The sequence below is a fragment of the Hermetia illucens genome, chromosome 4 (assembly GCF_905115235.1).
Source record: "Hermetia illucens chromosome 4, iHerIll2.2.curated.20191125, whole genome shotgun sequence".
NCBI lineage: Eukaryota > Metazoa > Arthropoda > Insecta > Diptera > Stratiomyidae > Hermetia > Hermetia illucens.
The window spans coordinates 114,663,038-114,713,926 of NC_051852.1; the positions used below are offsets into that span (position 1 = coordinate 114,663,038).

Here is a 50,889-nt window from a genome sequence, read left to right on the forward strand (position 1 = left end):
CACTCATCCTGCACTGGTTGTTCTCCACCCACTCTTCCATAATGATTTGTTTATCAGCTCGGGTGGCAACCACCCATCTTAAAGGGCAGCCAAGGCTCCCCAGAAAGCAGCCATCTGTTCGACAAATGCAATTCGAAAAATGACTGCTAAAAACAATTAACGATTTTACCGACTTCGACTTCCATTCATCGATCGGCTCTTCGTCTCACTTCACCTCACTCAGAGGATTGAAAGATCAATCCTTCAAGTTAAGTGAGGCAGCCTACAGACTGCCTTACAAACAGCGTGCAAGGAACTCGCCCGCTCTTCGCTGTAAAAATAAGCGCGTAACGTAGCGCAGTTCAATTGGTAGTGGTGTTGCGCCGCCACGTAAACTATGCCACTGCCTCCGATGTCACGAGCCAAGTTCCTTCGCTTCATGGCAAAGTTTGGATGACGCATTCGGAATTTGGACATAGTTGTCCGTATTCGCCGCTGGACGTTTTCCAGATCGGTTTCTGTTCACGGCAATATTCCGAATGCATAAACCAGTGGAGGAATAGCGAATACATTGAATGCGTTTATCTTATACTCTGCCCCAAAAAATGAAACTGAACTGACGACTAAGATTTAATCTGTAATCTGATTCTTTAATACCTAGATTCCGTGCAAGCCAAAATCCTTCTCGAGTCATTGTGAAAGTTCAGCATTGTGGAGCTGCATTCAATACTTCGAAAATCAAATTGCCATCCTTAGAGGCCAGGCCCAAAGGCGCATCAGATATATAAATAGTGTATATATAATATAATGTTAAGCTGGACCACAAATTTGCAAAGACTGGGGTTATTGCACTAGTTGGTACAATGCGACTCGACTTGAAGAACAAATCTTTTGAAATTTTTCACTTAAGAGATATTCAATTCCACGGGCCAGTTCTCTCGTATTAAGAAGTGGGGAGATCTAGGTCTAGGTTAAAGAGCATCACAATTGTACTGCATCAACGGAGACTTCCGATTTCGGAATTGTCTCCTGGATGTGCATATCAAGAGAGGCACCGGCAAGGACCTGACCACCAGCTTATAGCCTTTGCCGCTACTCGCAGCGTTGGAGAGGTGCGATCCCCAAGTTCAACATCGAACCTTTGCATGATCCGGCTGGCGTTCGACAGTGAGAGAGCTATCCTGCTGATCGGACAGGAAATACACTGAGTAACCATTCTGAAAATAGCGATGAGCATAGGACCCCCATAAAAAATGCTCTTTTCTCGAGTGTTACTCAGGTCGTCGGCTTCGGCCCAAACGAACGTCATAAGACGGATCTTAACCGTGTCGTTTGCGGTGGGGTTCCTCCTCTTGTGAATGAAATACCTGGCCATCAATGCCCTCAAACGGATCCTCCTCCTTCGACCACATCAACAACATACGGAATATTTTAGAACAGTGCGCGGCGATTACATCTTCGTTGCACCTGCTCTTCATCGATTTCGAGGGAGCTTTGGATAGCGTGAACAGGGAGTGTGTCTACCATGCTCTACGCAGGAGGGACATTCTAGAGAAATTAATAGCTATTAGCCAAGCGACATATTATGGCGCAAAATGTAACGTACTTTACCAAGTTAAAACATCTTAGAAAATTTTGAGGTCCAAAGCGGAGTCCACTAGGGTTGCATTCTGCCGCCGATATTTGTGGAGGAGTTCAGTGGACGATAACAAATTTCCCCAAACGCCTCGACTACGCTGATAAAACTTTTTTGCTCTCTCACCGGGTCATGGACCTTAGCCAAATGGCTCTGGATTTCGAAAGATAGGCAAGCATAGTTGCACTGACGATATACACCAATAGAACCAAGGTTCTCAGTTTGAGGGGGTATCACATCTGCTTATTTACGTTAATGGGTAGAGTATCGAAAGCGTTAATCAATTTATAGATCTAGCTTCAGCCATCACCAATCTAGATGTTGCCCAATGCATTAACAACGCTAGATCCGCTTTCACTGCCTTGTCTAAAATCTAGAAATGCAGTTATTTCAACACCAAGATCAAGTTGAGATTGTTCTGTGCTAGTGTTCTTTCTATGTTGCTATGTATATTGGAATGGCAGATGGAAAGTGGCACCCACTGTCACTCGAAGGTTTCACCTCTTCGTCAGCGCCTATCTTCATCGTATTAGCGGAGTACGCTTCTTTGAAACCATTACAAACAAAGAACTTGGTCAGCTCACCGGCCTGGCACCGACACGCGATGTGATCGGAAGGCTAAAGTGGCAGTGGATAGGTCACACATCAGGGACGGGCGGCAATTGCATTGCTGGATACATCTTGCAGTGGAATCCACTGTCCCACGATGGCCAACGTTTAGGGCACGCCAAGAGCAGAACAGTCATACGAAAAGTTGAAGCACAGCAGGTATGTTCGGTTGGCGTGCTATACCCCACAAAATAGGAAATGACAATCATAAGAGGGGCTGAAACATCCGACGGCCACATCACATTCATGAGCCATGCTAAAAACGCATGTAAGCACGTGTCGACGAGACATTTCATTTGAGTTGCTAATAGTTGCAGACGAACCAGTTTCTGAGATATCTTCACCCATTTGGCACTTTGCTAGCTCAAATGGATTTAGGAGTAAATTTCCCAGCGGAAATTCGCTACGTTTTCTAAGTAAGAATAGATTATTATCATAAAAGGTCAGGTAATCTACAAGACCTTAGTATCCTAAGATCTGAGCATTCTTGAGCATTCAGATTAAAGCCGGCTCTGGGATCGCCTACAGTGATTGATGATTCTTTATGAAGATTCCCCAAAAATACTGGGGAGTCTTCATATCCCATTTTGGATTCACATGCATAAGGAAATCTTTCTAACTTGCTATTGTGAAAAAATGTGACTCTATTACTCTATTGTGTATCTTCTAGTGAATTGTAGGCCCATAATTATGAATAAGATATTTTTATCTTTAATTGAGTTGTTTCAATTCTTTGTTGTTGTTTAATCGTTTCAAAGATGACTAGGGATGCTTAGCTTCTCTTCTACCAGGCACCCCCATAAAATTTCAACTCAATTTGGTTGGGGGGCTGTCAGCCAGCTTATATCTTACCATCGATAAGTTGCTTGAAACTTAATCAAATTAACTTTATGACGTACAATACTTTACAATTTCATTGTTTCATTCAGTGAACTGACCTTAAGCTTCTTCTTCTTTTATTATCTAGTTAGCGAGGTGAGTAGGACTACCAACAATTTTGGGAATAATTTAAATTTTCCCAGCATATATCAATTCTCAACAAAATATAATCGAATTCTATGGAAAGTTTCATATAAAACAGGTAACCCCATAAAATTTAACCCCCCAGCAACCGCTTAGCACTCAACATTCCTTTAACATTCCTAACGCACCCAATTTCTCCAAACCATTGGAATGTTTTGACTATGAGCTACTGTACGATCATGCGCCGTAATTTCTCACAATCAAGGGGTGCGAATTTTTACTATAACAGCACACGAGTCAGCCAAATATTCAACCACCACCCCAAGCAAAGGACTTTTATTCGAGCACAGTTTCGTATCGTGGCTCGCTGAAAAGACATCGGAACGAGCCCGAACGCAAAGTGTGTTCAATCTGTGGCTGGTACTGTCATTTTCCTCCCTCGACCTGTAATTTTCTAGTTAGGATTTTCAATTTGTAAAAAGAAAAAGTTTAGTATTAGTGATAATTGGATGGGGGAATCCCCCAAATGCCTGTAGAATTCCACGTAAAAAATAGTGAAAGGATGATGAAAAGTGCTGAGTGCATCAGGTGGTGGTGGTGGCGGGCAGTGTAGGGGTTAAGTGAGTGTCGCGAACAATGGAGATGGATGTAGATCTGACTCGTAGCGATAGGCGGGATCCAGCTTCTTCACCTGCCATCAAGCCAGGATGTTGTGTTATGCAGCGACGGACAGCGCCTCAAAGCCCACAGGATATCTACTTCGAGAGCCGTGGAAAATCCTGCAAAAAGCTACTCAAATTCAATGGAAATTCAAATAAGGTTTGGCATTTACCTTTGTTGTAAACGTGAATCTTTTGGCAAATCAGTCGACATTACTTTTACTCGTGGCTGACATAGTGATATCTGTTATTCGCCAATCATCGACACAAATCATGCCATGTCGACCCGTCATCAATATCTGAGCTGCCCCAAAATAACTTCCTTCCGTGTCCTGTGTATCTGTCTGTCAAGACATCGATGTCGATAAGGACTCCCTCCGCCACTGCCTCACGTCGACACTGACGAAGTCAATATTTCCTAGATGCGAAGAAAAGTGAAAGAGGATTCTTTGTGTCGTCTTATGACTCTACACTTTAGCCTGCTTGTCTGAGTCCTGAAAGTTTCAATATCTTTTATGCGAGACGGGAGCGATGAATAGATTTTCTTTATTCAACGGAGAATATGTTGAACATCATTTGTTGAAGGAAAGTTGGAAAATTTAACGGGGTCTTTAGGATGCTGAAAATATCAGGAAATTCATTTCATATCAAAAAATAAGTTGCTGGTTTCCATTGTATGTACAGTCAATGCACTCCATTGTGAGCGCAGCGTTTGTAAACGGAGAGATCTATACCTTTTCCAAAGCAATGGCAATTTCATAAAATTGTTAAATGGCTAATGAACTTAAAAAGTTATTTTCACAAAATCTATTCCGGAATGATAATAAAAAATTTCGAAAGTTGTTCCACCCTATACCAAGCTTCAGGGATTTATAGGGAGATGGTTTTTATTACATTTAGGGATTTTTCAATAAAAGCAATGGGAAAACTTAGGAAGATTTGAAAATGACCAATGTCACTGAAAAATACGTACAGCAGTAAAGTCTTTATATTCTATTGTATTTTCGTGGCCTTATTGACTGATGCTAACTTAAAGTCTTCCAAACCTCCCAAATTTACTATTTATGGTTGAGCAGAAGTCTCATTCAATTCGTATAGCTAAGCTGAAGAACTGAGTTCTTCTATCTGTCCCAGAGAAGAACTCATAACTATTTGCCACCAGTCGTTGAATAAACCTCAAAGAATTTCCGTACTATCCTGCTGGTATTCATTTTATTAAGGATCCTTTCTCCTACTGTAGTGATTTCTCGTCCGGTATTTTCTTTAACTTAACTTGAAGTTCTCTGGATGAAACACCTTCTCCAGGTTTGGTTAGCTATTTCCTACGTAACATATGATCTTAATCTCTCGATTTCATTGCAGAATTCGGCGAACTATAGCATTTTGTAGCCTCCACCGTTTTAGAAATGGTCTCTCGCAACTGTCACCCTTGAGAATTAAGGACGCTCTCTATAATTTAACACCACGTAGCCCATCCGATAGTTCCCGCTTAGTTTGTGCTTATTTTGAGGTCGCATATTACTTGCATATCGAAGGGCCCTAATAATCAACCACGTGGTTCAACCCCCCACCGAATCCCTATTGGGTGAATGGCTTTCCTAGCAGATTGCACTCTCCTCCCAAGACATGGATGCAGACCCTTTTCAATGTGTAACCTATCCACAGCCACTTCCGCCTTTTTACCAACACGTTCAAGAGTATCTGATTCCTACACCGGTAAAGTTACTTGTTATTGTCTTAAACCGAGGTAACCCGTCGAAATGATGTAGATAGAAGCCAGTGAAAGCTTGAAACTTTCGAATAATAGCGGTGACCACTTTCCATGCGCTACTACCAGAGCACATTACCCCTGAATAAACCTGGACTTAATACTGATGTCTGGATACCTGGATTAACGTTGCTAATACGTTGGCAGAAATAACACTTCCTAGATAGCCGAATCGATGGACAACTTCAATGTTCTATCCATTAATTACCTTGAGGGCAGAATTATCTCAAAGACCTAAAATGCCGTCATTCGTAAATACTAAAACTTCACTGAAGTTTTCCGTCCATACAAATTTACACGCCTCTGTACTAGCCACGCTTTGGAATGTGGGGGATCCTTTTGAACACCTCAGTCCTTCATGTGTACACTAAACTTCTCATGCCCTTATACCGATGAGCGGATTCGCACCGGAATCTAAAGAACCATAACAAACATTGGAGAATAGCACGAACCTAACGAAGTCGGGAAACCGGAAGCTGGGCGCTTCAGGTATGAAAGGTTTTGTTTGCTTCTTCTGTGAGTATATTTAAGTGTAGAACTATTCCATTTGTACGTAGCCCGTTATGTATTTGCATTTAGCATGTCTGACTACCCACTTTATATTGATATTCAGTTGCAGTAAATTTACATGGTAAAGTCAATTTTGAGCCACTGTAACTTTGTTACTAATAGTATGATTTTTATCAAACTTTGGGATAATATGCTTCATATTATATTTTATACTACCACTAACTTTAATAACTCTCGGATAAACTCAAGGGGAATTTTACTCAATTTCCCCAAACATAGGGTAATACACTATTATTAACTTAATTTGAACAGATATCGATATGGAGAGTATTTTGATGCCTGGGCACCATATAGAGGCAGCTTCATGAATTTTTTTTTGAGATTCTTCGGTTGGGTAGTTTCTGAGAATAGGTCCGTTAAAGAAATCATCACTTTCCACCCCTACCACTCCCCGGTTTTTTAACAAATCTTAAAACATCGGCTTCGGAAAGTACTAATCGAGACCTTTCATTTGATACCCCACATGACTACATTTGGCGAAAAAAAAATTTACACCCCCCTTTTACATGTATGGGGACAGACAGACAGACATTGAACCGATTTTAATAAGGTTTTGTTTTGCAAACAAAACCTTAAAAAACACCCGAGCTAAAACTGGAAAATAAAAAAGATAACGCCTCGACTCTGCCTCAGATATTCATGAGACGCGGCCTTTGGGGTTTTCATATAATGCCCAAACTCCCGCGAAACTCGTATTTTTAATTAAAGCTTTTTGGTTCTGTGTTTTTTTGTCGATAAGTTCGCACGATATTCTCCTTTCTTTGGTTTGATTATCAGGTTCCGAGGCTAACCCACGCATCAATTTAAAAACACGTGAAGTTTTGCACAATGACACGTGAGGAACTGAAGTTTTCAAAAGAAAGCCCCCACATTTCCGAACCTGGCTAATACAGAGGCGTGCCATCGAGGTATAGACAGGACACTTCAGTGGTATTTGCTGCCGGACCTCCACGGCGAATTTCGCCAAGTTTTCAGGTTTTTGAGATAGCTCTCGCCCCTAGGCCAACTAGAATTTTCTTTTCGGCCAGCGATTAATCCACATAAGTCATTGCACATATCATCCGTAATGAGGCGATTTGTACCGACATCGACAAAATACATGCCATTTCAGATTTTCATCGTGTTAAAACTGCCGAAAAGTTAAAACAGATGTTTCCTGCTTGCACCGTCCTAGCTTCTTCAAATCTTTCCGCATCCATTGTGACGTCAACATGGCGTAGGAGCGACAATTAGACTGTTACAAAAAAAACATAGAAAGGAGATGAAGTCCCTATAACACTCAAGTCGAAGAAACTTACCCCGGCTTTACGGAACTGTAGTGCCAACCGAATACGCTTTGCGCAAATGGCTGAATGAACCAATCAGAGCTTCGCAATAGACTAGCCAAATGGCCACTGAAGATTTTTGTTTCTCTCATAAAAAAGGTTCCCAATATTTTGAACGAGATTCTCTGTCTCGTATGCATTCGTCGCTAACTGGATTCGTCACATTTTCAATCTTGGGACAATTTGTAATGGATCAAGTGCATAGAGAGAAATTCCAGCAAAATCCCTGACCTGCAGATATGCAGTAGGTTTATATCCAAACGAAACACTCATGCTTGAGGAGGTGAACTGCAGAATAACAGGCTTGAAAGCTTTGGATTCTGGTAGGGCAGACGACACAGATGATGGTCGCTTCTGACAATCATCCGTTCAGTAACCATGGGGAGAAAAGTTAGTGAAACCTTTGGTAGACTGCAACTATGTTCCCATTTCCTTAATATGGTTATAAAGGTCACGACCGTCATGCGCAACTGTGAATGATTCAAGAGGTCAGAAGCTCCCAACCATACGCGATAATTGGTTTTCACCAAGCCCTTGCTAAGATCAAACCATATTGAATCTAGTTTGACACATGAAATTCTTCAACAAACATTATACCAGGTGACGCTGGATGTCAGAAAGACATTCAATTCGGCTAAAGCGATTATTTCTAATTCCATGACAGAAGTGATTGACATTTTGGTATGATAAGATAGAAAGACCTCGATAGTGTACCATCACAGCAGGGTCCCACAAGACTCAGCAATGACATTTAAATTATGCTTGCGGAAAGGCTATACTACTAATACTATACCAATGTATCCCCACCATAATTCATGTGCAATATCGAAAGAGATAAACCTACAGATTTCTGGTGAACGAAGTAATTTGCTCCACTTTCTATATGCAGTCCGGCCGGAAGAAAGACCTAACAAGTGAAAGCCACACCTAAGGATCCAGAGCATACCATATTCTTCTTCTAGCCAGCCCTAAACCACTCGACATCATTCTTCTGGAACCTTACACTGAATTTCCTTTTTGGCTTATATGTAGACCTTGTTATAGTTATCTAAGTTTGCTTCCCAATGCTCTAGATGACTGTCAACGCTGTTGTGCTCCTGAAGTCACTAGTGAAAAACACGAGTTACTCGGAACCTAATTGGAATCTTTGTAAATCCTCTAACTCCATTAATAAAAAAGTATTGAACTGATGATGGAGTTGTTAGACTATTGTAGAGTGTGACACAGTCGAAATGGGTCTGAAATTGTTTGACTCGGAGGAGATTACCTTCTCTCGGCTTGCAATGACTCTTGCTACTTTCCAAGTAAACGAAAAATAGCCGTTATTAAAAACTGCTAAAAGAAATTTTAAGCAGACGACGGGTTAAATTTTTAATGACAAAATTGGTAATCTCGCCAAGTCCGGCTGACTTTTTACCGTTTAAGTTATGGGTCAATGTGGTGAGAAATATTGCGAATCCACTGCGGTGTTCGTAGTCGAAAAGGTCACCAGCTTATTGGAATGTTGGGAAAGGAGTTTTCTAATTGTCGCTTCAACAGTCGCAGTTAAGGCCGGATCGTTTCGCGGCGGAGAGGTACTGAGCTAAGTCTGATTCCGCAAGAACTTGTTCTTTTCTAGTGTCACTGTAGACGGGTTTCCTGCTCTTAATAAGAACGAAGTTTCGGAACCTGTCTTTACCCCTCAACCTGTTTATATTCTGAGCACATTAAGCCCGGGTTTTATGTGTCTTAATTTCCGGGTTAATTCTTTATTGCGGAAATTCCCCACCATTTGCCGAATAATTGTACCCAAGCAATTGATCCGGGAAAGCAATGCTCTGTATTCTTCATTGACTTCATTTCCATATTTGTGAAAAGTCCGCTCGAGGCTCCTGCGCCAAATTTGTCTGACTCTCGTGTGTCACATGATATCCCTAAAAGCTGCCATCGCTCCATCTTAGGCAGGGTCTGCCTCGAATTTTTCTTCTACCATAGATATTGCCCTTATAGACTTTCCGGCCTGGATCATCCTCACCCATACGGATTAAGTGACCCGCCCACCGTGACCTATTAAGCCGGATTTTATCCACAACCTGACGGTCATGATATCGCTCATAGATTTCCTCGTTATGTAGGCTACGGAATCGTCCATCCTCATGTAGGGGGCCAAAAATTCTTCGGAAGATTCTTCTCTCGAACGCGGCCAAGAGTTCGCAATTCTTCTTTCTAAGAACCCAAGCTCCGAGGAATACATGAGGACTGGCAAGATCATTGTATTGTACAGTAAGATCTTTGACCCTATGGTGAGACGTTTCGAGCGGAACAGTTTTTGTAAACTGAAATAGACTCTGTTGGCTGACAACAACCGTGCGCGGATTTCATCATCGTAGCTGTTATCGGTTGTGATTTTCGACCCTAGATAGGAGAAATTGTCAACGGTCTCAAAGTTGTAGTCTCCTAACTTTATTCGTCCCGTTTGACCCATGCGGTTTGATGTTGATGTCGAACTCAGCGGCTTTTATTAGCTTGGTATTTCTGCGTGTGTTGATGTTGCGGTGGCCATAATTACTGCTTCGTCGATTTCTTTATCTGACAAGTTTCTGGTTATGACGAGTTTTTTTCAAGTTTAGATTAGGCGGTATGTCTAACTTGAATTTGTCCCAGTCTGCGTGAGAGAAGGATGTGATAGTCGTTAGGACCCGCTATTTAGTTGAGAAGATGAAGCAAGTTGGAATTCAGCTGCAAAATGGTCGGGCACGCTAGGCGTGTAAGAACAGGAGAAGTGGAGTTAACTGTAATAATACTTAATTCCATAATTTCAGGATAAGTTTAATCGCAGCGAATTGACACTGCTCGTTGCTGGGCGCAGAGATGAGAGCTTCAACCGATTCTCGGAAACCCATGTTTGGTCACTTGCTTGATTCGCTGCTTTGAGAAGAGATTTATTAGCAGCTTGCGCGTATGACATGCCTGGGCTGGTCAAACTTTGTGAAAGTTGAGTCAGTTGAGTGTTTGCTTGGCTAAAGGTTTCTCAGTTGCTTTCCGGGTTTTGGCAGCTTCCTATCTGACTACTATCGCTTTATAAGGTGGACACCTACGATAGTTTGCAGGGTACCACGTTTGGCCGCACTTACAGCAATGCGGAACTTCCGTAGTGGGTCTTGAGCATTCCCAAGTAGATGGTTCTTTGAGTATTCAACGCATCTGGGAACTATCGAACAATTTTGGGCGATATGTTTTAACAGTTATAATACTGCAATTCCTCCACTGGTTTAACCTTTTCGGAAGTAATCTTTTCATGAAGGATGTAGTTCTCTTTCCAAATTTCACTTAGCTCTTGGGGGGCTCAAAGTTAGCTATAAAAGGATCAGATTGCGGAGACCGCGGATATTTATGGGCTGAGTTCTAATGGATGGAAGGGTTTTTTTTGGGGGGCAATGAGCTCTTGCTCCTTAATGAGCGAAAAAATGTTGGCCTGGTCCCCTGTGGACTCCACAAAAGTGGTGGTTCTATAACCCCTCGTGTTTTTTAGGCCTTTGCCCTTCGGAATTGTCGGAATTTTCTCCTCTATGGGCAGAGGAGGCGCTGACATTTGGCACTTGAGGAGCACTTAAATTTTTAGGACTCACCTGTTGCTTTTTTGGCTTTTTCCGCTAGCAGACGAAGTTGAGAGGGTCTTCTCATTGCTCCTTGTCGACGACCTCAAGGTACATCTTTTCTGCTTCGGTTTCCTGCTCTGGCTAACTTGCGGGCTTCTCCCGCTTGGACGGACTGGCGAAGTCACCTCTTAACGTGGCTCACACAGTGTAGGATAGTCAGTTGATACTACTGCTGATACCGCTGGCTTGGTCAAGACGGCAAAGTGCTGTCCCACGTCCATAGCGGAAAAACTGTCGTCAGCATATATTCAAGGTATTTCACTGTCTCCCTATGTCCGCTGATCGTTTTCATCAACAACTCGATTTGAGCAGGCTGATTCTCATTTTGCCGCAGCACATCATCACACTTAGCTCGCATTTTGTCGAGCTCACTGGCGTCCGTAAATATTTATTGCTGTTTTTCAAAGACATTGTCATCAGATAGCGGTGGTACCCCCACGTTTTCCTCATCATGCATGGGCATCGTTGGTGATTTTGCGGCGCTTAGAGCCGATTTTTTCCGTGTTCACTACCTGGAAAATAAAAAATATATTTTTAAAAAGCGTTTTCTTAGTTTATCAAAGAAACTTAATTTGTAAAATTGGTCAGCACAGAGTGCCCAAAACTAGCGGCGGTGAGAATTGTTCCTAAGTAGGCACGGATGCAGGTTGGTGGCAGTCCACTTTCTTTGAGGCTGAAAAAAAGCATCTGCTGTCCACGGCAGTCAGACACAGAGACTTGCTCGAACTGCAAGAAGACGTTTTGACAGACGCGATTTGACCTGTAGTTTTCCCTTTTTGTTGGCTGAGGCTTCCTTCGGCCGAGCATTTCTATTCGAATTCTTACACTGTTGAGGCGGTAAGGCAAATCTTGGAAAATTTGTCTTCTGCCCAATTTTTTGGGATTTGTAGCAATTGTTGTGGTCATATCGCAATAAAAATATAATACAAATCCAACGTAGAAACCATTGCATTTCAAATGGAGGTCCGTAACCCTTAAGGGAGGAATAAGGTTTTCAGCGTGAAAAAATGCACTTTTTTTACGGATTTTTTAAAAAAAATTGTTTAACTAAATTTCTTGAAACCTTTTGTAAATCACTAGGTACACTTCTAGGAATATTTTGTAAAATGTTGATGCAAAAACATCTACAAACCAGCCGGTGACAGAGCTTTTCCCAGAGCGCCTTTGAAAAGAGACGATTTGCCGGATTCGCTGTACCACAGCTGAAAATTAGTTGAAGAAAAATCCGTTCAAAGTTTTAAAAGCTTAGAACTATAATTCGCAGGAGTGGAGACTAGCTACTCGATAACTTTGAGAATTTGGTTCGGTCGAGTTGAAATTTGGGGAATATATTCTTGATATGTTTAACTAACATCGGTCATACCGAAGAGGCTTCACTACAGGGAAATCAGAAAAAGATCAGGCAGATCTCAGGCAGGGTCTGCCTCGTCTTTTTTTTTCTACCGTAGATATTGCCCTTATAGACTTTCCGGGCTGCATCATCCTCACCCATACGAATTACGTGACCCGCCCACCGTAACCTATTCAACCGGATTTTATCCACAACCTGATGGTCATGATATCGCTCATAGATTTCGCCGTTATGTAGGCTATGGAATCGTCCATCCTCATGTAGGGGGTCAACAATTCTTCGGAGGATTCTTCTCTCGAACGAGGCCAAGAGTTCGCAATTTTTCTTGCTAAGAACCCAGGTCTCCGAGGAATAAATGAGGACTAGCAAGATCATGACACGTTTCGAACTGAATGGTTTTTGTAAGCTGAAATAGGCTCTTTTGTCTGCCAACAACCGTACGCGGATTTCATTGTCATAGCTGTTATCGGTTGTGATTTCGACCTTAAATATTCTAGTCTCCTATCTTTATTCTTCCCGTTTGACCAGTGCCGTTTAATGTTGTTGGTTGGTTGGATTTTAATGCTGACTTGTCCCCATATCTTTTGTTCTGCTTTCATTGATGTGGAACCGAAGATCTCGCGCCGCCTGCTCGATCTGGATGAAGACAGTTTGTACGTCTCCGGTCCTTTTTCCCATGATTTCGATATCGTCAGCATAGACCAGTCGTTGGGTGGACTTAAAGAGGATCGTACCTCTTGCATTTACCTCAGCATCACGGGTCATTTTTTCCAAGGCCAGGTTAAAGAGGACGCATGATAGGGCATCTCCTTGTCTTAGACCGTTATTGATCTCAAATGGTCTCGAGAGTGATCCTATTGCTCTTATCTTGTCTTGCACATTGGTCAGGATCAGCCTAGTCAGTCTTATTAATTTCGTCGGGATACAGAGACAGTTTTACCCTGGTTATGCTGTAATAGGTGGCCTTAAAGTTGATGAAAGAATGGTGCAACTGATGTCCATATTCCAACAGTTTTTCCATCGCTTGTCGCACAAAGTAAATCTGATATGTTGCTCATTCGCCTGGAATGAAGCCTCTTTGGTATGGGCCAATGTTATTGTGGGCGTATCCGACCTAGCAAGATGACGGAGAATGTCTTATGGCTGGTACTCAACAACGTGATACCTCTCTAATTACTGCACTGTGTGATATCCCCCTTTTTATGTATGAGACAGATAATGCCTCGTTGCCAGTCATCAGGCATTGATTCGCTGTCCCACATCTTGAGCGCACGTTGATCAACCACTTGATGTAATTGGTCACCTTCGTATTTAACTGATTTGGCTGTAATTCCATCGGCTCCTGGCGACTTATGATTTTTAAGCCGATTAATTGCACGGACTGCTTCTTCTACACTTGGTGGTGGCAGTATTTGTCGTCGTCTTCAGTTGGCGGAACCTCCAACTCGCCGATGTTCTGATTGTTCAGTAGTTCATCAAAGTACTCAAGTCAATATGCCCATTCTGTCGGAAACAGATTTCCCTCTTTGTCACGACAGGATGAACATCGAGGTGTGTAAGGCTTCATCCTGCTGACTTGTTGGTAAAACTTGCGCGCCTGGTGCGGTTGCTCCCTGTACTTTTCGAGTTCATAGACCGGTTGGTTCTCCCAGGCTTCTTTTTCCGTCTGTGAAGTAGCTTCTCCGCTCACCTGAGTTCGTGATAAGTCTCCGGGCGTGCCCGCGTCCTTTGAGAATGCACCATTACTCGGTATGTAATATTCTTCCATTCCGTTGCTAGCTTACACTCATCGTCGAACCAGCCGTTCCGACTCCTTTGCGGCCGGGAGAAGTATGTTTGTGGCTGTACTTATGATAACGTTCTTCAGGTGAAGATCAGTTGTTAATGCTTCATCTCCAGGATTGTGACACTGCTAATTGAATAATCCACAGCCCGTTACCATTTGTATTTCTATGCAAGCTTTGGGAACCAGTGTCCGGATAGCTGGGTGGTTAGAGCACAAGGCTGTCGTACGGGAGGTGGTGGTTCAAATCTCACTGGTAGCGGTGGGATTTGTATCCTGATTTAACGTCAGATACCAGTCGAATCAGCTGTGAATGAGTACCTGAATCACAGCAGGACAATAATCTCGGACGAGCGTAATGCTGACCACATTACCTCCTACAGTGTACTGTAGTATCCCGTTACGGTTTGAATGAAGTGCTCTAACACACTTCAAAGCCCTGATCCAATATGAATTGCTGCGCTAACGATTATTATTATTAATTGGGAGCCAACGTGTCGCCTGAATACGGGCTGGGTCCCTACTTGGCTGTTAAAATCCCCAAGTATAATTTTGATATCATACCTGCGACAGGCTTCGACGATTCTTTCTACTGCCTCGTAGAAGGTATCCTTCTCCGACTCTCAGGCTCATACATATTTCTACATATGGGGGGAGGTGAAGATTGGGTTTTGGTAGTAGAGCTGTTGGTGTTGGTTCAGCAGGCGTTTCCAGGCTTTATGCTCCATCGTGGGTACCAATCCACTTTTCGAACTGAGATCTGCACTACTCTTTGACCACCGTAACTTACCTTATCCCTCTATTAATTTTTTTTGTCTTACTTAATTCTCGTATTCACTATTATGAATGCTGAACCGGTGCTTAATATGGGTCAGTAGCACTGTAATACTGTTGCAATCACGGTAGGGCTTTGATTGTGATCAGAAATTCAACTCGAATCAGATGAGAACCATGTGATTATGTCTACATGGGAACACTCATGTAAAATTCATACCCTAACTGTGGTTCATAGTCTTCCTCCTGCAATCGATTCATAATAAACCCTAACGTGTCCCAAAATATCGAGCATAAACCTTCAATCAAAACAAAATTACGATTTCCGAGACAAAGCAGGTCGATTCAACGATTTGTAACAACAATAGTTCAAATATCCCTTCCTCCTTCCGTGAGGTTAAAGTTTCATTTATCAGATTCTGATATTCATCCCAAATGTAACATTACCCAATTTTCCAATACTTCCTATCCCGTTTCAATATACTCTCATCCCTCCAGGCAAGTAAATACCTCACCCGACCAGCGACTCCTCTGCGATGACCCATTTCCTCCAAAAATGAAAGTGTTCAACTGCGGCCATTCATCCTTATATAATCCCACCCAATGTCCGCTATTCCTCATTTTTCACCACGGCCCACCAATGACTCCCGATCGGATACAGCATCAAAAATTAAAAATTCTAGACAAGAACTCTGAAAGAAAGTTTAAATAGATGTCTTTGAAACTGTCCCTATTTGCAAATATAACTCGGTCATGAGGGAGACCAGGAAGCGCGACCCATGCAGTACTACGACCTGGAAGCGTAGTCCTCGTCTGCTCCGGGATTGTTGTTGCGCATCGTCCTGTCCATCAGTTTTGAAGTCACGTAAAAAGGCCAACATAAGTCATAGCCAAACCAATGGACGTGATAAGGGCTCTCAACCGCATCGCATAACTCTTTCAGATAAACTCACAAATTCTTTCCGCCATTTCTCCTTCCCGACCGCCTCGCTATCCTCCTTCCGCCAGATTCTGTCTGACATACATAGCTATTTTCCGGAAAGAGTTCTTTTTTGGCGTTTTTTGATAAAGGATGCTGCTTCTGCTACTTTGATGAGAAATTCCCGATAGAATGCTGATTTGTCGGGCACAGCGAGAAGTGCTCTGGAAGGCTCTTGGCTCGTCGAGCTTCAAAGTGAAGAGGAAAGTTTTCCAGGCGGTACTTGGCTTCGAAAAGATTGAGCTGTTGAAATCCCGTGGTGGGTATATTGTTTTCCTAGAGCGTAAGAGATTTCTATTAGCCGAACCGTGAGGATAAGAAAAAATTGATATGTGGGTCGGATGGGTCTTTTGTGCGGAAAGCCAATTAGTTGGAAAAGTTACTTGTGAAGTTCTTAAGTTACTGCTCCTTAAGAGCGGAGCAATTGCTGGGCAAAGCGCGCCCTTTCGAATCCGATAAAAACTTGGCCCTAAAGTTGATAAGAGAATTCCCGAGCATTTAAGTTATGGCAAAGCAAACTTGAAATTGCAAGAAAAACTTGGAGAATGGTTAATACTTTCTGACCGCATGACTGGCTATTCACGCTATCGAGTCAGAGATGTATAGTATGTACCCCCCTCATGTCTACAATTACCATAAGAGCACGGACTCTCCTAGGGAAATCGACTTTTGATGAAACTGGAGCGAAAAAAATAAATGTTGAGCGGAAGGGGGCGGACGCAGTATCAGAAGTGCAGGAGGCGACTGTCTTCGATATGAAAATTTCCAAGAATTCTTGTTGAATGTTTGAAAAACTTCCTCAGTTAAATTTGTTCCTTGTCTTGTTTGACATGCTTAGAAACTTGAAGAGGCTTTAAGTTAATGTTCCCGACTTCCTCTCGGAAGGTTAAATAGAAAAGTGTGCATAATAATGGAGGAAACTGATATCAATTACATTCTTAATCCGTCCTTTTTAGTTCCTTTCAATCTTCAAATTGAAATTTTTCTTAGCCAGCTACTAAGGGAGCTATGGGAATAATTGACACATTTACCAATATATTAACACAACAAAATCTCATTTCCAAGTTTACCCTTCCTCTGCAGCATTGCAACCAGTGTAACTATACTATAACTATAACTTTGGTTACATTTTAAGGTTTGCTGTTTCTGTTCATTTCCTTTTGATTTTTGATAGCTAAAATTGACTTTCGCTAATGGCTTTTCCACGTTAGCACGCTGCAAAAGATGACATCGTGGAAAGGACTAAGTGCTTTCCCAAATTTCTCCAATTGTTCTAGCATACAGTGAATGCACCCTTCTGTGTGAATACAATCATTTTATTATCGTTATACATGCTTGGCATTTACCCATTATTTGCCTCAGGGGTTTGTCAGCGATCTTTAACGGATGCTCGAGTAAGTAGTTCTGACCCCCGTACCTGCCAATAGATAGCCGCGATAGACCGTTATATATTGGGGTACGCTGGGAGTCCTCAAAGTTGTCGACAGCTCTCTACCGACGTCATTAGGGTGAGGTAAGACTAGCTTTGCTAAGGTGGTAGTTGTGACGTGATCGGCAGCCCGGGGTAGGGGCTTTGTCCTCGAGGGTACCCTTCCACACATTACGCTGGTGAAATTTACATGAAGAACAAACATAACAAAACTAAAAACATCGACGAAATATCGGAGAAGGAGAAAGAGCTGACTGCGGCGCTCACCGCAGCGGCCAGCGAAACAGGCGTCGCGGACTGAAATACCCGATGTAACCTGGAGACGCCCAAATGGTACGGGGACGGCAGCTCCAATTACCCAGCAGTGTCCTTATTCCAGAAAAAAAACAGTCAGTCAGTTCAGAACTTACGATGAACAGGTGGCCTCGGACCCAAGCCGAGTGGAAATACCGACGACTGTCCTAACTGGAGCCGAAAAGGAGGGGCGCATCTGGAAATGCGCGACAGTTGTGAAGCGTATGCGATCGGCAACGTTACTCTACAAGAACGTTAGCAAAGATATCAAAAACGCGCTGATGGAACTGGAGAAACTACTAAATCGCATCTCCTTCAACAGGCGGAAGTGAACATCAGCGGAAGACGCGTGGTAGACGTAAATAAATGCACTTCTCGCTGATAACCTCTAAGTGCAAACGGATCTGCAAAGCAAACAGGGAGAAAAGCAGAAAACGGAATACGTGCCTGAAGAAGGCAAAGACGAGCAAAAGGAAGAACAAAGAGGCTACATACCGAAAACCAGTAACAGAAAAGACGAGGAAAATGAGGAAGGACTAGACCGTCGGCTCTGCTCATTAAACCGACGGAAGGCGAGACATTAACGGAAGTTGAAACCCGAAAGCAAAGGAGCAGAAATATCTTCCATACGGAAAACCAAGGTACAGAGTCCACGTCGAACAAGGCCCAAAGATGACTAACAAGAGTACGTTGTGCGAAGCCGTTAAGGGGCTTCTACGGAGAGCGTTCTCGTTTCTAGTCTAGAGCCTATGTGCTCTCTAGAGCACCGGCTCACAAAAAAGATCGAAGTGGAGGAGGGTATAAAGTGTGAATGCCCATAGGTAACCAACGCCCGAATAAGTATCACTTCTATGAGTGCTGAGACCAAAAACATCGGTGGGATGGAAATGCGAATGCGAATAATCCCCATCAAGTGCTGCAGGTGCCAGGACTATGTACACACGTTAGCAAATTGCAAGGGACCGGACAGGCGAACAGCATGCCTCTGATGTAGGTCACCCAGCGAAGATCAGCAATGCAAGCTAAAATCGCGTTCACTGCGGTGATCGTACGTATCTGCTGGCGGGTATTGTATATACTGCGTGTTCTTGGAGGTGTCCAAATCTTTACAGCGGAACTAGAAGGGGTTGGGACGCAACTAAAATGATCCGTATCCTAAAAATTAACATGCACCGGAGTGTAACAGCTCACGAGTTGCTAACGATTCTCTGCGGAGGTAAAAGCTAATCTAGTGCTACTCAACGTGCAATACCGGAACATGAACCCGGTTTTTATGACATCTCGACTTATCGGGTATGCTGCCATCTGGTTTCGAGAATGGCTTTGTCTGAATTCGGTGTTTAGAGATATCGTTATCTAGCGTTTACCCTGATGCCGAATGAGAACATATCGGACTTTCGGCCGCCCGCATAATACTCTAGAGAACACCCGTTTCAGGCACGATTCCTGGTAAGTGACTCCAGAGTGAAACGGATCCTGGAGATGGCAGTGTGAACCGAGCTCGTAATTTTAAAACACCGGATTATGCAACGCTCCGGCGCCCAAGTTGCGAAGGGACGGCATCCTCTAAACATAGCTTTGCGTCGGAAAATCGAGCTAGCCGTTGGTAGACGGGTGGCGATTCCTAGAAGACTTTTCGGCAAGTGATCATCACCACATCGCGTTTGAAGTGGTCGACGCTACTTGTTCGGCGTGCACCAATCCGGCATGTAAGAACGTCGCAAGGGAGAACATCGGGAAATTCGTCGAAGCCTTGTAACAGGCAGAATCGCGATGAAGGATAGCATCGTTGCAACTGATACTGTCGTAAATTGGGGAGGAAACCCAATAACGACGGTGTGTGAGGCTGTCCATGCCCCAGAGGTGCCCCAGCCGTGACAAGCCTTTGATGAACTGGTGGGCGGTAAGTAAAATTTCCGACCATAAGGAGTTTACTTTAAAAAAACCCATCGTTGGGATAAAAACTTGTCACTCAGAAAATCGAGGCTCTGCGAAACCCTGCATACCCAGTGCCGACCAAGTGGAAAAACAAGAGAGCGCCGGGCCCTGATGGTATCAAGGCAGAAGTTTACTAACTGGTGTTCCGCCAACGACTAGACTTGCTATTCGGTGTATTCAACACTTGTCTGAAGGAGAGTATTTCTTTTTGTTACTAGAAGCCGGTGCTCATCGGTGGCGGTGAGAAAGACGTCCCCAACCTTGTCTGCCTAACCAAAACCAGTGGCGAAGCAGAACCTCTCTAATCGTGGCACAGTACCAGGATACACTGTTTCACACTGGTTTGCCGGCCGTAGTTGGCCCCCTAGTGAGAGCTTCATGGAGGTTGTTGTTTACGTTCAAGCGAACAGAGACCTTGGGGCCTCGACGTGGTGTTGTGTTTTAACACGGGAACCGTACTCCTTAGTTCGGTGGAGATTTAGGTAGGTCTCGCATTCACCAGTATAAGGAAAACGGTGGGATTAAGTCCCCGAGACAGGTACCCACGTGAAACCATAAAGCCGTAACTATCAATAGAAGCTGTGCATTCTCCACGTACTCGAGGAGGGCGACCAAACCCGAGTCTGGTACCATAAAAGTTCCTGGAGGATGTGCTCTCGCTCTGGTTATTAGCGGTTAACCCCCTTGTGGGAATTCATGGTGGTTGTGATTATGCCTACATCGCGGACAGAGCTCCTTGGGATTCAAGCGAGGAGTTGCGCTGTACAACACGAGTGCCGTACCCCTTAGTTGTAGGTGTTAGATAGGCCTTGCATCCACTGGCACTCATTATAAACCAGTACCGCTGTGCCATCCATGGCAGGGCTCTGATTCTGATCTCCAAATCAATCCACATCCGTAGAGGACCGCGGAATTATGCCTACACGACAGGTACTCACGTTAAACCCCCGGGACCTGCATGTCACTAGAAGCTGAGTCTCGCGCTAATCAGCAAAGAAAAAGAAGACACTGAACTGCCGTATGCATACCGACCGCCGTATATGCTCCTGCTCGAAAAGCTCATCAGGAGCAGACTTGCTGGAGTGACCCGCGCTGCCGGGGCCTTATCCACATCCATATCTATCTACTCCACATAAGCCATGTAAGTAGAATTTGCAGCGATGCATTGCATTGGAGCCCCAATCCGTTCTTCTCGATTCCTTATTATTCTTTTTATTTCGGAGTTGCCCCCAATGTAGAATCTGATTATTCTGTGATTCGACATAGAGGGCTCCAATTTTTAACTGAAATTCCTTCGGAGTCTCCGGAAGGTTTTCCACCCGATGTCTCCCGGGGATTGATCACCCATCGCGATCATGTAGAGCCTATGCTACCTACCACCTTGCTTCTGAAGACTCTCCATAACCGCATATAGAGACCCTCATTCTAAGCAATTAGGAGGCCCATAACATCTCCCGTGTTTAGCGCTACGGCTTTAGGGAGAAGAACTCTCACTTACTGTGTTCCCGGTATATTATCCACAGCACATATCGACAGTCCTACTCCTTCCCAGCCTAGCAATTTAGAAACTACAGGCCTAACTCCCTCCGGAGTGTCTGCCCTCCGTCACGCAGTCCACAGTACGCGACCTAGTCGAAAGTGCGAACACAAACTTCTGAGTCCATCCCTTGCATATCTTCCTGACGACATTCGATAGTTTCCTGCTTCTCATGAGTGAATATTTGCTCGGGAAACGCTTTTGGCAGTATGGCCAGTCGGAGGTCTGTAACCCACTCTAACATAGCCTAAGGTGGATTCCTGATTCCTGCCTTCCACCCTTGCCCTACCCGGAAATTTACTCCTCTTGGGTTCAGGTTTGATTTTCTTAGAAGCACCCCTCTCATATGGGCTAATCTCCGCTGCTCCCGTTTTCTTCGCTCTGGTAAAGATGGCTTAGGTCTGCCCTGAGCCTTCTTAAGCCCCTCCTCTGGTTTCAGGCTCTCTTGTAAATAAACGCAGGTCCCATTTAAGACACCTACGCCACTGAGGCCTGTCTTCTTCCAAAACGTCCTGATATACTGATCGCCAGCGTGCTTTAGCAGTGGGGCAGTTGCGTAGTGGTCTGTATTGGTTGTAGTCCTTGCAGTATACCAATGTTGACCTCGGCCCCACTGCTTGGACGCCCCAACATCTCCCTTTTTGGGTATAATCAGTTAGCTCTCAGTGTTTCGGAGATGTACCTCCTCCTGGTTGACCGGTACGGCGTCCCGCTTGTTTGGTTATAATAATTTTTTTTATTCACGTGATCATTTGATTTCCATAAGTACGGGGTCATAGTTAGTTACCTACGACAGCAAACTATCCAATGGGCACGGTTGCGCATGACACCCTAGAGGTAGGGAGGTGTTTCCGACTCTCCACTCTAGATCCTTAGCTGTTTGTTACTATTAACGGCCACCTTGTACAGGATATGGCTATCAAAACCAACCAACGGCCTTGGTACACGTACGGTTGGCTCCTGGAGAGCACATATCACCCTGGAAGAGAGGCAGGAACAAAGTTGGCCCAAGGGAGCCATATTCTGCATCAATCTATCCCGCAGCGCACTGTTTGACTTCCCATTTAAGGGATATTAGCCACCATATTACTCGTAAGAATATTCGCCAGTATCATATATGGTGGCAACGTCAGCAACCGAAAACAAAACCAGCCAACAACATCAAACCGCACTGGTCCAAACGGGAAGAATAAAGATAGGAAAATACAACTTTGAGACCGTTGATAATTTCTCCTATCTAGGGTCGAAAATCACAACCGATAAACAGCTATAATGATGAAATCCGCGCACGGTTGTCAGCCAACAGAGCCTATTTCAGCTTACAAAAATTGTTCCGCTCGAAACGTCTCACCATAGGGTCAAGATTGCGAACTATTGACCGTGTTCGGGAGAGAGAATCCTCTGAAGAATTTTTGGGCCTACATAACGACGAAATCTATGAGCGATGCCATGACCGTCCGGTTGTGGACAAATCCGGCTCAATAGGTTACGGTTGGGCGGGTCACTTAATCCGTATGGATGAGGATGATCCAACCCGGAAAGTCTATAATGGCAATATCTATGGAAAAAAAAGAAGACGAGGCAGACCCCGCCTAAGATGGAGCGATGGCGTAGGCCAGGACGCTTTTGGGGATATCGAATTGTGTGACCTCGGCGCAAAACCGGGATGTCTGGAGTTCCTTATTAAGGTAGCCTAGACCGGATACCGGTTGTGTACGCCGTTGATGATGATGATCATATCAATGAACCTTTTCCCTGGAACTTGTTACCGAATGTTTTGCTGTGTAAATTTTTTAGTTCATTATTCAAAATGAATTCAAAAGAGTACTCACCTCTTCGTTTCCAATAGTTACGTGGCCAGGACAATGCCTGCAGGAAATGTGAAAAAACATAAAAAAAATTTGAGGATTGTTCATGTTTTTGATTTCCCTACTGGATCTATTTCAAATTACCCAACAGACCACAGTTTAACTTGATGCTTGTTTTAAATCTTCATATGTGTTCGTCTGGGTCCCCCAGCTTCTCTCTTCCTCACTAAGCAATATATCTATTTCGCTACTGGTTTCCTCCCCTTGGCAAGTCGATGTGAGAATTCGAAACGAAACTTCGATAGGGTTGTAGCCTTATTTTTTCATATATCCTTATCTACATGCACTAGAATACAACCAAATCTGTACCTGCGACCAATTATCCACTTCAATGGAGAATAGTTTGCCTTTGTCCTCCTCCTGCTCCTGAACAATCTCGTAGGTAAGAATGAAGACCCCTCATTTTGAGCACTGATGAGAAATATAAAAGAAAATTAACCGTCGCCATGTTGCACTTGTTATAGTGTTTCCAGTATATTTGATGGTTGATCCACTATCCATCCCATCCGGGCGAGTGTCGGGATCATAAGTCTAAGTTGTTCGGAGACGGAGAAGAGGATTGCTTTCTCCCGCCTTATAAATGTATCTGTTCTTTATTCCTCTCGCTACAGGTTACCGATTTTATAGCCTTTTATACCATTAGTCCTGAACTAACGACGCCTTTATCTCCTTTTCCTTTTCCCTACTATATCTGCTTTTTTCCCGTTAACTTCCAAAGGTAAGAAGCTTTGAATGGTGATTTTTCCAACCCCTCTGTAAATCCCAGTCAAGGTCTTCATGTGATTAAGGATGATCAGTTCATAATTTCTTTATTTTTAACCTGGGCATCAATCTCTTTTATTGGAAATCACTTCAATGTCCATCCTGGCTTCAGAAAAGAGTTAAACCTTGAAGTACTTGAACATTTTCCAACATTCAAATAAATGATGTCCAATTTAATCTGCCTGTTCAAACATTTATTCGTATTCTTGAGTACTTTTTCTACAAAGGATCTAACTGGCTATCACGTTCTTATTTCAGCTCCTCGATACTTGCCCCTCGACAAAAGTTTTAAAATACTAAGTGAAAAGAACCCAAAACGCAGTGGTGCAGCTAGCACGAACCTCCTGCCTTCAACTTTTCTAATAATTCATTAAACTTTACAAATTTCATTCATCAACATATAAATGGAGCCATCCAATAAATTTCTTCATAATCCTTATAACTTCGAGCCATCTTAGTTCGTATCTTTATGAACACGATTTATTCGACTTTGCTTAATTCGTTCTAACCTTGAGGCCATTGAAAAGAACGGCTCTTAATGGTCCCATTTTACTCGGCCATAATCCTGCTATCCAGACCAGGCTAAGAATAAGAATTCATGGCTCCCTGCTTTTCATCATATAATAATGGATTCGCGCGGTTCCCGGGATCTAAGGAACTACCATCCTTCAGCCAGCTTCCACTCTAACAATCAAATTAGTACCACCGAGCGCTGGACCATTCGTTATCTCACTTTCCTTGCAGTGAGTACAATCCTAGGTCCTTTGCAATTAGTTTTCCCAATATTTTTAAACCACAATACAATGAATGAGAGTTTTACAAGACTTGACCACCTTAAAGTTGAGGAGCCTTAAGACTGGAGTTACCGGACAAAGAGGAGTGAAAAATGTTAATCGATTGCGAGGGATTAGCTGTTTAGAGTGTGTTCAAAGCATTTCTCGTTGTCTCAATCTGGATAACTAATGATAGTATGCCAAATATGCACATATTCCAGCTTGTTTCCCACACTTTCACGATAGCCTTGGTACTGGAAACTCGCTGGGAGACACAACGAAACGCGCAACCAGCAACCCTCATAAAGCTTACTCCCCCTATTATCCTATACACGAAGGATAAAATGGACCTCAATCGACTGAGAAGGAGCTTAAGAGATTTACAGGCAATGAGTTTCCTTCTCTCCTTTCACAAAGTCTACAGTTTCGTCCTGGAATGCGGAGATTGGACGTTGGATAGTGTGCAGTGAATTATGTTAATGCTCTGGGAAGTTGTGTGCGTCCTTCTATGTGTCGAGTGGAGTTGCACATCCAAGTTTGAATATGCTACTCGATTATGGGCGGCTTTATTATGTTTAATATCTCTTAATCCAACAGTCATCTGGAATGCAATTCGGTAATGATAAACACTGAGATTAAATACAATGATTAGCTGGTCCTGGGGGTGGGGGAGAAGTGGAGAGTTCCGGTTGTATTGCAATTTCAATGTGGTCGATAAATTAATTTAGCTCATTAAGGATGGTTTAATGTTATGTACTTCCCATAAATTTTATGCTGCAGAATTTTGCTGCAATATCGTTTTTAAAATATTTTACCTTGTCTGAGTATTTAATGAATGGGGTGTACTATATTTATATGGGAAATTTTATAGATTTTCAATTTAAGTGCAAATAGTTTGAAAGAACATGTACCAATAGAATGCTTGACGGTTCCCAAACGCTACTTACCTGGAAAATGCAGAATCTCTGTAATCTTCCAGAGTTTAAAAAATCCCAAAAGCCCCAGTAAAGTTCATCAGCCTTTAAGGATCCTTCTTTACAGAGACCCCAAATTTAAATGTGGTCTAAAGAGACTACATAATTTGAACCAACGAAATTAGCCTTATTTAATTATGGCTACTTTCAATCTAAATGCCTGCATACAATAGAATCCATTGCATTGTTTATATCGAAAAATGTTTCATTGGGGGTTAAATCCAGCTTTAGATAGGTCCCCTCCCTCCAATCTATTGTTGCTCATAATAGCCTCTCACGTAGCCTCTTCCGCTCAAATCACATCTTCCATCATTATCATATCGTTTCAGCATCAGCATACCCGTTCATGCTTTCATTTTAGCGTCCCCTTTTTTAGAGCACGCAATACTCACTTTTCGCCTTTTAATTGCCTCAGCGTAGGGATAGGCACTTGGGTTGTATTGTTTTCATACTCAATTCTTGTTTCCCCCAATTCTTATAGAGCATCCTCATGGCCCTAGCTATATTTTTATGGTTTGTCCTTTCTTATAAATGGGTATTTCTTACCTGTACGGCCTCCAACTGCATGAAGAAGAATTTCTCCAGATCAGAAAATCTATTCCCTAGAAGTTTGCTTAGCTCACTTTCTGTCAGTTATTCATATGTTCCCCCCCCAAGTATTATTATGTATATTGAATATGGTTCTCTAGCTATCCTCTTGCGCATAAAATTTCACTCCTAATTGCTTTCTCCACCATGTCATCCAACTTAAGCAAGTGCAATTCGACATTTTCCTCGTTTTTCTTTTTTATCCATCTCAAATTTTCTCTCAATAATGGGGACCAATGTATTATTATTTCCGAGTTATCACAATCTCGGCAGATGCCGGATTTTACCTAATACTAGCACTAAGTGCCAAGCATTTAGGCTCGGACGATCCTACCTACTTAAAACTAAAGGGGCACTGGTGGTGGTGGCCGGTGGTAAGTCAGTGGGAGAATCCGTCGAGTACTCCCCCGCAACATCGAGCACGTATGCAGAATGGTGTACTTCTGCATGGTTTGAACCAGACTGTGCGAAAGTCCCAGGACATCAAGGGAAGCCGTCAGGGATTTAGGTACAATACCTGTAGCTGACAATATTATGGGAACTACAACCACCCGCTCGAGATGCCAAATTTCTTTGATTTCCCGAGCCAATGGCTCATGGTTCACCTTCTTCTCCACGTATTTCCGTTCAATGTTGCTATTATGGGGGATAGCAACATCAATAATATACGCGGAGCGACCCGTCTTGTCAACTAGCAGTACGTCAGGCTTGTTGTGTGCGGTATGGCGATCAGTCAGAACTTGCCGGTCCCAATACATGCTGTAAGCAGAACTATCAAGTACTGCTTGCGGCTCATATCGGTAAACCGGACATGTTCCCGTGATCAGCCCATGCTTATATGCAAGGTTTTGATGGATAACCTTACATACAGCATTCTGCCTGGTGATGTATTGCACCGGTGCCATAACAGTACAGCCAGAAATGAGATGGTCCAACGTCTCTAACGCCGAACCACACATTCTGCACTGGTCGTTCTCCACCCGTTCTTTCATGATGAGCATCTTATAAGCTCGGGTGGCGACCACGCCATCCTGAATGGCACACATGAACCCCTCCGTCTCAGCAAAGAGCTCCCCAGCACACAGCCATCTGTTCGACAAATGCAAATCGACAAATGGCTGCCAAAGACAATTCACGTGTTTACCGTGCATTGTCTTCGACTTCCATTCATCGATCCGCTCTTGGTCCGACTTCACCCCACTCAGAGGATTGAAAGATCGATCCTTCAAGTTAAGTGGAGTCAGCCCACAGTCTGCCTTACAGACAGGCGCATGCAAGCGACTCGCCTGCTCTTTGCTGTAAAAATAAGCGCGCAGCGAGTCGACTTGGCGATGATGTTGTGCCGCCACGTCAACCACGCCCCTACCTCCGATGTCACGAGGCAGGTTCATCCGCTCCACGGCAGACTTTGGGTGATGCATTCGGAATTTGGACATAGTTGTCCGTATCCGCCGCTGGACATTTTCCAGGTCGGTCTTCGTCCACGGCAATATTCCGAATGCATAAGCCAGTGAAGGGATAGTGAATACATTCAACGTGCTTATTTTGTTCTTCCCCGAGAGATGCGATTTCAGCACCAGCTTTACACGTCGCAGGAATTCGGACAGCAGAGCTTCCTTCAGATCACCAACTCGAGCATGGGTTCCTTGCAGAATTCCTAGGTACTTGTAGAAGTCTGTTTCGGTCATAGCTTCGATGTGGGGGTCACCAGTGCAAACTCCATCCGAATATCACGGCTGAACATATCTATTATTCGCAACAGACTTCTAAGATGGTTGTCAGTACCAGCATACAGCTTGATGTCATCTAAGTACATCAAGTGTATCAGTTCACATTTAGCACGTAGGCCATATTTTATTGCAAAACCATGCCCTCTAGCATCATTCAGTAGCCATGAAAGGGGGTTCAGTGCCATACAAAACCAAAGAGGACTCAACGAATACCCCTGGAAGATGCCCCTCCGTATACGGATGGGCTCTGAGGTAAAAGCATGTACGCACCGATAAGGTGGTATGCCACCCTTCCATGACTGTCGCCGAAAACTTTATTAGTTTCGGATCAATGCGATACAGATGTAGGATGTCGATTAGCCACGTATGCGGAACGCTATTGGAAGCCTTGGCATAATCAATATAGCAACTCAAGAGGTTTCTTTGGCCTCTAGTTGCTTGTCCTACAACCCCTTGACCCAACTCGGCAGCCCTTCTGCTCCTCGGACAGAATGTTGTTGGTCTCGAGGTGCGCATTGATCCTTCCACTAATAATGGACGTGATGAATTTGTAGAGGGTTGGTAAGCAAGTGATCGGTCTTGTGTCTGTGGAGTCCTGCACCGTGTCCTTCTTAGGGATAAGGTAGGTAATCCCCGCAGTGAGGAAAGGTGGAAATTCCTCCGGCCGACTCATGACCTCATTTATACTGCGTGCCAACCGACTGTGTACGCTGGTAAATTTCTTATACCAGAAATTTAGCACCCGATCCAGACCTGGGCCCCTCCAGTTCTTCGAGATGTTTATGGCTCGTCGAACTTCCTCTTCGGTAACATACGCAAAATTCATGCCAGGTGTATTGGCATGGCGGGTGCCTTCGGCGGTGATCCACTCAGCATGCTGGGCAGGTAACCCCCAAAGTCCACTCCAATACTCTTTCGCTTTCGTCACCGAGAACTGTATTGTCTGGGTGCTCTGTTGGGATTCGTTGAGAGATCTGAAAAAGCTCCGCTGGTTCCTCGCGTATGTTGCATTCTGGACACGTCTGGAATAACTTTCGCCATACCGTTGTAACCGACTGCATATGACAGAAAGTTTCTGTTTTAGTGTGTCCAGAATTTCAACAACGGGTGTCTCACAGGGCATGGCATAGTTCCGGTAAACCCTCTGCACTTTATTTCTCACCCGTCGGCTGGCATTGCCAGTGCTGATCTGAATCAGTCTAGCAATGTCCTGCCTTAGTGAGTCCCGCCGACGTTCCAGACGAATTTTCCATGGTGGATCCATTTTGTCAGAGCCTGGGAATACCTGGTCTATGCAAAGGATCCATATCCGAGAATTATATACAAGCTCTTTGGAATTCGTCCCGAACTTCAGCGGAAACCTTAGCTGGAAGGTGGAGAAGAGTGCTTCGCCGAGTACTGAAACTGTTACCTGCAGTGCGGCGTGGTGTTGTTGATGCCGCCGCCTCTGCCCCCATCGACTCTCGATCACCAGTTTCCCCGATGATTTCAAGTCGAACACGCTCCCTGATGGTAGCCGGGATTGTGTCGCTGCGAGTAATGAAGCGGTACCGATCTGCGACTCACTGCACAGTCACGTGCGCGAATTGCGGGAAACGCTCGACGAATCTCTGGTGCAACAAGGGCCGGTAAGATGTTGTACCCGCCCCCGCCGTTATTTCGTAGTAGGAGCGGATGATGAAGAGGTTCATTCATTCAGTCCATTTCATCCGCTTCCTACGCGAACCTGCTGAAGTGGTCGCCACATTGTGGCGAAACAGCTGCAGCAGGTGGAGCTGTGCTCCGGGTGGTCGTGGCGCCTAGACGTCGAACCGCCCCACGACTAGCGGTTTCGACGCCGTGCTGTCCATTACGAGAGCCCGACCCAGTCACCAAGTAAGACGACTCCCGCCAGTTACCCGTACCGGACCTTAAATTTCTCCTTCTTCTCATTTTTGGTGGTGCATTTTATCCCTAGCTGCCAGGTATTGAGATAGCTTCCTTAGTGAGTAATCTGCAAGACTGCAAAGTTCCTGCACTTTCCTCACCTACCCCCTGAGACGCTGCGGTGGCGTACAGCCATTCATACTGAAGCTATTCATCCCTCCTCCTTTCACAACCGGGCTTGGGACCGGCTATTATTATTCTGTTAAGGGAAAGTCGCACCGCGTCCTTGAAGAACTATTGTGCCCCTTTTGCTGGTTATAGTGTACCTATTGAACATAATATCTCAAGCAGGCCTGTAACCGTTAGGAACTTTAGTATGTTCCCCACTTCCAGAGGTTTCAGCTTTGCATCTGGTATTAAGTGTTCTCCCAGATGTCTCGACCTACTTTGCACAAGTGCCGGACACTGTCCAAGGACGTGTATAGAGGTTTCGTCCTCCTCCTCACAAAACCTGCAGGCAGTGTCTGTAGATATCCCTAGCTTCCCTAGGTGATAGTTCAGCCGACAATGACCAGTGAAAATTCCCACTATGATTCGGAGGTTCTTTTTGGTGAGGTTTAAGCAATCCTTTGTGCGCATGGGTTCGTATCCCCCAATAAGCACCCTGGACTGCTTCATCCCCGGTAGGCCCGCCCAATATAGTTGCCTCAACCGTTTCTCTTCATTTCTTAGATTCATAGCCATGAAACCGTTTCCGAATCCAGAGAAGGGTTCTGACCCGTATAAAGGCGTCCCTGCGCCCTTCTTCCAACCCAGCATGGCCTGGAACCCAAAGACCTTGTTGGACGAGCCGAGTGTATTCAGTCTCTCAAGGCATTCCCATACCAGTTTAGAGTTGGACCTAAGTGCCTTGATCGCTGTTTAGCTATCGGTGAGAATAGCTATGTTCTGCCCTCTGTAATTCCTTTGCAGATTAAAGGAGGCACATTTGTTTATGGCGTATATTTCCGCCTGGAATATGCTAGTGTACCTGCCCATTGGCTCAAAGTACATTTTCCTTGGACCAATGACACCGGCAACCGCTCCCTCCACTGTGAGGGATCCGTCAGTGTACCAAGTAATCAGTTGCTGATTTAAGCCGTATTTCGCAGCCACGCTTTCCCAGTTTGCCTTGTTACTCCAACGTGTTTCAAACTTCTTATCGAAGTGAAACCTGGTTTTCATGTTATCCCTCGGTATCAGTAATTCGGGATACCGCCTAGAAAGAATATCAATTTTCCTTCGATTTAGGCAGCTCCCCGCCTCACTCATACTACAGGCCATCCTGAATATTGATCTCCTTGCCTGCATCTGTATATGCAGATGGAGAGGGGATAATCCCAGAAGGACCTCCAGGGATGCCGTTGGGCATGTCCTCATTGCCCCACTGATACACATGCAAGCCAACCTTTAGAGCTTATGTAATTCCCTGGCTTGTGTGCTGAGTTGGGTTCTTTCTGCCCAGACTACCGCTCTATAGGTAATCATTGGCCTTACTATTGCAGTATATATCCAAAGTAGTATCTTCGGGCTGCAACCCCATTTTTTTCCTGCTATGGATCTGCAAGTCATCAGAGCCCTCGTGGCTTTCCGACAAGTGTTTCCGACATTAGTCTTCCAGAGTAATTTTTGGTCCGTAATTCCTAAATATTTGACCTCTGTTTCTCGTTTCACCTCCATATCATGTAATGTTATGGCTCTCAGATGATCCAGCTTACGCCTCCTAGTTAATGGTACTATGGTGGTTTTGGTTGGGTTCATCCGCAGTCCCACCTTCCTGCACCAGGCACTAGTAACCCTTAATCCAGTTTGGATTCTATCACATAGGGTATCTTCATATTTGCCCCTACTCCACCCTGTGGACAGCCTTGAGTGGCGTTCATGATAATAGAATTTGTACCTGTTTGTACCTCTATTGGTCTGCTTTCTAGCATTTTGCCTATCCAGAGTGCCAGGGTGTTTCCCACTCCTTTGCGGCTCAGGACATCCTGTATCTCTGTATGCGATGTGTTGTCGAATACTCCATCGATATCCAAAAACGCGCACAGTGCTATTTCTTTTGTTTCTATGGCGTCCCGTAGTACCTCTGTCAGCTGATACAGAGCAGTTTCAGTTGACCGTCCTGCCCGGTAAACGTGTTGACACTGATATAGGGGATTACGCTTTAGACCAGTGTATGACGGATCATTTTAATTTCTGCAGCATTTTTCCTATCATGTCTAGCAAGTGTATCACCCTGTACAACGATATTTACTAGAATTGTTATGCTGAAAGAGAGATCCCATCTAAACAGGATCGACCTAAAAGAGAGCCTTATTTGGTATACCATCAAACACCCCGCTTCGCTTTCCTTCACCCACCGTGGCAAATTTCCAGCAGATCCTCCTTTGTTATTGTGGTTTCGCTTTGGTTACCTTCCTCAGTGGGTAACTCCTCAATAATCTTCGAAACAAAACCGGGGTATGTAATTCGCAGTAATGCATAGAGGTGATTAAAACATTCTATTTTGCTTGGTTATTCAGGTAATTCCAAAAATCTTCGATGCTGCTTTGACCCCTCATCTGGGCCCCAGATATGCCAACCAAATGTCAGTTAATTCATAATTGTACTAGTTAAGTTTTCTACTGTGGAGTGTAAATCGAAACGGCATTGTAAAGTCGCATTGCGTCTCTACCACCTCATTTTATGGAGGACCTCCTTCCTGGATGAAGCCGACATTTTATTTTGATTTAGTCAAAACTTCCAAAAACATTGGTTTTCCCTGGCCAACGCGGCAATATGTTTTCGAAATCAAAAACGATTGCCATCAAAAGCAACCACGGAAATAACGAAGGCGACCAAGCATGTAACCACAGACAACAAGAACGTTTCAATCTGTATTCATCATCATCAACGGCGCTACGACCGGCACCCGTCTAGACTTGCCTTAGTAAGGAACTCCAGACATCCCGGTTTTAGGCCGAGGTCCAACCTCCCTATAAGCTGTCTGGCGTCCTAACCTACGCCATCCCAGGCGGGGTCTGTCCCGTCTTCCTTTTCTACCATGGATATTGCCCTTGTAGACTTTCCGGTGAGAATGATCATCCATATGGATTAGTGACCCCCCACCGCAACCTATTCAACCGGATTTTATCCACAACCACCGTAGTATCGTTCATAGATTTCATTTTATCATTATGTAGGATATGGAATTGTCATGTAAGGGGCTAAAAATTCTTCGGAGGATTCTTCGATCGGAATTTATTTGACCAAGAACCCAGGTCTCCGAGGAATACACAAGGACTGGCAACATCATTGTTTTGTACAGTAACAGCTTTGACCCTACGATGAGACGGTTTGAGCGAAACAGTTTTTGTAAGTTGAAATAGGCTCTGTTGGCTGCCAACAACCGTGCACGAATTTCTTCGTCATAGCTGTTATCGGCTGTGATTTTCGATCCTAGATAGGAGAAATTTTCAACAGTCTCAAAATGTTGTTCCTTCCGCTGCTCGATCTCGGGTTGTTTTTCCCATAATACCAATATCGTCAGCATAGGCCTGTAATTGGGTGGACTTGGAGAGGATGGTGCCTCTCGCATTTACATCTGCATCTGCATCTGCATCTGGAGGTGTCGATGTAAAGATGGTGCAACTGATGGACATATTCCAAAAGTTTTTCCATCGCTTGCCGCACAGAGAAAATTTGATCTCTTGCTGATTTGCCTGGAGTGAAGCCTCTTTGTTATGGGCCAATGATGTTCTGTTAGGATGGGGCTATCCGGCCTAGTAAGATAGAGAAGAATATCTTGTAGATGGTAATCATCAAAGCGATACCCCTATAATTGCAGCATGATTTCCCCCTTTTGTGTATGGGACAGATAATGCCTCGTTGCCAGTCGTTAGGCATTGATTCACTGAGCATCAGTTGATGAACCGCTTGATATAGTTAGCCGTTTCCGTATTTAACTAATTCGGCTGTAATTCCATCAACTCCTGGCGACTTACGGTTTTTAAGCCGGTGGATTGCACGGACTGTTCCCTCTATGCTTGGTGGTAGCAACATTTGTCCGTCGTCTTCAGTTGGCGGAACATCCAACTCGCCACTATTTTGGTTGTTGAGCAGTTCATCAAAATCAACCCTCAACACATCACTCCACTATGCCCATTCTGTCGGAAATCAGTTTTCCCTCTTTGTCATGGCAGAATGAGCATCAAGGTGTATAATGCCTCATCCTGATGACTTGTTAGTAAAACTTCCGCGCCTGGTACGGTTGCTCCCAGTACTTTTCGCTTTCACAGGCCGGTTGGTTCTCCCAGGCTTCCTTTTCCCATCTATGAAGTCGTTTCTCCGCTCGACGAAGTTCTTGATAAGACTTTGCCAGGTTCGCCGTTTGGATGGACTTTCTCCTGTCCGAGGTTCCTTCTGTGGCTTCGTAACATCGGCTTTCTGGATAGGGTTGTCAGCCCTACTCAACCCCCAAACTGGAAGACCAGTTGGTACACTTTGCCCCGGCGCGTGAAACTTGCCTTCATCCTTCTCCGTCTGCGATCACCGCGTTGAAGTGGAATTAGGGTTTGGAAGTGAAGCTGTTGGTGTTGGTTCATAAGGTGTTTCCCGGGTTTTATGCTCCATCGTGGGTACCAATCTATATTTCGCCCTGAGGCCTTTAACCACCGCTTTGACCGCCACTTGCATTCGTCTTCTGAAACCCATTTCTGGGGGAGCACACCTCCTTTAAAAAAAATTTAATCCGAAGTAATGGAATCGACGCGCTTGTCGGATAAATTGCAGTGACGTTACATTATATTTAATCAGGTCCCACCAAATACGTTCCCTACCTCTGGACCATTTTGGGGCTCTGTTGCAGGACTGACTTATTCCTCATTACTCATGGAATGAAATTGGTACTAATTACATTATATTGATGGTACCTCAGAGACACAAAGACAGTACCCAACACGGTTGAGAGTCGCTCAACAACAACAGAGTGGCTCTTCGTCCTTGGATGTTTTAGCGGTTATGTCACGAACAACCAGAAACAGAGAACATAGGCGTCGTATGGTTTGGAAAAACCAGCTAAACGCCCATTAGTGTGACAGATTTAGAACGGAATTCCATAGAGTACATGCATCGACTCCATGACGTGTTCATAATTCATTTTCCAGAACTTATAAGAAGTTATATTCAGGAACAAAGCGTCGTTAATCAGTACCGCATGAGAATGAATAATAATTTAGTTGCTCTACCAACTAGGCAACAAATTTTCCACGAAATTTCCATTGAGGTCCTGACTAATCAAAAAACAACTCAAATACTGTAAGGCACCCCATGGACCCAGTGATAAGGAGGAGCTTAGTAGCTAGAAATGTCGACCCAATTCGTATTCGCATCCAGAGAATATGTTGAGATTCTCCTAAACGCTAGGCCAAAGATCCCAAAACTAAAGTCAACTTCGGCAACTAATAACTTTATTGCTGCCGTTGACAGAATTTTGGGTGATCGCTCGGCTATCGAGAATACTACGTCGTCCACAACTCGATTGCAAAACACACAATCAGAAGATCGTGCTTTCCCAATCTTGTGCTGATAAGACTAAAAACATAATTACCCACTTAGGAGCTGCGTAAGGAAATAGTCAGTGTCATCGTGCTTCCGATTCAGCCACGCATCTAAGTTGCAAATAGCCGAATAGTATATTTTCCTTTAGTCTCATTTTGCCAAGAGAGTTGCCACTCATCTAGGGTACGATCCCATTCTTCACGAGCAACCACCTTTCTTCCGCTTGTATATGGCTTTATACTTCTTAGCAAGAAGAACAACGGAGATCACTCCCGCAATCACCATCACCGTCACTTCAGAGACAGTACGGTACGCCCACAAAACCTACAAAGCTCCCCGTCTCTGTACTTACGCGTGATGCTTACGATATATCTCCTTGCCAAGAACGTCAGCCTATACCTCTTCGCCGTAGAGCAAGATAGACTGCGTTGAACTCATCAGGAGACGTCACCTGCTAGAAGTAAGACCCCCAATGTATGCAATTAGTCTACTTCATCCCGAAACTCGCGTAAGAACCTGTTGCTTTGATTTGCCCGAAAAAGCGCATCTTTGAGTCAAGAGTCAGTCCAAGGTACTTTACCGTTGGTTTTGACTTGATTTTCGACTCGCCGATCGATATGGGACGCTCGGTCGGAATTCTTCATTTATTCGGAATGACTACTTCGGTTTTTTCCACTGCGAAGTTGAAACCATGAGCAGTCATCCATCTGCTTACCGATCGCATCACTATACCAACTCCGCTTTGCGCCTATTCGACTGTGCGTCCAGCAACAAGCACCGAGACACCGCCTGCACAACCGACCAGGCGCGACTCTTCCGGTATGTCGAGCCGCAGTAGGATATCATAATGTCCATTCCAGAGGTCCGGCCCTAGAATGGATCCTTGCGCTACCCCCGACGTGACCTCCATCCACCTCTGACCCTCTAGCATCTCACAGAGCAGGGAGTGATTCGTCAGATAATCTCTCAATACCCGTAAGAGATAGCTCGGCGCATAGATAGTAGTGCCTATTGTGTCCAGAACGTCTATGCATCTTACGGAATTACGGGCATTTCTAACGTCACGAGCACCACTCAGCGGTTATGTGCCTCCGCTCGACGAGCGGCAACCACAACTTGCATGACAGCATCAACTATGGATCTTCCGACTCTAAAGCCAAACTGCAGTAAGAATAAGTCTCCGACAACACGTATAGTTTCAGCGAGTCTACTTCTGATGAGCACTTTCCCGGCAGTATCAAGCATACAAAATGGTCGGTATAAAAACGGCAACTTTACACCTTCCAACGAGAAAGAAAAATGCTTTCTCACAGGCATCCGTTGAACGCGCCAAGCAATAGGTCACGCCTATATTGGAGCATCAATTTATGTACCTCTACCGGAAAACCATCGGGTCCCAGCGCCTTCCACGTCAACCACACCAAAGGGCCACCGTTGACGAAGGCTTCGAAACTTTCGAGTGACAGTGAAAACACTTTCCAAGTGCTACTCTCATTTAGCAACATAGGAAGAACATTAGCACGGAACAGTCTCAGCTTGATATTAATGTTGAGATAACTGCATTTCCAGATTTTAGACAAGGCAACGAAAGCGAATCTAACGTTGTTAATGTGACGGGCGACATCCAATGCGTTACCACCGTTGGAAACCATGCTTCCTAGGTATACAAATTGATCGACGCTCCCCATTAATACAGATAGGAAGGGCGCGATGACCTGTCGGACTATGAACCTTGATTTTGTTGGTGTTTTTTTTATTCAAATCCTACTTCTCTCTCTTTCAATCATGACATTGGCCAAGGTTCATGACCATGTGAGAGACCAAACAGATGTTATCAGCGTAGGCCAGGCTTTTCAGAAATGACCACCTTTTCCGGACAGGGCCGTATAAAGAACATCAACTATAATAAGGAAAAACTATATCGGTGACAAGATGCAACGAGCTCTGGTTTCGACCTCAAATTCCTCTGAGATTTTACCTCGGTGTAGCACGTGACATTTCGTGCCATCAAATCTGATAATAACTATTAGTTTCGCCCGCTGTTGAAAGCCTTCTCGAAACCGATGAAAGGCAGGTGAACTGAAGATGTCAACTCGAAAGACCGTTCCAAAATAATCCGTAGGAAAATGATGTGGTTCCCGCTAAAGAATTCGGTACGGAAGCCAGTCTACTTCTTTTCGATCAAGCTTTCGAATTTTTTTTCTGTGCGGCGGAGCGGACGCAGATTCGTCTTCAACTGTCACACTCAATTTTAACGATCATCTCTTTCTTCCACTCTCCGAGAAAGGCCTCGGATTTCCAGGATTTCCGTACGAGGGAAAATAGCTGATCTACAGTAACTGAAGTCCATCAGGTTTACTCCATTTAAGTGCATTAATGGCCGAAATGATTTCTCTTCTGCTTGGGGGACAGTCCATATCCGCATGTTACGATAACTAGCAATTTCATCCACAATAAGAGGCACCTCACCGGGTGTGACACGGTTAAAAATCGTGGTAAAGTGAACTCTCCACCTCACCGTTGCCCATCATCGTGGGTGAGGAGTCGACCATTAAAATCCCTCAGAGGACCATCAAAAGGTTTGCGACTACATGCACGTTTCTTTCGTGAAGTGCTATACACTTCTGAAACCATTGCATTTTGCGACATGCTTCGCTTCCGTGACAAGCGCAATAACGAAGTCCCTCTTATCACAACGCACACAACCCTGAACATCTAGGATTTCGGACGGCATCGGAGTTCAAGCACGTCACGCCCGCTATCATCCGCAGTGGTCAATAGAACCTTCAACCCCTTTCGTTCAGGAACCAGTTTACATGATTCCACAGTTGGCCAGATCTTATGACGTCCCACCCGAGAAAAAATCATTTTTGATAGCAGTCCACTAGTCATGGATATTCTCAGGCGGGTCGCTCAGTGTATCTACCGTCCGATCAGCAAGACATCTCCACCGCTGTCGAGCGATAACTGGATCATACAAACGGTCGACGTTGAACTTAGCGAGTTTCAACTCACAACCTTGCGAGAAGTGGCGGGCGCAACAGAAAAGCGGACGTAATCATCCTTCAGATGATGATCTTTTTCGATGCCAATGTTAGCGCCTCTTTTGCTACGCATATCCCGGGGACACCTCCTGAATCTACTACTAATCGCAAAGTGGTTGGATACAACCCAACTGACTGTATGGCAATCTCTGTGTTTGAATGATATACCACCAATGATGGGGTGGTGGAAACTATCGAAATCCACATAGCAGCCAGTATTATCGTTATGGTCGCCAAGACCGCGCTTGGCTCTCCAAAGTATAAAAGCACATTGCCATGAAGCAAGTTTGAAGAGGGAGAATAGTACTCTCCAGAATCCTATTCGGTCTTATTTCGGTCAGATCCAGAATGTTCAACTTATATAGTTGGAATCCTCGCTCGAGCTGGAGAAAGCAAGCATTCAGGGGATCCTCCCTACCGTTGTCGAAGACCGTGCGCACATTCCAGAGACCATAGTCCATTTTCGATAACCAAAGGTTGTAACCGTGAGATCAGTCCCTATCCGAGGCATTGTTGAAAACTTTGAGTGTAATTCTTAACTCACAGTGGATTCATCATACAAATCATGCAACTAATCGTTGTAGAATATACGCCGCTCTGATCTATCCCTTATTGATCCTAGGGGTTGTCGTAAAATAAGCCATTCGAAAGCATATTTTGACTTTTGTCATTTATCTAAGAACGGCCCTAGCTTTCACCAAGCTAGTAACATTGGCCACGTATATTTATTTTCTGCACTTTCGTATCTCACATTGTACTCTTAGTAAAGCCAACCTATGCCAATCAAATTTCCAATAAACTAAACTTCTAAATTTCTTTTTCCAGATTCACCTCTACCCGGAAGAAAGTTGGGCCCGGAACGCTACATCCTCCTACTGGACAATAACTCCATGTTGGTGGCAACCGAACCGCTGTACTATCGAAGAAGTAACAGCCACACAAAAATACTCAACAAAAGCTCAAATGATATCCGCTGAAAAAGGATCGCTCATTATTATAGGCTCATTTAAAAAGAAGGCGCGCGACCGAGACTTCAAACTCTACCTCAATTCGAATATAAGCCTGGAAGACTACAATATGGGCTACTGTATGACGGGTTTTGTAGAGCGACGCTGTCAACAAACTAACACTTTTCAAATGACTCATTTTGCCGTCATAAAAAGGCAATGGCCGTCCACTAATGAAAAATAAAATTATTTTTTAAATAATTATAACGAGCTAATAACAAACTAAGAAAGAAAACTTATGGTAAATTATGAGAATAAGTGAAAATCAAATTTTCTTCAAAATGCTTTAGGAGGAACGAAGAAGGTCATGAAATGAAAGTAATTATTACGTCCTAAGGGGATGGAAACTGACAGTGGCCATCCCAAAATATTTAGTTAATACTACGTGTAAGTGGTCAAAGAATAAAATGTATGGCATACAGGGTACTAACCTCACAACACAAACTCTAAAGCTTACAACACTAATCTTCACATATACTTAGAAAATACACAGAGAAAACTTCTAAAAAGGACTAAGCAAATCAAAGAAATCAGCTTCACTCAACTATGGAGAAATTCCCCCTAGAATTCATTATTTCAGGAAACATAGTATTTGAATATTTTCTCATCACGAACTTCTCCTTGTGGTTTTTTTCTTATTTATTGTATTATTCAACGTACATGCTCGGTTTGGCTCATAGCCAGGGATTTGTGGTCACATATGCATTATAGTCCCCCTGTCAAGACCTTTTTTCTGAAACGTATTATAATCAAGTTAACTTAGCTCCATTTAATCCCAATACAGCTGCACATGCAAATGAATCTAGATACTATTTTGAATAACACTTGCATATTATTTGGGATCATACAGCCATAATCAAAAATAGTTCGCAACCACCCTGTATTAAGTATCGTATGTAAGTACATTTATGAATTCAGGAATCCACCGCATTATCGTACATTAAATTTATGTGTTTTATTCAAAAACGAGTACCTGGCATGGCGTGGCGTTCAAGATACATTTTTAAAGATTCACGTACAGCTCAAGATCCAAAAAGTATGGCTGAGGAACAATAGCGCTATTGAGTTAATCCTAATTTATTGAGTGCTCATACTAGTGCCGCTGAGTCGCTTCAAGCTCTATTACTCGAACACGTACTTCTGGGAGTTTGCAAGGAGCCAGAGTATATTTTTGCTGACTACGTAAGACATCCAGGAGATAAAGGAACAAAAGTTTCGCAGAAAGCTGCTTATCAGAACATTTAAACATTTTTCTAGGCTATAAGAAAATGAAAATGAAATATGTATAAATTATGGAATATTGTTATATAGTGTGTAATGTTCCCGCGTCCGTGTATTTGGATTCCTTTTTTCGAAACAAAATTATTGTACATTATTATGATATAGTGCTACTTTGTATGTAAATGTTCCTCCTTTTGAGAAATTACCATTTTTTTGCAAATACATATTTCTTATTAAATATTCATGGTGTGTTACTGTTCCGTTATGACTTGCAAGGTCTTCTCACCCAGGTAAGCTAGGTACGGTTCTAGGAAAGAGGACATCAGCCATGATGAGGCGATTTGCATTGATTGCATTCGGAACACAAGTTCAAAACATCCTAACTTATACGAGCGCTGGAAGCCATTTTCACCTGATACCCTACAACGTCACTACCAGGAAACGCGCCCACTCCAGTTCACTTGAATCAAACCTCACTCGTAAGGATGCCGGCTTCTAGAAATCCCCCAAAGGGAAACCAAAATCGAATATATATTGAAGCGATTATCTTATGTAAGGATGACCATTTGCACATTTGGGTTCTAGCATAGACATATCGTGTGTATATTTTCCCTGCTTAAGCCCGCCTTCTCTGTACGAGGATTTCTTCGACAGATTATCAGAGGTCCTAATCGTTTTATTTCCATCACTTCTTTTCATCCGCTGTGCCGACTTTAATCTTCCTATGCTCTCCTGGCCCATTACTCCTTGTCTTCCCTTCTTCCCGAGTAACTCGACCCATCCTTCCCTTCCTCTACCCACTTTCATGTACACCTGTGGCGCCGTCCAGTTTAACCTTTCTAGAAACCACTTAGATCGAACTCTTGACCTTGTCTTCTCTAACCTTCCTGTGCATTGTCTTTCCCAATCCCTTCATGCTCCGTCTTACGTTGGCCCTGACGCCCATCATCCTGCTCTCGAGTTCGATGTTCAGATATCCCGAATCCACCCTTCTGTCGCTCGCAAGCCTACCAAGTTCAAATTTCGTAAGGCGAACTTCGAAGGTCTGAACTTAGCCCGAACGTCAATCAACTAGGTCCCCCCTCTGTCCATTTACGTGTGACCAAGCGCTTAACACTATCTATACCATTTTATCTGATATTCTTCCTTGTTACGCTCCCTCCCCTCCTAAGTGCTTACGCTCTTACCCCGTCTGGTTCACCAGTGAAATTCACACAAAAATTACGTCAAAAACAGACTGCGAGCAAGAAGTTCCTCTCTTCTAGAAACGATGGTGGCTTAGTTTTTTTCAAATCTCTTCGTTCCTCGGTCAAATTCTTAATACGTAAATCCAAAAACGAATATTTGTCCAGTGTGGAAGACTCACCAAAGCGCGGAAACCTGAAACTTTTCTGGTTCCACATTCGCAACTCTCGGTGCCCTGCCCAGTTAAATTCTCTGACTTCTCAGCTAACTCCCCCTAACCATCTTGTGATTTAATCTGCCGCTACTTTTCGTCAGTCTATGTTCCCCCTCCTTCCTCCGAATCCCTCCCGATAGTGGATGTAGCCTGCCCCGCATCGCCTACCATTCTCCTTCTTACCCCTATCCTTGTCAAGTACCTCATTGGAAAACTTGATGCCAATGTCGGACCTGGCTACGATGGTCTTCCAAATCTCTTTTTGTTCAAAACTGGTCCATCTCCCTTCCCCTATCTCTTATTTTCAACAAAAGTCTCGAAGAGAATCATTTGCCCGGCTTGTGGAAAGAGGCTCTCATCATCCCCATTCACAAAAGTGACGATCGTACGCTTACTGGGAATTACCGTCCCATTTCCTTCCTCTCCTCCTGCTCCAAATTCCTGGAAAGATATATCAGCGACTGGCTGTCCACCCACTTCACATAGTGGAAGAGCAGCACGGCTTCGTTAAACGTATGTCCACTGCCTCCAACCTGCTTGACTTTACCAACTTTGTCGCCAAATGTCTAAATTCACGGCAAGAAGTGCATACCATTTACACAGACTTCGCTAAAGCCACTGTAAATCACAAGATACTTCTATCCAAACTCTCGTCTCTAAATGTTCCCATGCCACTTGTATAAAACAAGATGCCGTCAAGATGTAAAAAACAAGCCATAAAGGCTTGCGTACCTTTCCAACCGATCCTGCCGCGTCTCTTTGGAAGGCTGTACTTCCCGCTCCTTCTCACCCTCTTCTGGCGTCCCACAGGGATCTATTCTGGGTCCTTTATTATTTTTATTTTTTATTAACGACCTTCCTCCCCTCTTAATTGTCCCTCTTTGCTCTATGCAGATTACCTTAAGCTGTTTTCCGCTATATCATCGCTTATGGACTGTATTTCCCTTCAACCTAACCTGGACACTCTGGTTCGTTGGTGCTCGACTAATGGTTTAGCGCTAAACGTCAGAAAGTGTCACTCTATGTGCTACTCCCTAAAATCCTCACCCACTTCTTTCTCCTACTCTCTTAACGGACATTCCTTATCCTGCTTAAATTCCACTCAAGACCTCAGAGTCACTTTCGACAATAAACTCCGCTTTGACACCCATTGCCTCGATGTCATCAATCGAGCAGCAAAATTGTCAGGCTTTATACTTCGCTCCTCCTGTGATTTTGATTCCATCCAACCCTCCTTAGCTCTCTTCAATTCTCTCGTGAAAAATACGTTGAAGCATTGCTCCGTGATCTGGTCACCCTCCCGCAACTGTGATTGTCTTGCCCTTAAAGTGTGCAACGTAAATTCACTCGTTCCCTCTTCTTTAAGAAAAGTTTCCCTCGTGTGGACTACTCCTCCCGCCTCCCCTTTCTGAACCTTCCCTTCCTACAACAGCATAGATCCTATCTAGATCTATGCACATTTTTTAAACTTTCCTCGGGTTTGATGAACTGCTCCACCACTGACGACATCACCTGCCGGCCTGCGTCTTATAAAACACGTAGCGCAGACATTTCAACGTGCCCTTCGCAGAGCTCGACGTCTACTTTCATTCTCCGATTCCTAGGCTTTGCCGAAATTACAACGCACAACAGCTTGGTCCTTTTAACTTTTCTACTTTAGATAGTTTTAATTGGAATTACTCTGTTTATTGTCCGTTAAATTAAATTAAATAAATAAATAAATTTAAGGGGGTCATCCCGTGTGCCGGGTTGGAGAAATCGATTTTTTTTTTATGCATGAATTGTGTCTATATATAGTGGAGAATATGTGGGCAAAGGGATTTTCCGATATTCCGAGTCCTTCAGAAATTACAGGGTTAAACAGGTAAGGAGTTTGCAGCCGCGGCTAGAGTACTCGATGAGAAAGAGCATCGAATCTTTTTTTACCTGTTAGTTTTTTAGCTGAGCTTTATAAATTTGAACACAGGTATAAATATAAAAAGATGAAAAACCAATCAATTGTCTAAACTTATTTGCTGTTTGGAATAAAAAGGATAATCCAGTCTAGAGTGAGCACTGAAAGGCGTTCAAGTTATACTCAGTTATATTTTGTTGTAAGTATTGTGCTGTTTGTGTGTTCAGTGATTTCTTTAAATGGATCGTACGAAGGGAGATCGCTTTAACGTTCAACGTCATGCTCGCACTAAAAACCGAGTATTTCATGGGAATCGATAGTTATCAGAGAAGAAAAAGGACTTCGCATCAAGATCAGCAAAGAAACTTTTAGCAAGCATGAACATGGATGTCCCAATTGCGACAAGTTTTGTATATTGTATATTGGATTTTGCTGGAGTTTTCTCCGGTGGTTCTGCAAATTTCTGCAAATAATAAAATATACGTAGTAATAAAAAGGAATACGTAGGACATGTCGAGAAAAGAATGGGAACGCGGCTTAGAAATGCAAAGAAGAATCACAAAGGCATTGGTGGAAAAGGGGCTAGAAAACTTACTGATAAGGGCCTCACTATATTTTCTGGGCTGGCTATTCATCAACACGCAAATTCGATAGAAGGAATGAAGCAAGAAATTTGGGAAACTTTCTTCCATAAATGTTCTACGGACGAAAATCCTCAGCATCAAAATTGTGCAGCAGGCGAGGATAGTTGGTGCAAATGGCGTAAAGCGGAAGCTAAAGGAGAACTGGATAGTTTTCACCACGAGAAGGCACCTTTGACTGAAGAGGTTCAAACAGTCATCAAACCAATCTACGAAAATTTGTCGCGAGATGATCTCTTGAACAGATGTTTAGGAGCAGAGACCCAGAATAACAATGAGTCGTTAAATGCAATGATCTGAACTTTCGCTCCTAAATACATTCATTCTGGAGCCAAGGTCGTAGAAACAGCCACTTTTCTGGCTGTAATTATTTTCAATGAAGGATTCAATGGCATTCTCAAAATCCTAGTGACAATGGGATGTCAAGTTGGTCACATATGTCAGGTTTATGCCGACCGCCTAAATGAAGCGCGAATTTGGCGGTCCGAACGACGATCGACTGACCTCGCTAAAAGAGTCAGAATTGACACCAGAGAGCAACAATCGGCCTTACAAGACTTTTTTGAAGAAACGGAGGGTGCTCTCTATGGACCAGGTATAGCAGATTAATGGTGAGCTAAAATTTTACTATTGATAATCACATTTAAATTTTCAAATGCGTTTTTCTCGAAACCGCATCTTGAAAATCGGCTGCCACCATAGCTCAAAATCTATCCAACCAAATTCTTTGAAATTTTCACGGCTTCTTTAGTACATATTTCTACGGTCCGCAAACTAGGATAATTGCAATCGGACTGGTAGTTTTTTTTTTATTCATAAAAAAAAGCCGTAAAAAAACACCAAAATCCAAAAAATTAAGTTTAAAAGCCCACCAAAAATTTACCTTTTAATATTTTCTAATTATCCTAGTTTGCGGACCGTGGAATATTGTCCACATTAAAATGCCGTTTAGTTTTTTTCCCTCAGATGAACACAGCGCCCTCCAGCGTGGCAGCAGAAAAACACCTTTTTTTGGAGATGGGTGCATAAATTAAAACCTATTCCGAAAATTAGCTATGAAATCAAGCTGAAAAATTTATCACATATACTAGAGATATCAATAAACATATGGTGAAAAAATCACGTTTCTATTTTTATCCAGCCCTTCACAATAATTTTTCAAAAAAAGGCAAAAAAAACGGCCTTCACACGGGATGACCCCCTTAAACAAAATCCAGAAATATAAAGATGCAGGATGACCAGCGCCCCACAGTTCAACTCCACGCATGCACGCTTTGGTGCCTCTTCCCTAATCAGTGTGGGAAGATGGGCCAGATCCTTTGAAACTATCACCAACTCCCCTCCACCACACAGTCGCTTGTTTTTCAGGGCCACCATCGTAACTAGAATCGCCCATCTATAAACCTGGTTGCGGCGAATCATACATTCCCAAAATGAGAAGTTTGCAGGCCCAGCGGAATTTATACCGAAAGAAAAATCAAGGTGGAAACACGTAAACGCTACCCTTAAAAGTGAACTTAGGTCTGTTCTGCCACCATGTGGACATACTCTCTACCACCAAGGCCTCAGATTGCCAGTGGAGGGACTATTTCTGTATATGTAAGCAATATAAATTAAAATTATTTAGTTTTCCACATTTTTTCTAAAACACCATGTCAAACCTGCATCTGGTATAGTCTAACTTTTTCGGCGAATTCAGGGATCTTAAAAGGTGACTAAAAAGAATAGAAATTTAAGGGCTAGTAACTTGCAAATTCCGAAACTTTATTGCTACCAAAGAGTCAACAACGCTTCAGATGAGGATTGAACTCACGACCTCAGACTTTTTGTTATTGAATGGCCTAGACCTATCGATGTGCAAAACGAATCATCACTTTTTTTGGAATGTGCACACTCTCCTCGACCACGTTATCGAGGATCTTCAGAATGCTCGTTTTTTGCAATTAAAACAAAAATTCCAACGATATAAGGTGGATATCCTGGCCTTAAACGAAGTAAAATAGTGGGACCCTGTAGAGTACTATTCTCTGTCTCTTGCGGCAATGTGTTTTTGTACTCTGAACGCCAAGCGGCAGCAGGAGCGAATTCGATGTCCGATTGTTACTGACGGTTACGCAAGGAATGCTCTCTTAACCTAGAAGCCGGTATCTGACTACCAAATTCCGGTCCAGGTTCACAATTGCAGATTTGCGGTATAGTTGACACGGATGTTTTCAATTAGAAATTGTGACATTGTGATCGTGATGGGTGATCTGAATACCAAGGTGGACTCTAACATCTCGGTCTTTCCATGACCGTAAATATAAGGATAGAGGTTTGTGAATTTCTGCAGTTTCCACTGCCTCATCATTAATAACAATAATGATAAGCCGGTCCCAAGCCCGGCTTCAGTCTAAATGACTGTACGCCACCGTAGCGTCTCAGGGGGTAGGTGAAGAAAGTGTAGGAACTGATTAGTTTTGTGGATTACTCACTGAGGAAACTATCACCACACCTGGCAGTTAGGGATAAAATGCAAACCTAAAAATGCGGAGAGCGAGGAATTTAAGGCCCGGTACGGGCTGCCGTAATGGATAGCTTAACTCCAAAACCGCTAATCGTAGAGCGGTTCGACGTCCAGGCGCTACGATGACTAGGAGCATTGCTCCGCCTACTGCAGCAAATCCACGTAGGCAGCGGATAAAGTGGACTGAGGATATGAACCAATTTATCCGCTTCTACTACAAAATAATGGCGGGGACAGGTGCAATATCTTACCGCCCCTTGTTGCACCAGAGATTCATCTAGCGATACCCGCAATTCACGGGCGTGATTGTGGGCCGAGTTCCAGATCAATACCACTTTATTAATCGCAGCGACACAATCCAGGCCATTATCAGGGAGCGTATTCGACTTGAGATCATCGCGGAAACTGGTGACCAAGAGTTAATTGGGGCAGAGACGGCGGCAACAATAATATCACGCCGCACTGCAGGCAACAGTTTCAGTACACGTCGAAGCACACTTCTCCACCGTCCAGCTGAAACCTCCACTGGGGTTTGGAACGAATTCCAAGGAGCGTGTATAGAACTCTCGGAAATGGATCCTTTGCATAGACCAGGTATTCCCAGTGTCTATGCGACTCCAAGAATTCTATATCAAATCAATGATGAAATTGCATATCTCGTTGCTTCAACTTCAACCACTTGTGTATTGTGGTGCAGTTACAACTGATAGATTGCACGGCAGAAGACTCGCTTTCGCATTATTGGTTTGAGTGACCGAAGAGATCCACCATGGAAAATTTATGTGGAACATCCGCGGGACTCACTAAGACTGGACATTGCTAGGCTGATTCAAATCAGCACTAGCAATGAGCACGTGTACATGTGAATTTTTTTGGCAGCCATTTGTCAATTTCCATCTGTCGAACAGATAGCTGCTTTCTGGGGAGCTCTTTGCTGAGACGAAGGAATTTATGTGTGCCATTCAGGACCACCCGAGCTTATAAATAATGTGTGGTTCGCACCATCTCATTCATGGCTGCACTGTAATGGCACCGGTGCAATACACCACCAGGCATAATGCTGAATATAAGGTAATTCATCAAAACCTTGCATTCAAGCATGGGCTGATCTCGGGAACATTTCCGGTTTACCGATCTGAGCTGCAGACAGTACTTGATAGTTCTGCTTGCATCATGTATTGGGACCGGCATACACCACACAACAAGCCTAACGCACTATTAATTGAGAAGATGGGTCGCTCTTCGTATATTATTGATATTGTGCTATCCCCCATATGCTCGGGAAATCAAAGAAATTTGTCATTTCGAGCGGGTGGTTGCAATTTTTACAAAATAGTCAGCTACAAGCCATTATCAACGGCGCAACAATCGGTATCCGGTCTAGGCCTGCCTTAATAACGAACTCCAGACCCCCTGGTTCGGCGCCAAGTTCAACCAATTTTATCCACAACCATACGGTTGTGGTATCGCTCATGGATTTCGCCGTTATGTAGACTACAGGTATTGTACCAAAATCCCTCACGGCTTCCCTTGATGTCCTAGAACTCTCACACACACGTACACCATTCTGCATACCTGCTCGATGTTGCGGGGAATTCTCGACGGATTCTCTCACTAACCGGCCACCACCACCAGTGCCCCTTTATCTTTTACGTAGGTAAGATTGTCTGAGCCTAAACCGCCTAAATAGTATAAGGCAAAATCCGGTATCTACCGAGATTGTGACACTCCGTACCAGACACGGCAGTACACTGTAGAAGGCAACGTGATAAGCATTGCACGAAATCAATTAATTCCGGAAGAAAATTTTCAGATATTCACTTCGACGATTTCGTCTCTTGCAGAACTACATAGCGCCAATTTTTCATTCAACACGTTTTCCACTGACAAGAGAAATGTCAAATTGACACTTCGACCACGCCGACCCACCAACAGAGATGGGGGCGAGCTAAGTGCGTTCGAAAAAAGGACTTTACAATGACGACCGCGGCTAAATTCAACACAGGGTGCTTAATGGAACGTAGCTATTATTCAAGCACAGAGCTTTTTATAAGATCAGTTAGGTTTCAAGTGACCGGCACTGCACAAGAGAATATCGACGAAAATTGAGCCGCCATCAAAAATGCTCTTTTCTGGGGTATTACGCAAACCGAACATCCCGACACCTTCCGAACATCTTGTTGACTGCGCAATTATGGAAGCTGATCGACAAACTGAAGGAATTGAAAGCTCTATTGACCGCTTCGAGTGATAACAAGCATGACGCGCTCAAATTTCGATACCGTGCGAGATCCCAGCAAGTTCAAAAAGAAATTTGTCATTGTACTGGTCAGGCAAGCAAAACCTGCCGCAGATCGCAATAATTTCGGAAGCTTATCCCGCATTACGAAAGAAATTGTGTGTGGTCTTAGATCTTTCGAGGGTCTTGTGAAGAACGTTAACAGTCGAAAGAAATGTTGGGAGGCCGAAATTTTTGCCAGGGAGTGGTAGGAGAGGATGATCGTTAAGATTTCAAAGAAGGGCACCCGCTTGATCGACAGAGGGCATACTGGTTTCCACTCCGGATCTTCCTGCATTAACCACATCAATATCCTAAGGATGATTTTGGAGTAATGGTGGAGTTTCCATCTTGGCTTCACCTGCTCTTCATCTATTTCGAGAAGGGTTTCGACAGTGTGTATCTGGCGTGTTTTACGCCGGAAGGGCATTTTGGAAAAAACTGATAGCTCTGAGGTAAAATCTTAAAGGAATTTGAGGTCCAAAGCCAAGCCAGTCGAAGTTGCATCTTGTCCCCGATATTATTTTTTCTTATCATCGTTCACATTCTTCATGTCCAGAGCACGTGGAGGAGATGTCAATAGAAGATGACCGTAGACTAAAGGCAAACATCAACAAAGCCAAGGTCCCCAGCCTCACGGGTGATGGCACTTTCTCTATCTGCATTAATGGGTAGATCATCGAAAGCGTCGATCAATTTATACCTCTAGAAGGCGTTGTTTCTGCGGATGGTGGGACCAAACTGGATGTTGCCCGACACATTAATAGCGCTAGATCCGCTCTAGCTGCTTTGTCTAAAATCTGGAAATCTCGATAACAAGATCATGTCGAGACTGTTCTGAGCTAGTGTTTTTTTCTATGTTGCTATACGGGAGCCTTTTCTTTTTCTTTAGCCTTTGTCCCGTTCATAAGCGGGGTCGGCTCGCCGTGATCGTTTGCCCCATTTTATTCTGTCAAGGACCTGATCTGGATACAGTTACGAGGCTTTCAAATCCCCGTCCAAAGTATCAAATCACCGCTGCTTCGGACGGTTTTTAATCTTTTCCTATCTACTTCGATGTTCAGACCAATCTTGGCAACTGAATTCTCGTTAGCGCAAATTAGATGACCATGTCATCGCCTCTCGCACCGATCGTGTATGGTGCAACCCCATATCGATCGTGAATATCCTCATTTCGAATGTGATAAAGGCGTGTTAGTCCAACGCAACATATTCATCTTCATATCCGCAAGGGAGGAACGTACAATGAACCGATTTTAGTAAGATTTTGTTTTCAACAATTCAAGAGGAACTATGAATTTAAAGGGAATGTAACTAATAAAATGTTGTAGGAAAAAAAGCGAAAAGTGAGGACCACATATTCCTACTTCCCAGGCAATTCTCTGTGGGTAATGAGAGAAACGGATACTATAATAATCTCCGGATACTAGAGGTCAGTCTACCAAACATGCAATGCTGATCAAACAATTGGCCTGGTTCCGCTTCATTGTTCTAACTTACAAAACTCAATCGTCCAATCCCAACTATTT

General features: G+C 43.8%; 1 protein-coding gene across 1 annotated transcript; it reads left to right on the forward strand.

Annotated features, from left to right (window-relative positions):
• The first annotated feature begins 3,551 nt into the window (after positions 1–3,551).
• LOC119654957 lies at positions 3,552–40,850 on the forward strand. Its single transcript, XM_038060615.1, has 2 exons — positions 3,552–4,006; positions 39,240–40,850. Exons 1-2 carry the CDS (start codon positions 3,824–3,826, stop codon positions 39,603–39,605), a joined length of 549 nt encoding a protein of 182 aa, XP_037916543.1. The 5' UTR covers positions 3,552–3,823; the 3' UTR covers positions 39,606–40,850.
• The last annotated feature ends 10,039 nt before the right edge of the window (positions 40,851–50,889 follow it).

What these genes read in the sequence shown, in the direction of transcription:
- LOC119654957 (XM_038060615.1), top strand. Translation starts at nt 3,824, where the DNA reads ATGGAGATGGATGTAGATCTGACTCGTAGCGATAGGCGGGATCCAGCT. An exon ending in TCAATGGAAATTCAAATAAG is followed by an intron (nt 4,007 to 39,239) that starts GTTTGGCATTTA and finishes TTCTTTTTCCAG; the next exon opens with ATTCACCTCTACCCGGAAGA.